The sequence below is a fragment of the Malania oleifera genome, chromosome 10 (genome assembly GCF_029873635.1).
Source record: "Malania oleifera isolate guangnan ecotype guangnan chromosome 10, ASM2987363v1, whole genome shotgun sequence".
NCBI lineage: Eukaryota > Viridiplantae > Streptophyta > Magnoliopsida > Santalales > Ximeniaceae > Malania > Malania oleifera.
Window position 1 is genome coordinate 72,182,410 of NC_080426.1, and position 72,089 is coordinate 72,254,498.

The 72,089-nt window shown below is 36.8% G+C and overlaps 2 protein-coding genes across 3 annotated transcripts; one reads left to right on the plus strand and one right to left on the minus strand.

Annotated features, from left to right (window-relative positions):
• Positions 1-31,331: 31,331 nt before the first annotated feature.
• Positions 31,332-35,299, minus strand: LOC131166903 (3-ketoacyl-CoA synthase 1-like). Of its 2 annotated transcripts, XR_009139899.1 has the most exons (3): positions 33,014-34,811; positions 32,775-32,908; positions 31,332-32,032 (listed from the first exon to the last, which is right to left on the minus strand). XR_009139899.1 is itself a non-coding variant. In XM_058125529.1 (2 exons), exon 1 carries the CDS (start codon positions 34,621-34,623, stop codon positions 33,043-33,045), a length of 1,581 nt encoding a protein of 526 aa, XP_057981512.1. In that variant the 5' UTR covers positions 34,624-35,299; the 3' UTR covers positions 32,392-32,908; positions 33,014-33,042. The 2 variants fall into 2 exon arrangements, 1 of the variants encoding a protein (XP_057981512.1); XM_058125529.1 differs by lacking the exon at positions 31,332-32,032 and having other exon boundaries at positions 32,392-32,908; positions 33,014-35,299.
• Positions 35,300-46,742: 11,443 nt separating this feature from the next.
• Positions 46,743-47,312, plus strand: LOC131166728 (uncharacterized). Its single transcript, XM_058125302.1, has one exon. The coding sequence runs from the start codon at positions 46,743-46,745 to the stop codon at positions 47,310-47,312; it is 570 nt and encodes a 189-aa protein (XP_057981285.1).
• The last annotated feature ends 24,777 nt before the right edge of the window (positions 47,313-72,089 follow it).

The window sequence follows — 72,089 nt, forward strand, 5'->3', positions numbered from 1 at the left end:
CGTAGTTCAGACTCAGTATTGAATTTGGCAAATCATCAAAGACAACAATGTATACCAATCTAGTCAGGACTTTCATTTGGACTGTAACATAGGCTAAGGGTATGGGTTAATGAAAGAAAGATTTGAATAAGGCTCAAAATTTATCAATCTTATCATAGGTATTTGCTAGTCAAAGATCACATATGAGTCATGTCCCTTATTTTGCTTTCTTCTTCCTTCTGCTTTCCTTTTTAATCTTCTTTTTCTTCATTTACTGCAACTTTCACTTTTCCTTTTATAAAGGAATTTTGACTTTAGTTATATTTGAACTTCAATTGGGGCCAATCTTTTAAAAACTGCCCCAGTATGGGGTGTGATCCTTCAACAGGTTAATCAAATAATGAATTTTTTAGGCTCAAAAGGGTTGTCAAGGGATTTCTTCTTTGATTCTCTTTTAGGTAGCAGAAAAATGGCATGCCATCCTTTTGGTAATGATTATTGTCTTAAATGATTCGCCAAACGCTAAGGAACCCAAACCTAGGTTAGATTTCTAGTGATCTGGCTTTTAAGAAAAAAAGCCTAGTTTAACTTTGAGGCTCAATTTGGTTAACAAATGGTAAATTATTGTTTGGATTCTTTTAGGGATAACTGGTCGACCAAAGAGGGTCATCCATCATTTGACCAAAACATGAGTGATGAATTGACAGGAAATTATCATAACTGTGCAACCGCTTTGTTGAATTCCTTGGAAAGTAAGATACTTCTTCGTAGCATTTGAATTTGATGATTGTTTCATCCTTCTCTACTTTCTCCTCTTGGGTTAAATTTTCAAAAATTAATAGTTCTTTCCGGCTTGTGAATACTGGCAATATTACTTTCCCTATTCCCGCATGAAACATAAGCAAACAAAATTTGGCAACTGGACTCATGATGCAAGTGAGATAACGAAATGCATAATTCATTTTATTAAAGATAGAAAATTTTCCGAGAAACAGACGTCCACGGATTATAAAAGGCAAATAACAATGGGGAAAACAAAAGAACATCAAATGAAAAGGATTAGATAGTCAAAAGCTTGCTACTCCAGCACTTTAGCTTCTATGGATAACGACTGAATCCATTGATTTGGGAACCTCCCTGATATGTTAACCACCTCCTTCCTCATGTTTGGGCAAAGGATTCCCTTGGACTCCCGGTTGCTTGTCATCAAACGCTAACCATCCTGCATCTCTTAATGATTGCACCTTATGCTTGAAGGCCCAACTTCGGTTAATGGTATGGCCAAGAGAGTTAGCATGGTACTCACAACGAACCCCAAAATCATACCACTATGGAGGAGGGTTCGTAACGGGTATCCCAAGGATTGCAGATAGCATCCCCCTTTCCTGCAACTGAGAAAATAATTCAGCATATGTCATGGCAATGGGGTCCACCCTTCGGAAGTTTCTAGTCACATTCATGTCTTGTTCTTGCTGATTCGGCGAGACTGGAGTAAGCCTAGGATTCATGAATTGGGGCCTCATGCCTGTATGCATTGTTTGATTTACTGCGGGCTCAAAACCAAAGTTTCTATTGGACCATTGGTTCCCACCTTTTGAGTACTGATTCTTCAAGTTAAATTGCCCCTGTAACATTTGTGCTTCTTCCTTCTTCTTCCTATTAGTCCACCTTTTGCCCGGACTAGTTTCTGCGCCACTATCCTTGACTAGGCCCGCCTTGATATCGCCTTAATTCTTCCTTCTATAGCCATGATATCCATAAAATCGTGGGGAGTTGCTCCCCGAAGATGCGTGTGGCAGGGGTCTTTTAATGTGCTTACAAACAAAGAGATGGCTTCTCGATCACTCACCGGGGGGTCTACCTAGATTGACATATCTCTCCACCTATAAGCATATTCTTTGAATGTTTTGGTGGATTTCTTCTCCATTTCTTGTAAAGTCATTCAATCAGGCGCCATTTCCGTCACATGACGATAGTGAGTAACAAAGGCATTGGCCAAGTCCTTCCAGGTGCGGATCCAGGCCTTATCTTGTTGAATGTACCAATGGATAGCAGACCCAGTCAAACTACTTTGAAAACAATGCATCATTAGTTTTTCATCGTCTGAGTAAGCGGCCATTGCTTGGTAGTACATTACTAAATGCGTTCAAGGGCACCGGGTCCTATCAAACTTTTCAAAGTCTGGAATTTTGAACTTTGGCGGCAGGGTGACTTTTGGCACCAAGCAAACGTCATTTAGATTAATGGAATCAAAAGTATTAGATCCTTTCATTACTTTCAAGCGCTCTTCCAATACGTCATAGCGACGCTCAGCCTCAGATTTGCTCATCCCCATATCAGAAGGTACTAACAGAGGAGTTCTTGCCACTGGGAACCCCTGTGCTGGTACAACAAGGATGAAAGGAGGCATATTTGGTAGTGGACCCCCCATGACACCAGGTGGTGGAACTGATGTTTGTCCATAATCTGGGGTGAACCTTGGGGGATGAGTGGGGTCCACATCTACTTCGGGATCAACCTGCACCGCCTTTCCTTTGTTCATCAGTAACTCCAGGACCTTACTTATCTTATAATTTATCTCTTCTTGTCCTTGTTCTAGACCCATGACCCTGTTTTCCAATTGTTCACTCATTTCTCTTGCTCTTCGTCTGGTATTGTACTGATGCGTGGTGGTCTCAATTATTGCTTTATGTTACATAAACAACCTCTTTGATTAGGAACTGAAAACCAAAAATTTCCTTTTAGAATCATGAATGCACATTTATGAGTGAATGTGCTTTGATGCATGATCAGGGTATGCAATAGGTGGTTATGTATGGATGCAACTAATGCGCTTATACATATAAACAAAGATATGAGCGTGCAGGTAGCCTATCGTGCTTGATTATGTATGAAATGAAGTGCATGAATACGGTGTAACCTAAATGACTACTTAGCCAAAATTCTAGAAAAATCCCACTAATGAAAGATTTCAAGATTAACATGACCATTGATGGGCCACAATTTTAGTTCAAATCTTCCCCCAACCATTTATTTTCTTGTTGATGGTCCATGTATCTCAGATTCTATGAAGGGCCAAATTATGTTTTGAGGTTGGGGTTGACCCAGACTAGTCAACCCGTTGGATTTCTTCAGTGTGGACTTGTGAAATTTAGTGTGCACTTGGACCTTAAGTATTTTAAAATATGGGCTTCAATGTATTTCATGATGAGATTAGGCCCTAGTTTTAAAAGGACTTGGGCTTGGATTGCTTTGAAAATGTTGGCCCAGATTTTTGGGTGATAGGGCCAAAGCCCATTTTTGGAAATCTGGGTTTGACCTTTTTTGAAAATCAAGCCTAGTTCGAGTTTTTACTTAGGAAAATGTCGGGCCTAGGTTTGTTTTTAAAGAATTGGGCCCGAGTTATTTGAAAAGGGTTGGGCCGACCGATATTTTAAAATGCTCGAGCCAAGTGCTTCATGTTTTTAAAGGATGGGTCATGGTCTCATTATTGGGCTTTTTTATAATACTGGCTAAGTAGTATGTAAGTCTAAAATGGATGCAAAATGTATGATATAATACAAGGTATCTCACAACATATATACAACATGCTATACATGGAGAAAAATGTGGCTCATGTCCCGACCCAGGATAGGTACGTATATACAGGGTTCTTCATGGCTCTATCCTAGTTAAGGACAAAGTATGGACAAGTACGTGTGGGTAGGCTCTAATCCCTATTGACAAGAAGGGCCCCAGTTTGAAATTTCATCCTCCCCCATAGGGGTCTGGACGAAACTCGCACTAAGTGGGGTGGTTCGCGGGTCCTATCAAGCTTAAGCTACGAAAGGACAAACGCCATTACACCCCTATCTAATCTTAGCAGGTAAAGCTCAAGTATAGAGCGTGAAAGTGTGTGAATTCAATTTTTAACCTAATCCCGCTACCCCCATATTTATTCACATGCTATTAAAAATATGGAAACAAAATATTTACAATCAATATATTTATTCAAAAGGTATGGAAACACAATATCTGCAATAAATATGTTTATTCAAAAATTTTGGAAACAAAATATTTTCAATTAACATGCTTAAAAAAATATGGAAACAAAATATTTACGATTAGTATACAAAATATCTATAGTTAATATGCTTATTCAAAATATCTACAATTAATATGCTTTATTCAGAATATTTGGAAACAAAATATCTACAATTAATATTCAAAAAATTAGGAAACAAAATATTTTTAATTAATTAAGGTTGTTTGTAAATTATGGAAATAAAATATTTACAATTAATCAAAGTTATTTACAAATTACAATATTCACAAAATAAAGAGTAATTAAAAGATTTATTAAATTTAAACTTGGGATAATTTCGAATTAATTACTGACTCGACTCTCTAATTTCCCCAGCGGAGTCACCAAGCTGTTGCAACATCCCAGGAGCGCGTGTGCCCCGAGCGATGAAATAAAAATCAATTTTAAATTTTCAAGAAAAATAAGGAATAGTGGAGTCGCCACTAACCTTTTAGTATGGTTAGAACACATGATTACTACCCTGTTAAGGGTAAAATGGGTCTATGTTACCAGAGTTGGGCTCGGGAGTTCGGTTACACGAGAGGAAGGTACGAGCACCCCCTACGCGCCCGTTCTTACGAACGGTACCTAATTAATTGGGAATTATCTTTAAGTCAATCTAGTAAGTCTTTAAAATTACTGCTCTAGTAAATATACTAATACACGTACAAAGTAGATAAATAACTAAATAAATAAGTAAATAAATAATACAAAATATATATATTATATAAATATTTACATATTCCCTCATAACCAAAGGAACGTAAAGCCCGAAGGCTCATACCCCAGCATTAAAATCATAGGGATTAAAAATCAAAAATAACTTTATAAAATACACTCCCAAATTTTAGAAATCTTATGGGTTTTCTTAAGTATGAAAATACTAGTTTGGGAGGTTTTGGATAATAGATATGATAATTTAAACATAATAATAATAAAAAATAGTAATAAACTAGAATATTAGTATACCACTATACGTACTAATCAACATATATAATACAAGTTAAAATACTAAAACTAGCACAATACAAAATACTAGATATAAATATATGATATTTGCTAAGATTCTAAACATACCACCATACTATAAGACTAAATATATAACACGAGTTAAAATATCCAACATACCAATAATAGTAGAATATAAAATATATAATATAGACTAAGATAATGAACATACCATAATATTAAAATACTATATGTACGTTATAAACAAGAATACTCAAACATACCATAATACATATAATCATGATAATAATAATAATAAATATCCACAAAAACTATAATACGTAACAAATTACTATAACACTATATATACTAAACATAGAATATGATAGCATGATACCAAAACACCAAATATATTATATTACCTAAAATATTAAATTTACCATAATAAATAATACCTTATATATTAACATACTAAAAGTATCAAAATAATAATAAATATATAGTATTACTTAAGACGCTATATTAAAAGTTACCTAAAATACTAAATTAGATGTATGATGTTACTTATAAATCCTAAGTTGTTAAATACCTAATATGACTAACATTCTAGAATACTAAATACGCATACAATTATAGTTCTAAAATACCACATATACTACAACTAATCTACTAAAAATCCTAACATGATATATAACATGACCAAAATTCTAAAATACTAATAATATAATACAAAGTTAACATACAATATAAGCATGAATAAAATAATAATAAAAAATATCTTACACATAAGAACCACAACAAGATAACAACCCGAAATCTAAGAATACATATTACACATGCAACTTGAATATTGCGCACTAAAAATATGACAACCGAAATTATTACATTTAAATATTACAAATGAAATATTACCTTGACAATAAAAAGAAAAAAAAAATCCTACAGTAATGAAGATAAACAAATTAGTGTTTATAAATACGGACATTAATTATTAAAAATCCTAAAACAATAACCAAGCAAAATTTAAACTTTACAACCAAAACGTGTGTGTGCTGTGTGTGTTTTACTGTGTGTGCTGTGTGTGTGTGTGCAGTGTGTGTTTTGTGTGTGTGCAGTGTTTTGCAGTGTGTGTGCTGTGTGTGTGTGTGTTTCTGTGAGTAGGAATTCATATTCGTGGGGTCTTGTGTGCGTGTCTCACCACAGTTGGTGTCAGCTGTTCAAGCGAGAAGACTACTCTGGGACGGTTTCTAGGGGTACATAGTTTGTATAAAGGAAATGCCAAAGGGAGAATTGAAACTTGCTAATATTCCAGTAGTTAGGGAATTTTTAGTTGCTTTTCCAGAGGAGTTACTTGGTTTACCATCGAATCGTGAAATTGAGTTTGCTGTTGATTTATATCCAAGGTTGGCACCGATTTCTAAAGCACCCTACGGAATGGGTCCAACCGAATTGAAAGAATTGAAAGACCAGTTACAAGAATTATTAGACAAAGGGTTTATCAGGCCTAGTGTGTCACCCTAGGAAGCACCAGTTTTATTTGTAAAGAAGAAAAACGGGACGATGAGGATGTGCATCGACTACAGAGAGATAAATAAAGTGACAGTTAAGAACAAGTATCCTCTTCCCTGTATTGATGACTTATTTTATCAGCTCTAGGGAACCCAGGTCTACTTTAAGATTGATCTTTGGTCAAGATATTATCAGCTAAAAATTAAAGCAAAAGATGTTCTGAAGATAGCCTTTCGAACTAGGTATGGCCACTACAAGTTTTTGGTTATGTCCTTCGAATTGACCAATGCACCGACAGCGTTTATAGACCTAATGAACTGGGTATTCCACCAGCACAAAGATGATCTAAGGATGGTACTATAGGTGTTGAGAGAAAAGAAGTTGTACACTAAGTTTAAGAAATGTGAATACTGGTAGAGGGAAGTTATGTTCCTTAGACATGTAATCTCCGGGGTGGTATTTCGGTAGATCCGAGCAAGATAGAAGCGGTGGTGAATTAGACAAGATCGAGGAATGTTTAGGAGATTCGAAGTTTCTTGGGTCTAGTAGGATACTACCGGTGGTTTGTAAAGGGTTTTTTTAGATTATCGGGTCCTCTAACGCAGCTCATGAAGAAAAATATGAACTTCGAGTGGAACAAAAAATGTGAGCAGAGCTTTCAGGAGTTGAAGAAGTGACTCATCACCGCACCAGTTTTGACCATTCCATTAGGGGATAAAGATTTTGTGATCTACAGTGACGCATCTCTAAGAGAACTTGGGTGTGTATTGATGTAGTAAGGAAAAGTTGTGGCATATGCTTCTCGGCAACTCAAGGAATATGAAAAGAATTATCTGACGCATGATTATGAGTTGGCTGTAGTAATGTACACCTTAAAGATCTAGAGGCATCATCCGTATAGTAGGAAATGTGAGATCTTTACAGATTATAAGAGTTTGAAATATTTCTTCACACGGAAAGAGTTGAATATAAGACAAAGGAGATGGTTGGAGTTAATTAAAGATTACGACTGTACCATCAGTTACCACCCAGGGAAAGCAAATGTGGTAGTTGATGCCTTGAGTCAGAAATCAGGGAATGCCTCTATGTCAGCAGTGGTGATGCAGCATCATATCAGAATGGATTTGGAAAGGCTTTAGGTAGAGCTGGTAAAGGGAGATCACTAAACATTTATTGCTACTCTCGTACTTCAGCCAACTTTGCTAGAGAAAATTAAGATCGCTCAAATGCAAGATACAGAATTAGTAAAGATCAGAGATAAAGTACAGAGTGGATAGGGATCCAATTTTACTATTTCAGATGATGGTGCTCCGAGGTTTGGTACCAGGTTGTGCATACCTGCAGATACTGAAATTAAAAGAACCATCTTGGAGTAAGTTCATCGATCCTTGTATACAGTGCACCCAGGAAGCACTAAAATGTACAGAGATCTTTGGGAATCCTTTTGATGGAGTAATATGAAGAAAAAGATAGCTGAGTACGTAAAGCAGTGTTTGACATGCGAACAGGTAAAAGATGAGCACCAGAGATCGATGGGACAATTACAACCACTCCACATTCCTAAGTAGAAGTGGGAACATATTTCTATAGATTTCGTTAGAGGGTTACCACTGGCATTGCATGGACAAGACGCCATTTAGGTGGTCATGGACCGATTAACGAAGACTGCCCACTTTCTTCCCATTAGAGTTGGCTATTCCATGAGTAGGTTGGTAGAGATATATATACATGAGATAGTGAGACTACATGGAGTGCATGTGTCCATCTTCTCTTACCGAGACCCACGGTTCACATCGCATTTTTGGGAAAGTTTGCAAAGAGTCATGGGTATACAGCTAACATTCAGTACAACCTTTCATCCTCAGACCGATGGACAGACGGAGAGGACGATTCAGATACTGGAGGATGTGTTATGAGCCTATGTATTAGATTTTGGTTGTAGGTGGATCTAGTACATGCCACTAATTAAATTTTCTTATAATAACAGCTACCAGGCCAGCATTAGGATGATACCATATGAGGCGTTACATGGTAGGAGGTGCCGATCCCCATTATAATGGGATGAAACTAGTAGGAGACAAGTTTTTGGGCTAGAGATGGTTCAATAAACTTTAGAGAAAATTAAACTCATTAGAGATAGAATCCAAACAAGTCAGAATCAGCAGAAAAATTATACAGATACTCGCCGACGAGAGTTGGAATTTGGTGCAGAAGATCATGTATTTTTGAAAATTGAACCGATGAAAGGGATGATGAGGTTTGGGAGGAAAGGTAAGTTGTGTCCTAGGTACATTGGACCATTCGAGATACTTGAGAGAGTGGTTCTGGTTGCCTACAAGTTAGCCTTACCACCAGCTCTATCTAGAATTCATGACATATTCCATGTATCCATGTTGAGAAAATGCATCCTGGATCCCTCCCATATGATCAAATATGAAGCACTGGAGCTTAGTGATGCCTTATCTTATGAAGAAGTGCTTATACAGATTCTAGATTGAAAGGAACAGGAGTTACGCACAAAGAAAATTCCACTGGTAAAAGTATTATGGCGTAACCATGTAGTCGAGGAGGCCTCCTTGGAATTAGAGGAATAGATGCGCCAGCGTTATCCACACCTGCTCAAAAAAGATCAGAGATGAGATATTAAGAGTAGAATAAATAACAGTGTATGTATTGTTGACTTGTATAGTGTAAGGTAGAATAGTTAGTATTTTTGGTTTTAGGTTATAAATGGTTTTGGGAGAGTTTTCTTTCCTTTAAATGATTGTGATCTCCTAGAACTCTTCCTTGTAACCATGGTATTCCTCTACCATAAGTGAGGGTAATTAATAAAACTACAATGTTTTCTTTAAGGTTGGAAAGGTGATAGATAGCAAATTTCAAAGACGAAATGTTTATATGGAGGGGAGAATGTAGAGACCCAGAAAATATAAATAATAAGAAAAATAGAAGTAAAAGGGAAAATGGTTTGGTGAGGACAAAACTGGCGATGGTTTTATGGAGTGCTAAGAAAAACATCGACAGTTATATTTTTACCGCGGCCAGGTTAAGGGTAAATAGTGAAAATTGGTTTAGTTAAAGACCAAATCGATGATGGTTTTCTAGGAGCCTAAGAAAACTGTCGACGGTTTTTCTTTAGGATAGAATAGTATATATAGGATGCATGTCATTTTATTTTAGAATTACAAAAACTCTCTCTTTCTCCTTTGGGAAGTTGCGAACACCCCCTCTCTCCTTATTTTCTCACTCTAAACTCTCCTCATCGATGATTAGACTTCGTATCTAAGGCCTAGCAGCGATCCTCTTCAATTTTACTAGAGTAAAATTATGTTTGGAGGATCCTAGGCACCATCCCAAAACTGAGGTAAGGAAGTAATTATGGTGTTGAATGGTAGTTTAATTGATTTAATGGGTGTATAGGTTTAGGAATGTGAATATGAACATAATTCTCAGGTTGAAATGATAAAATTTGGATTTTTGGAATACAGGATTTTGGTGCAAACACCACAGGCACGAGTGTAGGGTCCCTGCGGGCGTTACCTCAGGGAATGAGGTAAGAGTAATAAATAGTTGATTGTTTGATGTTTCATTGATTAAATGGAGTATGTGGGTCCGAAAAAATGTGAATGTGATATTATTCTGGGGAATACATGATTTCAGGATTTTTTGAGTTCCAAATGCAGCAGGTGTGTGTATAGAGTTTTAGCAGGTCTCTCGATAATCTAGTAAGGGGAATAAGTTAAGCCACTTAATTTCGGGAATTTTATCAATTAAAGCATAACATGTGTTTATGGGATTTGAATTTTACATCTATTATATGTTTGTGAAAATTTAGAAATTTTGGGATATAGGAAAGTTTTGCAAATGATATATATTATTTTTATATAGCAGGAAAATACAGTTTTTCCCATACAGATTATAGTATAAGAGTTTCATTAAATTGTGCAGCATGTGAAATAGTAGGTATAGTACAAAGATTCAATACAGAAATTTTTACAGCTTTTACAGAATCGTGATTATGTACAGCTTTTCACAGAATCATGATTATATACAATTTTTTTACAGAACAATGATATATAGTTATTATCGAGCTATGATTTACAACTATTACAGAATCATGGTATTACAGTTTATACAGAATCATGGTTATTTCAGTTTATACAGAATCATGGTAAAACAGTAATATAATACGTAGTATTGTATAGTATCAAATTCGTGATGGATCAGAACAGATTACAAAGTATGGTACCGTAACTAATACAGTATAGATAATGCAACCACACATCTCATATAGAGTGTGGAATGACAATCGATTGTGCCTAGAGGAGAGACGAAGAGCTCCCTGGCAGTCAAGACCAGGTTGAGGGGGCCAATCATACTACAAAGGTTTATATTTTTACTTAGCCTGGTAGGCTAGCCAAAGTTAAATCTAGCCCACGGCCGCACAACCCGAGCATGCGGGGTTAATTCATGCATACAACTATCCATCCAGGGAAGCTTTCACAGTTATATAAATAAATGTATATAGTTTTACAGAGAACTGGAACTATCTACTACAATTAAAAGTATGTTCAAATAGAAAACTTGTTTTAAAAGGCATAGGCGTGAGTTATGATATGTTTTACATTTAAATGTTACCACAGTTATAGTTGAATTAATAATTATGTTGTTCAAGTAAAACTCATTTGCCACACACTGGTTGTAATTTATTCCGTCTTGCTGAAAGGTATCTCACTCTAGAATTCCAAACATTTCAGGTGATCTAGAGAGGCGTGCAGAGCGAGCTTTGAGATAGAAAGGACTTTAGTACTGCCCTAGCTGCAGGATAAGCTTTTGAGTTGGGAGTTGTATTTTTGGATATGCTCCTAGGGCATTGGGTTTCATTTTGGACATGTCTATGTATATTTTGGAAAATACTGAAACTCTGCTATTTTAAATAAGGTTAAAGTATTTTTAGGTTTTCCGCTGCATAGATGGTATGTATTATAGCTGGTATCCTCGGTACCACTTTGGGTCTGAGACATTATAGTGAATAGTATTATAGGTATCACATTAATAATTTATTATTTAAAAAAATGGTAATAATTTTGAAGTCATTACAGTTATTACCATCTCCAACCATGATATCTTCATTGCTACCATATGCAGAGTGATTAGAGAGGTTTTTCAAATCTAAGGTGATTTGATGAGATGCCCTGGAGTCAACCATCCAACCCGACTGATTACCCAGAGTCTCGTGAGCTATGAAGTTGGCTTGCAGCTAGGTGGTGGGTAAGGGACGTGATCTACATACTTTGGCAACATGGCTAGGCCTGTCACACAATTGATAAACAACTCGAGGTTGGTTCTCGTTGAAGTTAGGCTATCAATTCTGATTTAAGTGGTTGGATGAAAGTCCTTGAGTGTATGGAATGTTGGAAAAGTTGTGGTTGCCACGACTTCCACAGGAATTCTGTTGGAATTGATTTTTGTTGTTCCTTGGGTATCCATTATTGTTTCATTCGTATCTTGACTATTTTTTATAGATATTGAAGTTGTCGTTTTTCATTTCTTGTTATGTTGCTTTTATGAATATTGGTCGATGATGATAGAGTCTTCTTTTGTCGAGTCTAATTGTTTAAGACTCGTTTCATAGTCTATAAGTTTTTCAACTAATTCTTCGAAGGAGATGGGTGATTCGCTCGCACGCAAGGTAGCTTTTAGATCTTTGTAATCATTGGTGAGACCATTGAGCATATGAACCACTATTTCTCCATCACTCAAATTGTGCTCATTCATAGCAAAATCATCAATAATAGTTTTAACAATTTGCATAAATTTAGAAATGCTCTTTCCTTCTTGACAAACCTTGGTGAGGGAGTCAATGTGACCAACCATCCAAGTATTAGATTTATTGGCGTAGGTAGGTTTGAGTTTGCACTAGGCCTCCTCAGCATTTTTACACTTAGATACAGTCGGCACTACTACTCCAGTTGTTGACTCTATGAGTCTAATCCTGTTTTGATAATAACAAATCACTTGGTATTTGACCTTTGCAATTGAGTTTGTGAACAAGATTATAATTTAGAATGCACGAACGGTAAGCTTGATATGGAAGCCACGAGGAATCTAAAGTACATATCACTTGGCTCAATCCATGGAACTATAAGAATAAAAGGATGAAAAAGCAAGTTTCAAGTTTAAAATCTTCAATGGGAATGGGTATTTAGAATTGAATGTATTTATATATGTCATATGATATAATTCGAAGCTCAAATATACCCTGAATCGTCTAGGTTGAATAAATTTTGAGAAGCAAAATTTTAGAAACCTCGTCGACAAACCCCATGGCCTCATCGACGAACACATGAAGGCCACTCGGTGATGAACAGTTTTCTCTCATCGACGAAAAAATTCCCAAGAGCCCAAAATGTTCAGACAGTGCTCTCGTCGACGAACGCATGGCCTCATCGACGAACAAGTGTTGTACACTCATCCACAAATGTACCCATTCATCGACGAAGGTCACAGCGCTGAACGGCGTCTCAGCAAGGATACATACAAAATTTTCTTAATCTAAATGATCCAACAGGAAGAACTTAATATAGGACCGAGAACACTTATAAAAATAATCTCTAAACCCTAGAAGAACACTTTTTGCATATTATTAAGAGCCTTGAACTTTTTGCCTACATTCTGAGAGCCTTGAATCCTATTGCTAAGAATCTTTGCTTGCGTTCCAAAGAATACACATTTGTCTAGGCACTCTCATTATCAAGATTCAAGCGAATACACGCACAACTTCCGCTAATCTAGGTTTGATCTTGAGGTTTGGAAAAATCTTTCATTGAGTATTCAATCTACTATTAAACGGTATTCTTCTCCATTAGTTGTTTATATAAAAATATTCTTGGGAGCAAGACACCTATTTTCCTATAGTTATTTATTTAAAAAAAAAAATCTTTTGGGAATAGCACTCTAAAGATTGAATCCTTGTGATATTCAAAGTTACATCTTTATACAAAGAGTTTTACATTATTGGTGCAAAAAGTACGTGAAAAACTATTTTTTAAAAATCTTTGTAATATCCAAAAGCATATCTTTATTCAAAGGTTTAATCTACAAGTTATTTGATAGTAAGAACTTAGATCTGCATATTATTCAAGATTGTTTTTTTAAAAGATCTTATTCGTTATTCTTGCATAAAGTGTGTTGAAATCAAATCCTAAGATCTCCAAAATTTTTATTTTTAAGAAATTATTTTTGGGAGATATTGATTAAAAATAAATTTGGGAAGCATCACATTACTCATATAACAATCTTATCGTTACATACATATTGAGCTTCATGTTTTATCATATGAGCATGTACTAGAATTTCTATTGTACTCATTAGTTTGGTTAAAAGCATTTTGAGTTTTGCATAAATTGTAATCTTTATATTGTATTCACGGTTTGGGCTATGAACCGGGGTTGATGAGGAAGTTACGTCTCTAGTAAGCAGCAAATTATAAGGGAAGCTCCGTCCCAGTTAAAGGAGCGAATTTTTAGTGGAATCCTTGAGTGGGTTGCTCAAGGTGAGGACGTGGGCTATGGTAGGCCGAACCTCATAAAAATTGAATTTGCATCTCTCTCACCCTTACTTCTATTTAATTTTCGTGTAATCTTATTTGTGTGAATATTGTGAATATTTTAAATATATAGTAGGTCATCAAAGTAATGGGGTAAATTAGGTTGATTGATAAAATCACTCATTAGGTTGATTAATTAAAAAACATTGAGGTAGTTGTAAGTAGCTTGCAAGTTTGTAATTCATAGTTTTCAAAATTCGAACTTGAAGGACTTAAGTTTTAAAAATACCCAATTCACCTCCCCACCTCAAGATAGCACCGGAATTCACATTTGGTATCAGAGTAAGGTTACATAGATTTAACCGTTATTTTTGTAAAAGATCACAATGGCACACATCTATGTAACCTCATTCGGTGAGGGACACTCGTCCTTTAGACCACCAATTTTTCACGCTGTAAATTACATTTACTGGATTAAAGTATGAGTATATATCTTTTAAATGTTGATTGGAAAGTGTGAAGAATAGTTTCTAAAGGAAATCATGTTCCTATGAAAGTAGTTGATAAAGTAAATGTACCTAAGATTGAAGATGAGTATACTAATGATGATTGGAAATCTGTTCAAATAAATGCTACTGCTATAAACTTTCTATAATGTGCACTAGACGTTAATGAGTTTAATAGGGTGATGGTTTGTAAAACTGCTAAAAAGATATGGAAAAAATTAGATGTAACATATAAAGGCACTAAGGAAGTAAAAGATATAGGATAGATATGCTTACTAGTGAATATGAGGCATTTAAAATGATTGCTAATGAGTCTATTCAATCCATGTACACTAGATTCACACACATTACGAATTCATTAAATGCTCTTGGTAAATCTTACCCTACTTATGAGTTGATCAGGAAAATCCTTAGAAGACTACCGCCATTTGGGAAGCTAAAGCCATTACTATAGCCGAAAAAAGAAATTTGAAAGAGATGTCATTTGATGAACTGATTAGTTCACTCATCATGTATGAGCTAGCAATAAATGAGAGGAAAAATGAGTAGAATAAAGCAAAGAGAGTTACAGCTCTTAAGGCATCGTCTAACAGCTCTAGTGAAGAAAGTGACTCAGAATCAGAAGATGACCCAGCCTTGCTAACAAAGAAGTTTGGAAAGTTCCTGAAGAAGAATAAGAAATTTAACAGGAAAATTCTAAAACTCGAAATCAAAAAAAGGAGAGTCTAGTAAGAGGAAATAAAAGGAAGATCCACCAACTTGCTACAACTGTAAAGAGGTTTGATACATCAAACTTGAATGTCCTAAACTAATGAAAGCCTCCATGAAAAAGAAGAAGGCTTTAAAAGTCAGTTGGAACACGCACAATACAAGCAGTTCAAATACTAAACATAATTATCATATTGTAGCCAATCTGTGTCCAATGGCACATGATGACCTTGAGGTACAATCATCTTTCTCAGCATCTTCTTATTATTCCAGTGATTCTGAAAATGAAAATAGCATGCTTTATTATAATAAATTTCAAAAAGAATATTTGTACACTCGTAAAATGCTTGAGAAGAAAATTAAGAAAATTTCTGATTTGAAATGTAAAGTAAAAGAACTCTCAAAACTTATTGAAAAACAGAATGAGTCCCATGCATCTGAGATAAAAGAAAAGGATTTAGAATTTGAGGAATTGGAAAGAAATTTGAAAGACAATTCTAAAATTATTCTTAAATTCACAAAGGACCAGAGTAACTTTGAAATACTTCTTGGGGCACAAAGATATTTCCTAGATGAAGAAGGAATTGGTTTTAAGGGAAAGGAAAATTTGAAAAAAAAAAAAAAACATATTTACATGGGTTATTTTGTAAAAGAATCAAAAGGTTATGTTCCATCAAAAGACTCTTATAAATACACAACATGCTTCAAATGTAAAAGGATGGGTCATAAAATTTGATTGTCCTTTTAAGAACAAATATGTTAAAATGAAAAAAGTATGGAGAGTTAAAGGAGATTCAAGTACTAACCCCTATAGACCCAAGAAAAAATGGGTACCAAAAATAGTTACTTAAATATCTATTGTAGGTATGCTTAAGATCATCCTCCTCAAAAGATATATGGAATATGGTTAGTGGATGTTCACGTCATATGATTGGGGATAAAGATAAATTTGCATTCATCACACCAAAGGACGAAGGATTTGTCTATTTTGGGGACAATGCAAAAGGGAAGATCATAAGAGTAGGTAAAGTTGGTAATGATCCATCACTTATTATAGATGATGTTTTACTGGTTGAGGGTTTAAAACATAACTTATTAAGTATAATTTAATTGTGTGATAAAGGTTATAAAGTATCCTTTGAACATGACAAGTGCATTGTTGAATATAAAACTGATAGCAAAATTCTACTTACTATTGACTGTCATGAAAATGTATATGCCACCAACTTTGATAACTTATCTTCTCAATGTGTGACATGTTTCTTTGCTATGAATGAAATTAGTTGGATTTGGCATAGGAGACAAGGACATGCAAACATGGACTTAATATCTAAACTAGTTAAGGGAGACTTAGTTAAGGGATTGCTTAAGACAAAATTCGTGAAAGATAAAATCTATGATGCATGTCAATTAGGAAAACAAGCAAGATCTAGTTTTAAGAAGAAGAAAGTAATCTCTACTACTAGGCCACTTCAAATGTTATACTTAGATTTATTTGGTCCAAACCTAATTCAGAGTTTAGGAGGAAAATCATATGCATTTTTTATTGTTGATGACTATTCTAGATTTACATGGGTACTATTTTTAGGTCACAAAGATGAAGCGTGTGCATAATTTATTAAACTGTGCAAGAAAATTCAAAATGAAAAAGGATATACTATCACTAAAATCTAAAGTGATAGGGGTAGAGAATTTAAAAATCAAGGTATGGAAGAATGTTGTGATTCATTAGGAATATCTCATAACTTTTCAGCTCCTACGACACCACAACAGAACGGTGTAGTTGAAAGAAAGAATAGGTCTATACAAGAAATGGTCAGAACTATGCTTAATGAACATAAACTACCTAAGTACTTTTGGGTTGAGGCAGTGAACACCACCTGTTATGTTATAAATAGAGTCATGATTAGACCATCTCTGAATAAGACTTCTTATGAATTATGGAATGGTTATAGACCAAACATGTCATATTGATTATGTCTTTAGCTACAAATGCTTTGTACTTAGAGACAATGAACATTTAGGAAAGTTTGATCTGAAATCTGATGAAAGTATTTTTCTATGATAAGCCTTAGATAGTAAAGCCTATAGGGTATATAATAAACAAACATTAACCGTTGTAGAATCCATTCACGTAGTATTCAATGAGTCCAATCCATTTGCTCAAAAGACTGATGAGGATGAAATTGAGATTAATAAGGAATTTGAAAAATTATCTATTGAAGATAATTCAGACAAGAGAAATGAAGTTAAGGAAATATCTTCTGAATATAATCAAGTAGAAAAAAAGGTTAAAGAAATACCTAGAGAATGGAATTACATAAAGAATCATCCTATAGATCAAATTATAGGAGAACCATCACGTGGAGTAACTACACAATCCTCACTTAGAAATATGATTAGCCATTTTGCTTTCTTATCACAAGAAAAACCTAAAAATGTGAGTGAAGTAATTGAGGATAAATCATGGGTAATATCTGTGTAAGAAGAATTAAACCTGTTTGAGAGAAATAAAGTCTGGACATTAGTTCCTAGACCTAAGGATAAGATAGTTATTGGAACAAAATGGATATATAAGAACAAGAAAGATGAACATGGAATAGTTGTTAGAAATAAGGTAAGACTAGTAGTTCAAGGATATAACCAAGAGGAAGGAATAGATTTTGAGGAAACCTTCCCACATGTAGTTAGAATGGAAGCCATTTCAATGTTGTTAGCTTATGCTACTTTTAAGAATTTCAAAATGTATCAAATGGATGTCAAAAGTGCATTTTTAAATGACTACATAAGTGATGAAGTATACATAGAACAACCCCCAAGTTTTGAAAATCATAAGCATCCAAATCATGTTTATAGACTAACTAAAGCCTTGTATGGTTTAAAGCAAGCTCCTAGAGCTTGGTATGAAAGGTTAAGCGGTTTTCTACTAAAAAATGGATTTACTAGAGGAAAGATTGACACGACATTCTTCATAAAAGCTAAAAATGAAAATTTGCTACTAGTACAAATATACGTAGACAATATCCTATTTGGAGCAACAAATGAAGAGTTGTGCAATGAGTCTGCATAGTGTATGCAAAATGAATTTGAGATGAGCATGATGGGAGAGCTTAACTCTTCCTAGGACTTCAGATCAAATAAGCAAAACATGGAATCTTTATAAATCAATAGAAGTATATTAGAGACTTGCTCAAAAGGTTTAATATGGAAGATGGTAAAATTCAAGGAACACCTATGAGCTCTTCTTTAAAATTAGACAAGGGAGAACAAGGTATACCAGTAGATATTAAGTTCTATCATGGGATGATTGGCAGTTTACTATATCTGACTGCTAGTAGGTCTGATATAATGTTTAGTGTATGTTTATGCGCAAGATTTTAGACTGCACCTAAAGAGTCCCATTTATTAGCTATCAAAAGAATACTTAGATGCCTAATCGGAACCAATAAACTTGGATAATGGTATCCTAAGTATACCTCCTTTGAGATTATTAGCTATTCAGATGTTGATTTTGTCAGTAGTAAAGTGGATAAAAAAAGTACGAGAGGCACATGTCACTTCTTAGGACATTCTTTAATATCTTGGTTTTCAAAGAAACAAAATTCAGTTGCTCTTTCCACAGCCGATGAAGAATATATAGCGGCTGGAAGCTGTTATGCTCAAACGCTTTATATGAAATAACAACTTATGGATTTTGGATTATAGTACAACATAGTTCCTATAAAATGCGACAATACAAGTGCAATAAATATTTCAAAGAATCCTATATTACATTTACAAATTAAACACATAGAAATTAGACATCATTTTCTTCATGACCATGTGCAAAAAGGAGATATGACACTTGAGTTTGTATGCACGGGTGAACAATAGGCAGACATATTCACGAAATCTCTTCTGGAGGATAAGTTTATCCAAATTTGACGTGAATTAAGTTTGATGCATAGTCGAGATGTTGCCTAGAGTTACATTATACTACATAATTAAGGGGGAGCAACTTACATTAAAATTAACATTTGGTTAAAATTTTCACATTTAGAAATTTTTTTTTTACATTTGGTGTTAAACTTAAAGAATGGTTATTGCATATTAAATTTTTATGGATACATGACACATGTTGATGCTCACATAAACTTTTGGACGTTAATGGACTAATTTGCTTTTCCATGTCTATGTAAATTGAAATATTGTGTAAGTTCACATTGAAATTTGATTCAACAACACAGATATACCTTAGAAAGGGGAGAAGTAAATTGAGTACAACAGGGAGATATATTCTGCAGTACAAATTTGAAACATAAAGGTTGAAATGTATTTTGATTCCAAATATGAGATATATTTATGTCATAATATTTTTTTATGTCTTTTTGTTGATGTCAAAAAGGGGGAGAAGTTAGTAAACAAATTTTTTTTTTCTTTTGAAATAAATGGGGAGAAGTATATAGAAGTATATACTAGCAAAAATATTGCATATTCTACAATGTGTATGAACTTCATTGTGCATAAACTATATTGTTATATTGTTAAATTCTAAATTATGCATTATCTTAGGGGGAGCCTTGGTAGGTGTAACCCATTTTTGCTCGTGTGTTTGTTATCATCAAAAAGGAGGAGATTGTTGACTCTATGAGTCCAATCCTGTTTTGATAATGACAAATCACTTGGTATTTGATCTGTGCAATTGAGTTTGTGAACAAGATTATAATTTAGAATACACGAACGGTAAGCTTAATATGAAAGCCACGAAGAATCTAAAGTACATATCACTTGACTCAATCCATGGAACTAAAAGAATAAAAGGATGAAGAAGTAAGCTTCAAGTTCAAGATCTTCAATGGGAATGGGTATTTAGAATTGAATTTATTTACATGTCATATGATATAATTCGAAACTCAAATATACCCTAAACAGACCTTAGGACTCATGTATTTCATGAAAGATACCTTTACATTAGTTCCAGGTTGAATAAATTCTTAGAGGCAAAATTTTAGAGGTCTCATCGATGAACCCCATGGCCTCGTCGACAAACGCATGAAGGCCACTTGGCGATGAAAGTTTTCTCTTGTCGACGAAAAAATACCAAGAGCCCAAAAAGGTCAGATAGTGCTCTCGTTGACGAACACATGGCCTCATCGATGAACAAGTGTTGTACACTCGTCAACGAACGTACCCATTCGTCGACGAAAGTCGTAGCGCTAAAAAGCATCTCATCGAGGATACGTACAAAATTTTCTTAATCTAAATGATCCAACAGCCAGAACTTAATCTAGGGTCAAGAAAACTTATAAAAATAATCTTTAAACCCTAGAAGAACACTTTTTGCATATTATTGAGAGCCTTGAACTTTTTGCCTACATTCGAGAGCCTTGATTCCTAGTGCTAAGAATCTTTGCTTGCATTCCAAAGAATACACATTTGTTTGGGCACTCTCATCATCAAGATTCAAGCGAATACATGCACAAGTTCTACTAATTTAGGTTTGATCTTGAAGTTTTGAAAAAGCTTTCATTGAGTATTCAATCTGTTACTAAATGATATTCTTCTCCATTAGTTGTTTATATAAAAATATTCTTAGGAGCAACACACTTATTTTCCCATAGTTATTTATTTTTTTTTTTAAAAAATTTTTGCGAATAACACTCTAAAGATTGAATCCTTGTGATATTCAAAGTTACATCTTTATATAAAGAGTTTTACATTATTGGTGCAAAAAGTATGTGAAAAACTATTTTTTTTAATCTTTGTATTATCCAAAAGCATATCTTTATTCGAAGGTTTAATCTACAAGTTATTTGATAGCAAGAACTTAGATATGCATATTATTCAAGACTATTTTTTTAAAGATCTTAACCGTTACTCTTACATAAAGTGAGTTGAAATCAAATCCTAAGATCTCCAAAGTTTTTATTTTTAAAAAATTATTTTTAAGAGATATTGATTAAAAATAAATTTGGAAAGCATCACATTACTCATATAACGATCTCATCGTTACATACATATTGAGTTTCATGTTTTATCATATGTGTATTCTCAAGAGGGGAGGTGAATTGGAATTTTAAACTTTTCTCCTAGGTTGAACTAGATGTTAGCTAAATATTACAACCTAGGGTCCTTTTATGCAGATCCAAATACGTTGATAAATATAATATGCAAAAATTTCAATCAAGCGCATCATTCACATAATAACATACACGTGCGGTAAATGTGAAGTTTGGAAATATGAAAAAACACATGATATATTATCTGGGTTCAGCCAACTGTGCCTATGTCCCCACCTCTAGCTCGCAAGCCTGAGGATTCCACTAATAGCTCACTTAAGGGTGGAGCGGCACCGATTACAACCAAGTCAATTAGCACACGGCTGACTTTAACCTTAACCAGGTCAATTAGCGGGGCTGACCTCAACCTACATGCCTTAATAGGATGACGCACCTAACTTTCCTAACCAGGTTTAAGTCAATCCGAGACTATTCCAGGGCTAGTCTCCATCTTTAGGCCCGTGCCTGGAAATACAACAAATTTTGCAATCAAATGATGTTGGTACAGTGATTGTGCTTTCATGTAAAGTAGATATGTACCCAAATACGTGCAATTACATACACATCAATATGATTTAATATGTAAGCTCAGTGTGGTCCAATATTTCAACTCTCAAATATATATATACATATATATATATATTTACTATCAATGTAATGAGTGCGTGAGAGTATCAATCAAGCAATCTTTGTCTTACAAGATATTCAGCCAAGATGTTCACACAAAGATATCAAGCTAGTCTTATGTATATTAATCAGTATGATATCTCGGTCACATAGATCAAATAATTTATATGCTTGGTTTGCAAGAGACGTGTAATCTTTGTATTCAGCAAATAATATGTGAGTGAATAACTTTTGCACAAAGATTAATATCACAAACACAAATATCTTCTCACAAGTATATCAAATATGAAACACAAGATATTTGAGTATGTTTTGAAAATGATTTTGCAACCTAAAGACAAATACAAGCTTCTTAAGAAACTGCAACACAATTTCAGTACTTAGAAGCTTAAGCAAGTCTTCTTAGGATAGGCTTATTAGCAAAATCCCCCCTAAGAACACTTAGGTTTAGCTCTCGTAAAAAATCAAATCAATCAATCAAGAGTGGGAGAGCAAACCTATTTAGACTAACACTCAATCAACTTACAGAGTGTTTAATCAGTGTAAGAAGGTAAGTATAAGTGTAGGAGGCTCAAAAGTGAGTATTATAGGTTTTTGGATTTTCAAACAATTCTCCCTAATCAAATTTGCTAATCTCTTGCTAATTTTAGAAAATGATGGGCTATATATAGACATTGGAAGAATTATAGTCGTTAGGACATGTAGGGTATTATTAATATTGTTTAAGATCATTTTAACCATAATTAACGCTGTTTAAAAAATCAGGGCAACCCGAGAGGTCCAGTTGGCCAGAACCATTTCGGTCGACCAAAGTTCAAATGGTTCAGTCGACCAGGACACTTTTGAACTGGAGACTCGGTCGATGGAAAATGCCTGTCCAAAGGGCGTTTTTCCATTTCTCTGAGGTTCGATCGACCAGGTCATTTTGAACTGAATGGTTCCATCGACCAGACAGTTAGGACTTCTCCCGAGGACCCTTGGTCGACTAAGTAGTTGGTATTCATTTTTGTCTCGGTCGACTAGATGGTCAATTTGTTGACCTTAGGAGGTTTCGGTCGATCGAGGATTTTGAACTACACTGGTTCGGTCGACTTAGACCTTGGTCAATTGTTGACCCAGGCCTATTTCGGTCGACCAAAGCAGAATGAACTGCCAAGGTAGATCGACCAAAAGTGCACAATGTGTGCATTTCGGTCCTATTATGATCCACTCAAACCCTAATCAAGTGTCTAACATTCATAGGTGCAATGTTGAGTGTCCTAGGGTCATTTTTGGGTCCTTTTGAAGACACCAAACAGATCCGATGTTGGTCAACCTTCGGTCAACCGAAGGGTAAACCCTAAGTTCTTTCTACGGTCACTTTTAGTTTATGGTTTGTTTGAGCTTACCTATTAGATCATGCATGTGATGTGTGTAAGCTTATTACAAACCAATCCCTATCTACTATTACAGACAGACTAATTTCATGAATCAACTATATATATTACAACACAATGGTCTTCAATCTTTACTTGCTTTGTGCCCATCTCGATCTTGACAATTTTAGTTCCTGCACATAGTCTCAAATACCCATTAGATATAATGAGTATTTGTCATAATCAAAATCGGGTGTGACCTGTAAGGTCAATAGTCCCCCCCTTTTTGATGATGAAAAATACGATTAGCAAAAATATAGGGTTAAGCCCAAGAAGGCTCCCCCTCTCAATATGCTTCCAACTTAGTTTTAACCAAGTTATCTTACCCATTATTTTTTCCCCTTTCCATCTCCCCCTTTTGGCAACAGTAAAAAGGGCCATATGAGTTAATAACCTAGGCAATGGGTAAGTATTATAGTCATACATGACAAATTTTGGAAAGATTTTAAAAAATTTCGGCAGAGTGCTGTTTGTAAATCGAACTTTCCAAAATGAATCTCGTATAAGATGTAACCTGTTTAAGTTTAAATTTATCCTAGCAGTTTATCCACAACTACTCAAATAGTTCAGTAATGTTCAACACTCAAATATATACTTTCAAGATGATCATTAAATGGACAATTTGTGCATCACAAATAATAACTAATATAATCATGCAATAGAAGTATGAAGTGTGCACACATAGACATGAGTCGCTTTACAAAGTCTAAACCAATGAGAAATACCACCAATGATAGCTTAGTTAGACTTGTAAATTCCACTCAGGATTCCTTAAATAGCTGATGATTATGTGAAGATGAGATTTAAATTTTCTTTAGGTTTTCACTCATCCTTTCAAAAAGATTTTGAACTCAATTTTATTATAATCATGCTCAGTGTTCGGAATAAATCCATATTTTCAAGAAAAACATAGCAATGAGAGCATGATTGCCTAGTATCAAGTGTTACAAATACACAATTAAGAATACAAATTTGTTTCTCAAGGCCTAATGATTTTAATGCTAAGTGACTCCCCCTAAGAGTATGCATTTTGATCCAATTACTTTAAATGTAAGTGTGCACAATCAACTCCAAGGAATGTAACATTTCAATGCAAATGAATCAACTGTGGCATATTGAGATTTTGCACACACAAAAAAGTATTGTTTTAGTCATTTGGGCAAATGTCTACAGAAAATTCGGTAGCATGCCGACTATAAATAGGACATTTCCCAAAATTTACCTGCACAAAAACGATTCTCAAACAAACAGTATCTCAAGAGTAAGGCATGCGAGAACCTATCATCAACCAACAGACAATTCTCATCAATGCATCTGCCATGCAGGAGGCATTCTATACTAATCATGCATTTCAACAGAGCAGTCATTTAACCATAAGCACATGCACATCAAAATACTGCTAATATATAATCATAATCAAATCAGGTAACACATGATAGTATCGTCATGAAAATATAAAATAAAAGCAAAAGCTATTTTATTTAGGTATAGACCAAATGATATAGAATAATATAAAATAAATCAAGGCTACGCAATCTGATCTGCAGGCAACTCCTGACTCTAGAACTCCCCTCCATTGTCACCTCCATCACCACCATCACCAGAATCGAAGTCAAAATCCATGGTCATCCGATCTCTCTCATCTTGCATGTCCTAAATGCGATCGTTCAACTCACTAAAGCTGACTGTCATGGACCTCTCTATATCAGTAAAGCGACTAGCAGTAGAGATGGAGAACTCCCAGAACTCCTCACGAAGTGCAATGGATGACGATGCCAAATCTCGTAGGTCTGACTAGACTGATCTTCAAAACTGTGCGAATGAGTTAGACAAACTGGTTATGGCAGCCATAAGATCCACATTTGATGGCTGCACGGGCTGTGGTGGCTCCTGCGGGGCCTCTTCTTGTGCTGCTACACCCCTAGAAGGAAACCAGATGTTGTCGACGAGCTCATACCCCATCAGTCTTAGGGTCACAGCAGAGAAGGTTTCAGTAGGTCGTCTTCTCTTCAATGAAGCCACATTTGAGCGAGTGACTCTAATGGATCTAAACAACTTGTTTAGTATACCCCTGTATGGCATTATAATTCGATGGCCAATCGTTTTGGCTATCATCCATCGGATTATCAGGCTGGTCAGATCTAACTTCCTCCGGGCAAACTGACACCACATAATAAAACAGTCTAGGAAGGACACGTGCACTCTAGACCCTACCTTGGGCAATACATTATACGTGATCAAGTGGTGCACAACTTTGGCCTCTAATGTAAATTGTCTATACTGTGGGGGATGGTTTTGTCTAGCCGTGCCTGGATTAGACAAGGTCAGGTTCACAAATGTGGCAACTATCAATTCTTATTTAAAGATCCAAGAATTTACCACATCTGGGCATTCAAAATCTACATGGTCAATATGGAGGACATCTGAAAGGTTCTATGCGTCGAAACGTACATCAGTCCTCAATACTCAGGAGAAGTACCCATTTTCATCATTATCCAAATTTGCATAAAAATCCTAACGTATGTTGGGTAATGACCCCCAAGCTGATAGGAAATAAACGTTTTCCAGCCTTGATATTCAAACATATCCATTACGTTACCAAAATATTCATTTATAAAATCCAAGTCTATGATCTTACCCAATATCGCCTCCTTAGGACGAAACTCCCGTATGTATCTAACTTTGCACTATTCTAAAATGAAGTACTCATCCTCAGCGTGTGCTATGTCGTGGGCTTCAATGTGTGTCATGACTGTAGGATGAAGGATGTGAGGCTTGGAATCAAAGTTTGCTTGGTAATGGTAGGAAAAGGTGAAGGATCTCTCAAGATTTTCGTGCAAATAAGCTTTAGACGAGGAGAAAGTATATATATATATATATATATATATATATAGCAGCTCATTCAACTAGAAGCAGATACGGTCGACCGACGATTGAAGTTCTCCATGCACCGACACTATTCGATCGACCGGGGAGAATTTGAACTGAGATGGTCGGTTGACTAAGAGGGAGTACTGTATCTATGTTCAGTCAACCAAGGGAAAACCAAAACTTTCGATCGACCGTGGGAATATGTTCACTGAAGTTCGGTCGACCGTGAAGGTCAAAGTCAACTTGTTTCGGTCGATCGGGAGACTTTACTCATACAATGCTCGGTCGACCAAGCATAGTGAATTTTCCCTATTTTTCCTAATTTTGATCCAAAGTTCTCCCTTAGGTTCATATTTGATATGTTACAACATAAACATGATTCTTAGAGATTCTTGGTGTAGAGATATTATACAATTGAGGTACGTACCAAGATTTGACTTATTGAACGTAGATTACTTCCCTTTAAGTCCAAACTATTTCGACACTAAGCACTAAGGAGTATGTGGCTTTTCTTAAACTATGCTCTTTGGTGATTGAAAAGTATTTTTCAGAGATAATAACATAGAGGAGCAAGGATACAAACCAAGGAATGGGTGAAACCTCACGGAGTATGATCGTGGTTTGGTGAGGACTTCCTATGGATTGGATAAATCAAAATTAAAGGGCTTACAATTTAAACTGAAAGGGAATATTTAACTAGTGGATGCCCATAATTTTGATTAAGAATGATATCCTATAACAAGCACTTATCGGATTAGGAATTTGTAACCACTAGTGCTTACACCTAGAGTGATGACTTCTACTTGTTCAGGGTGTCAGGTTCAAGAGTGCGTTTAGGATAATATGGTATATAGTGTGAGATGGATTCCCTAAACCACAGACTTTTGCAATGGACAACTGTTGCTTAACTTTTGAGATAATCATGTTAGCATGGGTTAAGCATTTGGAATTAACTACTAGGCATGGGTTGTAGTCCATTTGGAAGTGGATAAAAGTCTTAGTATAACAAGACGGGTGTGTATACTAAGAGTTTCATTTTAAGCAACAATCACTTCCCAATCCTAAAGTAATTACAACCCCTAAGCCTAGGAACGGAGGAAAGATAACTAGAGTACAGTTTCTATTTGAATCCGTTTTTCCTTAATTCCTATAGGGTTTGCTTCGCTGATTATCCATTTCATTTCCTTTTCTAAGCCTCTCGCACTTCTAAGTAAGCAATTAAACCATATGTGCCACACAATTTCACAAAATAAGCAGGTATTAAATATACATAAAGGATTGTGCTTATTTATTCCATTTTTCTTTGGTGAGGCTAGACAGTTGGTTCTATGTAAGCAACATGAACCCTTTTTGAAACAAGTTTTCTTTTTAGGTCCAAAGGGATTGTTTAGGTTGTCTTTATCACTTGGGAATTTGAAAAAAATTTCAAAATAATTTTTACTTTTTCTTTCTGAGCAAATGATTTTCAAAACCTTCTCCATTTTTCTCCTTTCTAGTGTGGCCCGATATTCCTTCAAATCATTTAAGTGCTTTGCCACCTTTTCATTTTTATCTTTCAAAAATGTTTTCTTCTTTGATATTTCAACTAGAATTCTATGTATTTCAAATGAGGTCTTTTCTAGTTCTCCATATGAAGGCATCTCATCAAATGATTTATCACATGGTTTCTCAAATTGAAAGACACATGAATCATTGCATTCATTCATACCATCATCATCACAACAAACTTTTAACGATTCATCATAAAATATGTTATAGGAATCAACATATGAATCATCACATGCAATATTAGCAAAACTATCATTTTGTTCAATGAATGATTCAGTATGTGATACAACATGGCACCTAGCACAAGAATCATCAATCGATTTATCATTAAATTCAATGCACGTTATATAGCAGCATTCACAACAGGGGTCATCAAAATATATAGAGTGAGAATCATATACCTCTTTGTTGATTTCTAGCTCATGATTTACCTCCTCCTGATCATTTGAGCTTGGAGCATTCGGAGGAGTGATCTCCTGGGATTCTCCATATTTCTTTTCTAGTTCATCCCAGATTTCTTTTGCAGTTTGACATGCCATAAACTCAATAAAAATGTCAAAATCTAACACAAGATATAACATGTCCATGGCATTAGAACTAATCATATTAAAATCATTCTCATTTATTTGTGCACATCTTCCTTTAGCAGTCACAAGCCAGACCCTCTAGTCCATAGATTTCAAAAATATGGTCATTCTAACTTTCCACGTGGTGTAATCGCCACCACAAAATAATGGAGGACTGGAAAGTGACTGTCCCTCACCGAATGGGGATACACCAATGTGAGCCATTGCTATCTTTTTTGCAAAAATGTTTAAGTTAAGTGCAACAAGGCTCTGATACCAATTTTTAGAATTGGTGTATTCCCAAGAGGGGGGTGACTTGGAATTTTAAACTTTTCTCCTAGGTTGAACTAGATGTTAGATGAATACTACAATCTAGGGTCCTTTTATGCAGTTCCAAATACGCCGACAAATATACTATGCAAAAATTTAAATCAAGCGCATCATTCACATAACAACATACACATGTGGTAAATGTGAAGTGCGGAAATATGAACAAACACACGATATGTTATCGGGGTTCGACCAACTGTGCCTACGTCCCCGCGTCTAGCTCGCAAGCCCAAGAATTCCACTAATAGCTCACTTAAGGGTGGAGCGGCACCTACTACAATTAGGTAAATCGGCACACGGCTGACCTCAACCTTAACCAGGTCAATTAGCAGGGCTGATCTCAACCTACACGCCTTAACAGGATGACGCACCTAGCTTTCCTAACTGGGTCTAAGCCAATCCGGGACTATTCTAGGGCTAGTCTCCCTCTTCAGGCCCGTGCCTAGAAATACAACAGATTTTGCAATCAAATGATGTCGGTACAGTGATTGTGCTTTCGTGTAAAGTAGATATGTACCCAAATACGCGCAATTACATACACGACAATATGATTTAATATGTAAGCTCAGTGTGGTCCAATAATTCAACTCTTAAATATATATATATATATATATATATTTACTATCAGTGTAATGAGTGCGTGAGAGTATCAATCAAGCAATCTTTGTATTACAAGATATTCAGCCAAGATGTTCACACAAAGATATCAAGCAAGTCTCATGTATATTAATCAGTATGATATCTCAGTCATGTAGATCAGATAATGTATATGCTTGGTTTGCAAGAGATGTGTAATCTTTGTATTCAGCAAATAATATGTGAGTGAATAACTTTTGCACAAAGATTAATATCACAAACACAAATATCTTCTCATAAGTAAATCAAATGTGAAACACAAGATATTTGAGCATGTTATGAAAATCATTTTGCAACCCAAAGACAAATACAAGCTTCCTAAAAAATTGCAACACAAATGCAATACTCAGAAGTTTAAGCAAGTCTTCTTAGGATAGGCTTATTAGAAGAAGCACCCCTAAGAACACTTAGGTTTAACTCTCATAAAAAATCAAATCAATCAATCAAGAGTGGGAGAGCAAACCTATTTAGACTAACACTTAATCAACTTAAAGAGGGTTTAAACAGTATGAGAAGTTAAGTATGAGTGTAGGAGGCTCAAAAATGAGTATTATAGGTTTTTGGATTTTCAAACAATTCTCCCTAATCAAATTTGCTAATCTCTTGCTAATTTTAGCAAATGATGGGCTATATATAGACATTGAAAGAATTATAGCCGGTAGGACATATAGGGTATTATTAATATTGTTTAAGATCATTTTAACCCTAATTAACCATGTTTAAAAATGTTTAACCGTGGTAAAAATCAGGGCAACCCGAGAAGTCCAGTCGACCAAAACCATTTCGGTCGATCGAAGTTCATATGGTTCGGTCGACTAGGACACTTTTGAACTGGAGACTCGGTCAACCGAAAGTGTCTGTCCAAAAGGCGATTTTCCATTTCTTTGAGGTTCAGTTGACGAGACCATTTTGAACTAAATGGTTCGGTCGACCAGACAGTTGGGACTTCTCCCGAGGACCCTTGGTTGACCAAGTAGTTGGTATTCATTTTTGTCTCGGTCGACCAGATGGTCAATTTGTTGACCTTAGGAGGTTTTGGTCGACCGAGGATTTTGACCTACACTAGTTCAGTCGACCGGGACCTTGGTCAACTATTGACCCAGGCCTGTTTCGGTCAACCGAGGTAAAATGAACTGTCAAGGTAGGTCGACCAAAAGTGCACAATGTATGCATTTCTGTCCTGTTATGATCCACTCAAACCCTAATCAAGTGTCTAACATTCATAGGTGCAATGGTGAGTGTCCTAAGGTCATTTCTTGGTCCTTTTGAAGACATTGAACAAATCCGATGTTGGTCGACCTTCGGTCAACCGAAGGGTAAACCCTAAGGTCTTTCTACGGTCACTTTTAGTTTATGGTTTGTTTGAGCTTACTTATTAGATCATGCGTGTGATGTGTGTAAGCTTATTACAAATCAATCCCTATTTACTATTACAGACCAATTTCATGAATGAACTATATATATTACAACACAATGGTTTTCAATCTTTACTTGCTTTGTGCCCATCTCGATCTTAACAATTTTAGTTCCTGCACATAGTCTCAAATACCCATTAGATATAATGAGTATTTGTCATAATCAAAATTGAGTGTGACCTATAAGGTCAACATTATGAATATGTATTAGAATTTCTATTGTACTCATTAGCTTGGTTAGAAGCATTTTGAGTTTTGCAGAAATTGTAATATTTATATTGTATTCACGGTTTGGGCTATGAATCGAGGTTGAGAAGAAAGCTACGCCTATTATAAGCAGCAGATTATAAGGGAAGCTTAATCCTAGTTAAAAGAGCGATTTTTTAGTGGAATCCTTGAGTGGGTTGCTCAAAGGTGAGGACGTAAGCTAGGGTAGGCCGAACCTCATAAAAATCGAGTTTGCATCTCTCTCACCCTTACCTCTATTCAATTTTCGCGTAATCTTATTTGTGTGAATATTGTGAATATTTTAAATATATGGTAGGTCATCAAAGTAATTGGGTAAATTAGGTTGATTGATAAAGTCACTTATTAGGTTGATTAATTGAAAAACATTGAGGTAGTTGTAAGTAACTTGCAAGTTTGTAATTGATAGTTTTCAAAATTAGAACTTGAAGAACTTGAGTTTTTAAAATACTCAATTCACCCCCCCCCCCCCCCTCTTGGGATAACACTAGATTCACACTAGTGACAGCAGTTTGGATAGCAAAAAGCAGTAGTCTATCTTGACAAATCCAAGCTTTGTACTCTAGATCATCGACCGGTGTGCATAGATGAGTTCCATTTACAAATCCCATGAGATCATATCCAAGGAGAAGGTTTGTCATTTTTGAGCTCCACATTAAATAGTTTCCTCCTTTGGAAAGTTAGGAATAAGTGTGGGTATGGTAATTGAGACAACATGAGAGGGGAGAGGATTTCCACTCTTGGACATAATCGTGACTGCACTTGATTCAGCCATGGTTGAAGAGCTACAACGAGATGAAGAGGGAGCACCAGCAGCAGCAGTAGCAGAGGGAGCAACACCAAAATCAGTAGCAACATTGAATAGTTTCCTCATTTGGAAAGTTAGGAATAAGTGTGGCTATGGTAATTGAGACAACATGAGAGGGGATAGGATTTCCACTGTTGGACATAATCGTGACTACACTCGATTCAGCAATGGTTGAAAAGCTACAACAAGATGAAGAGGGAGCAGCAGCAGCAGCAGCAGCAGCAGCAGCAGAGGGAGCAACACCAGAATCAGCAGCAACAACTAGTGGTTCTGTTACCATAAATAGAAGATAATGATATTGTATATTTTGATTCTAAATGATACATAGTTTTATACAAGTAAAGACCAATAGTATAAAAGAAAACTATTGGAAGAAATGAATCCTGGAAATCAACTAAATATCCATACAATAATTACAGATCAAATAAAGATTGTTTCCATATATTTGGAGTCAAGAATCAAAGAGAGAATTATGGCTTCACTTGAGAGCAATGGATGGCTCCAATGAAGGAGCAATGGAAATTGTTGACTTATCACATCCTTCATGGTCTTATATACCATTATTTCTAAAACCACATTAAGTAAAATGAGAAACTTTTAAATCAATTAGTTGTACAAGAATTAAAACATTGTCCACCAACAATAATTCTGCCACATAATATTTATTCCATCTTAACACAAGTTTGTAATTCAACATCTGTCACAAATTTTCCTCACTACAAGTCTCACGCAGAAAATACATTGCTATTTTCTAAAACTAGTTGAACATGCATGGATGACTTAATTTTTGCAATACAATTCGAAACATATATAATCATCTATGCTATCTGAGTCCAATAAGAATCTAACCAATAACCCAATTCTAAACAAGATTATCTTTTACACACACACACACACACACACACACACACACACACACACACATATATATATATATATATATATATATATAAATTTATCAGATCTAAACTACACAGCTTGATACCATCTCCTTGAGCATAACTCTCTTCACCTGCTTCCAAAATTATAAGGGTTGAGGATGTTTCCAGAGATCAGCTCTCGGAATTAATGGCCGACGCACGCCACAGCAATGCGGCAGCAAACGCGTTTCCCTTCCATTCACAGTTGATCATGGCGTGCCCACCGCTGATGAAACGCCAAGTGTTAGTACAAAGAATCTGAATATATTTTTTTTAAATTAAAAAATATAATTTATTTAAAAAAAAAAAAATCTAATAGCTAGGAACCGACATCCATAAAAACCGCCACACGCAAACATCCTAGGCGGCGGGAATCATGACCGGGTACCGGTGAACCGAGTCAGCCCACGGGTTGCCTCGGCACTCTCCCGCCGGAATCGCCTTCAATGCTCTCCAAACCGCGCTGTTACACTTGAACCCCGATCCAAACGCGATCTGCCAGACCCGGTCCCCTCTCGAAACTCGTCCTTTTGCCTCCGTATACGCCAGCTCGTACCACAACGAGCTGCTCGACGTGTTCCCGAACCGGTGCAGAGTCATTCTCGACGGCTCCATATGCCACTCACTGAGTTGCAGGTTCTTCTGCAACTCGTCCAGCACCGCCCTCCCCCCCGCGTGGATACAGAAATGCTCAAACGCAAGCTTGAAGTCCGGAATGTATGGCTTCACCTTCGCCTTCATCACCTTCCTCCGCACGAGACTCACAAAGAACATGAACTGCTCGGAGAACGGCAAAACCGATGGACCTAAAGTGGTTATATTCGTCTTCAAGGCGTCGCCGGCGACCGCCATTAGTTCCCGGGCAAGGGAAACACCGACGGTTCCTTTATCGTCCTCTCTTTGGTAGATGCAGTTGTGGCTGTTGTCGTCGGCTCCTTTATGAGTTCGAACCGTGTGAACCAGCTCGTATTTGGACCAGACCCGGTCCCAGGTCTTGTTCGATAAGAGCACGGCGGCGCCGCCCATTCGAAATATGCAGTTGCAGAGAAGCATGGACCGGTCATTACCAAAGTACCAATTAAGCGTGATATTTTCGGTGCTTACCACAACCGCGTAAGTGTTGGGGTTTGCCTGAAGGAGGTGTCGGGCGAGGTCTATGGATATAAGACCCGCGGAACAACCCATTCCGCCCAGATTGATGCTCTTGATGTCCGGTCGAAGCTTGTAGTGGTTCACGATCATGGAGGAGAGAGACGGGGTGGGATTGAATAAGCTGCAGTTCACGATTAGGATCCCTACATCTTCGGGTCGAATACCTGTTTTGTCGAAGAGCGAGTCGAGCGCGCCAAACATGACTGACTCGGCCTCGGACCGGGCTTCCTGCATGCACAAATTGGGGGGCCTCGACGTAATTCCACTTGGAAGGTAGGTCTCGTCGCCTAGACCGGACCGCTTCGTGATCCGTCGTTGGAACTGAACTGTTTCCTCCTCAAAAGCGCCGCTTTCTTCCGTCATCGTTAGGAAGGAGTCGTTGGACATCTTCCGCTCGTCTTCCGGCTTGTAACATGCGAAGTCGACGAGGTAAACCGGTCTGGACCGCCTGGCCAGGTAGACGCCGACGAGGATGAGCAGCACGGCCAGGCCGGTTATGCCGGTCGCTGCATCGAGAGGAATGCCTCGACTCATCCACAGTTCGTAAACTCGGGCGAGTCTCAGACCGCTAAGCTGAACCACGGTGGCCACGAACAGAGGTAAAACGACAAGGAACGTGAGGATGGTGGCCGGGTTGCACGAGTACCCATAACCCAACTTCACATACTTGAGCTTCACGGACTGTAGAAAGTCCGGCAACCTTTGCTTGATCTTGATAACGACGGACGACGAGTCTTTAAACGCCATCTCTGCCGTCAATCTCTCCTCTCCCATATCTATTCTCGCCATCTCTCTCTCTGCCTCTCTCTCTCTCTCTCTGTACTTGTTGGTGCTGATAGGAAAGAAGGGGGGTAAGGGATTGTATATATAATTATTTAAAAGGGTCGAAGCTAGATTTAAGAATTAACAAATCCTGAAATGGGGAGAAGCCCAACACGGCAGAAATATTTAGGTGGGGGTGTGAGGGTGAAGAGTGATTAGGGAGAGCTAGGCCGCAGGGTGGGATATATATATGAGAGCTTAATAATCAGAGAAGGGGACGACTGAGATTAATGAGTTTAATGTCCGCAAGAAATGATGTTGGACCGACGATGGTATTGATATTAATGAGGAGTAGTTCCAAGATGGGATAGATATAGCTCAACCACCAAAAGAATGGAGCTGAGGGAAAGTAGACATAAAATTCTTAAAAAATAACATAGTATTTAGATCAATCAATCCAGCTCCTAATTCCACTTTCCTTGGCTCCTTCTCATCTCGCCAATTAATGTCGACGGCGGTGGAGGTCAGGGCAAGGTGGAAATCCTCGATCAGTTGACCAATGCAGGTAGGTATTTGCCGGAATTGATGGCTTGGTAAAGTAAGTATAGGAATAATTATTCATAAATACCAGCAATGCAATTACTTAAGCTAGCGTTTGTGCTTGTATAATTGTTTAAAAATAAAAAATGAGTATAATACAACACGCTGATTGCTGCATGCATGTGAGAATGTGAATTTTTTCGTTCAAGAAACAAGTGGAGAGTCTCGGCGTAATTATAATGTGGCACCGAAGGCAGCAGAGAGGGGAAAGGCCACGTGGCGGTTGGAAAGTGGATGAGGGTGGACGCGTGTATTGTATGATAATAATATTATTATATTGTGCGAAAAGTCGCATCGCATGGTATAATTTGATGCAGTTGGGTGCAAGTAGATGGCTGGCCAGTGGCCACAAACAAAGCGTCAAAATACGGGGATGGATGGGTAAGCTGCCCGCCCATTACCAAGGCCAGATGTCGGTGCCTAATTTCTTGCTTTTGGCCCGGATACGTTGTGGATATTCACCTCGAATTTAAATTCCTTTTGGCAAATATTATTATTATTATTATTATATATTTGATTTTATGACCTGAGTACTCCGGCCATCATCGCGTCACATTAGATACTATGATCCTTCTTTTGTCAACGAACAGCCTTGTGTGGCTCGTAAACGAAAGCGTTATTTCGTCAATGAATTTGACTGGGTCAAGGGGTCTATAAATAGATTTTCAATTGTTTCATGGTTAAGAAATCGAAATATCTCTCTCCCTCTCTCTAGAACTTGCGCCCATACTCTCTCTCTCTTCGTTCATTTGTCGTACGTTGTCCGTTTCAACGATCGAAAATTACCACGAGAGTCAGGGAGCGAATATCTACAAATCCAACGGAGTGGATTCTTGATTTTGGGAAAAAGTTAGGGTTCGGTATTCGAGCATCTCGGGTGTTTTTCAAGAAATAGGTAAGGGGATTATATTATGTCCGCTATGTTTATGAGTTCTAACGGAATGAAATGTTAAAACGATTTTTAGATAAACAGTTACGACTTTTCTAGGGTTTTCGGGCCTAGGGTTCGGTTAATCGATTTTATTTTCAAAACCAACCGTTTAAATTTAAGTATGATATTTTTAAAGTATAGTATTGGTCTTTCTGAACGTTTTTACTAGTTGGAAGATTGTGATTTCAAACCATAGACTTGTTTTAAAACCAATCAAAGAATGTAGGGTTGATTATCTCCATTTTTCCCGTATTTAGGTATATATCTATATTTAGTAAAATAACGACCTAGAGATATTCATACCCCAGTTTTAGTAGCAGTATTGATGTTCTCAAGCAGATGGGTTATGTATGAGTTACTAAATGAAAATTGTGCGGCAAGACTATAGTTTTTAATTGGCATTAAATGAGCAGGTTTTGTGTAATATTAAAATGTAACAGCTATAAGCCAAGATATGAGATATGATGGTTATATGCCAAGAGATGAGATGTGATGACTGAATGACGAGTTTATGAAAGGTCGATTTTTACCGAGCCAGTTATGACAAATATGTTACGTCGATTTTTACCGAGTCAGTATCTAACCGATGTTTTCACAGAATTATGTATAGATTATGTTATATTATAGTTTTATGAAATGAATGATGATTACAATTTTATATGATGTAAATTGATATATATGATAGTAGAGCCCTGTTATGATGATCTCATGGTAAAAGCACAGTACTGTAGCTATATATATGAAGGGGTGCAACCACACTCCTCAGATAGAGTGTGGATGGGAAAGGCAACTGGTAGCTTGGGTAAAGTACTCCTCGATGGAGAGATTTTGGGGCCCCGTCCGACGGAGTAATTTCGGATGACTCAGCCTTCAAGCGGCCTTCGGGTACAGATTGAGTAGGCACCATCGTACTACTTTATGTTTGACTTAGCATTAGTCAGCCAACTATTTTCTAGGTCCATCTTTCAGACCGCACAACCCATCATGGGGGGAAGCATGTCGCACGTGTATGTGATGGCATGACAACGCTAGTCCTACAAACCAGGTTGTATCTTCTAGGCATATGTGTGCAGTTCAGTATGGAACACCCGATTTTCCCTTGTTAGGGCAAGTTGTATATGTATAATATCAGAGAGATGTATGTATGTATGTTTAGTGGCACTCCGGGCCCACCTAGAGGGTCGGAGCGCTACAATTGGTATCAAAGCTAACCGGGGTCTTAGGTCTTGTAGACTTGGTTAGAAGAGGTTAAGAGATCTTACCAGAGTATAGGTGTTAGAGTATGAAAAAGATAGGAATGGTTATGATAGTGCTTTTGAGTTTTTCTTCGTAAGCTTAGAGGCAGAAATCCATTGGCGGACTTCTGTGTTTTTTTAGATCAGTCAATGGGTTCAGAAAATCATGACAATCCATTGACAGTTTTGTTTTCAAGTGGAGGGGTGGAACTCGAGCGAAAATGAGAGTATCAAGTTAGCAGAGTATGTCGTTATTAGGGACGTTAAGTCATTGAAATGAGTCTTATAGTATTGATGTAGGGTATAAAGATTCTAAACAATTTTCTCAATTGTCTCTTCAATATGGAGCCCAGGGATAATACTGTGAACGTTGGTGGCAGTAGCAGTGAGGGGGCTGACCATGAGGCTAGCAGTGATACTATGGTGGTATTACGTGACTTTGTCCAACAGTTTATGGCGGAGGTCATGCAGAATTTTAGGAGGCAGGATTGTCCCATGGCAGAGCTGGGAGGTTCTATTGATCAATTCATCGGACTGAAGACTCCTACCTTCGTAGGGAGTACAGACTCGATCTGAGCAGAGAATTGGATTCAAAAGATCGAGAAAATCTTGACTATTCTATGTTGCACAGATGAGCATAAGGTGCTCTACATGACGTTTAAGTTTACTGAAGAAGTAGAGAGGTGGTGGGAATCGGTAAGGATACTGGAGGAGCAGAGGCCGATACAGGTGGCGATGACATGAGGCCGTTCCAGAGAGGTGTTATTTGAGAGGTACTTTCCAGCCACTGTCAGGAATGCGAAGTTGGAGGAATTCATGGTTTTGACACAGAGGTAGCTGACAGTGCAGCAATACACAGCCAGATTCATGAAGCTGTCTCGCTTTGCTCAGTTTATGGTACCAGATGAGGCGAGGAAAGCCTGGAAGTTTGAGAGGGGTCTAAAGAAGGAGATACGAAAGCAGATGGCGATACTGTAGATTCAAAATTTTGCTACACTGGTGGATAAGGCCACTGTGGCAGAGGAGAGCCTGGAGGGGGATTTAGTGGTCCAGAATCCAAAAAAGAGGTTGATGCCTTCCAGTTATTATTCAGGTGTGAGGAAGGGCACTTGGAAGAAATATAATGGTGGCAAAGGCCAGTGGCAAGAGACTGGTGGTGGTACATCTCAGAGTACCACATCCTCCTTTGCTTGCCCTACTTGTGGCAAGTAGCATGTAGGGAAGTGCATGATGGGTTCATGTGTTTGCTACATGTGTGGCAGATCAGGGCATATGGTGCATAAGTGCGGCACACCAGGGAGCAGTGCACCCCCATAACAGCCATATCGGGGAGGTGCTTAGGCACCATGTGGTGGATATCAGAGGGGGACTACCCAGGCGAGGGTGTATTCCCTAAATCTTGGTGACATAGAGAACGCAGGAGGCATGATGATAGGTAATATTTATATGCTTTCAAATAAAGTTGTGGTATTATTTAATTCAGGAGCAATGCATTGCTTTATTTCCTGAGGATTCGTTCAATTATATGGGTTAGAGGCACAACTATTAGATGTAGAATTAGTAGTGGTTACACCATCAAGGTCAGTAGTTGTATGTAGTAGGGTGAATTGAGATTTTCCAATAGAGATTCAAGGGAGAGTACTACTAGTTAGTTTAATTGTGTTTGATATGCACGACTTCGATATCATTTTGGGGATGGATTGGCTAGCAGCCAGTTATGCCAGCATTGATTGACACAGGAGAGAGGTAGTATTCAGGCCTCCTGGGAGCAAGAATTTAAGTTTGTAGGGTCGTGTGTGCATTATGCACCACGTATCCTTTTAGCTATTCAGGCTAGAAGGTTGCTGCTGGAGGGATGTCAAGGGCATCTGGCGTTTGTGAAATAAATGTCGAGAGAAGAACTTAAGTTGGAGGAAATTCCCGTGGTAAGTGAGTTCCCATATGTGTTTCCAGAGGACTTGCTGGGATTGCCTCCTAATCGTGAGGTAGAGTTTGCTATAGAGTTTACTCCAAGCACGCCACCGATTTTGAAAGCTCCATATCGTATGGCTCCAACAGAACTAAGGGAATCAAAGGAGCAGCTACGGGAGCTACTAGATAAGGGTTACGTTCAACCGAGTGTTTCGCCCTAGGGAGCACTGGTGATGTTTGTGAAGAAGAAGGATGGGTCGATGAGGATGTGCATCGACTATTGAGAGATTAACAAAGTGACAATAAAGAATAGATACCTGTTACCTAGAATTGATGATCTATTTGACTAGCTACAAGGAACGCTGGCCTTCTCTAAAATCGATCTGCAATTTGGGTATCATTAGCTGAAGGTGAAATCGGAAGACATACCGAAGACTGCATTCTGTATTTGGTATGGTCACTATGAATTTCTGGCTATGCCTTTCGAATTGACTAATGCTTTTGCAGCATTTATGGACTTGATGAATAAGGTGTTCCACGAGTATTTTGATCAATTCGTGGTCATTTTCATTGACGACATCCTGGTTTATTTAAGGAGTCTCGAGGAGCATGTAGTTCATTTGAGGTTGGTACTTTAGGTACTCAAGAAGAAGAAATTATTTGTGAAATTTAAGAAATGCAAGTTCTGGTTAGAGCAAGTGGCATTCCTAGGGCATGTAGTGTCCAGGGAAGGGGTATTAGTGGACTTGAGTAAGATAGAAGTTGTAGTGGACTAGATGAGATCGAAGAATGTTCAGGAGGTCAAGAGTTTTCTGGGTCTTGCAGGATACTACCAACGGTTCATAGCAGGGTTCTCCAGACTATCAGGCCTAATAACATGACTCACTAGGAAGAACATAAGTTTGAATGGACTGATGAGTACGAGCAAAGTTTTTAGGAACTGAAGCAACGACTGGTTACTGCTCTAGTTCTGACCATTCCGTCAGGGGATGGTGGATTTTTTATTTACAGTGACGCTTCTAAGAAGGGTATGGTAACTCGGATAATTATAGAAATTAAATAAAAAGGAAGTAAAGAAAAATAAATTTTCAAAAGGATGTAGTAGGGTCTCATCGACGAACGCTCTTGCCTACTTGGGCACGTCGATGAGGACACGTGTCTCGTCGACGAAAAGAAACCGAGAAGGGTGATTTCAAGGCCTAAAAATAGTCGACGAGGGTACGAGTTCATCGATGAACTCCCTTCTTGCCTTCATCGACGAGATGACGTGGCTCGTCGACAAGGCCATGTGGCCAAAGGTCTATAAATAGTAGAAAATTAAGATTCAGTGAGAAAAAATTATTTTTTCTTGGTTTTTCTCTCTCCTACTCTGTTCCTCTCCCCTTCTCTCTATATTTCTCGCCCCGTTTCTCCCCATTTTGGTGATCAGAAGCCGTCACGCTACTCCTAGGAAAATTCTCTTCAAGTCTGCTGGAATAAATCGTTGGATAGGCCAACTTGGGCACCATCCCAAAATTTGGGTAAGTTTGGTATTTAAAGTTTTATAAGGCATTTGGTGGTTTTGGACTGAGTAGAATATATTAGGTAAGATAATACTGAAGTTGTTTTAAGGAAAATGTAAATTTCAGGGTGTTGTGCTAGGAACATTACAGGTGTAGGTTTGGTTAGTTTGTGGGCTTCTCAATAAGCCAGGTAAGGGAAATATGTAGAGACCCAAAGAATTACAATAATTAAATAATAAATAAAAGCGAGAAAATGAATTTTAAAAAAGGATTTCAGCAAGGTCTTGTCGACAAGTGAAGAAGTGCTCGTCAAAGAGCAGGGCTTTTGGGCTCGTCGACGGGAACGCATGTCTCGTCAATGAGAAGTTACCGAGAGGGCCATTTTTAGGGCCTGAATCTCATCGACGAGGATTAGGCATTCATCGACGAGACTATTGCTTGGACTCGTCGACAATGAGACGTGGCTCGTCGACGAGGCCACGTAGGCAGCACTCTATATATAGCCCAAAATCGATTTCAGTGGAGGAAAAAAATTCATTTTATTAATTTCTCTCTCTCTCTCTACACTTTTTCTCTCACTTCTCTTTAGGTTTTTAGTTTCGATTCTCCCCGGTTTGTCGATCAGAAGCTACCATGGTGATCCTGGGGAGATTCTCTATAACATAGACGGAGTAGAAATTTGATTTAGGAAGTTTGGGAATCATCCCAAAATTTGGGTAAGTTAGTTATTTTAAGTTTTATTAGGTATTTGGTGTTTTTGGACTAAGGAGAACATGTTAGGGAAGATAATACTGAAGTGTTATTAGGAAAAATGTAAATTTCAGGATATTGAGTTAGGGAACACCACAGGTGTAATTTTAGAGTAATTGGTGGGCTTCTCAGTAGGTCGGGGTAAGGGGATAAACTATGTCAATATTTTTCATGAAATTTATTGTCATATTACATTATTTATTTTCAGAAATTATGTATGTATTAGCACAGTGTTTGGGAATACCGTAGTTGAATAGGAAAATGGATTTAATGTTATTTATCAGGAAAAATGATTTCAGATCAAGTTTTTATGCTTAAAAAAATTATCCATATTTGTGTGGCATGAGTATAATTTTCATGAAATTGTATTATATCATAATATTGTGATTTTCCTAGAATAAGCATGTTTTTCTTAGTTTTCAGGAAAACCATGAAAACGATACAGGAACTATGTTTAAAGTATGGTATTAAAACGGTACAAGGATTTCAAAACTATATATATGATATAACATACTGGCGTAAGGGCTATGATTTTTACATGATATAATATGTCGTCGTAAGGGCCGTGATTTTTACATGATATATTAAGTAAAAATTTATGAAAATATCATTATGACTGATATTATTATGAACAGTCATGTATCATTATATGAAACTTACTATATGTTATCAAAACCTGGATGACTTGGTTCAGGCTTTTACGAAGCACAGTACCGTAGCTATATGTTCACGATCATGTATATGCTAGTGCTACCATATGTCGTAAGGGACTGTAGAAGAACGACAGTAGATGTGGTTTTATGGTAGTGCAGGAATCCCTCTTGTAGTCCAGGCCATGAGGGGTAGACCCATCGTACTTACAGACTTATGTTGATCTAGCGTGGTCGGCCAGTCATTGCTAGGTCCTACCTTCGAGCCACACAACCTAGTCATGTGGGGGTAAGACATGACACCAGTCAGCTATCTATCCAGGGTGTTATTTCATGTATAGTTATATAAGATGTTTTGCATGTATAGAAACTCAGTATATTATACCATGTTATGATAAATTATGTTTTATCCAGATACGATACAGACAGTTTTACCAAATATGATTTGTGAACTGTTTACATGTATAATGTGAAAATACCCATGTTACACACACTGATGTTAGTTCATTTCCCTTATTGAGAGGTGTCTCACCTGAGCTATATAAAAATTTCAAGAAACCCAGATAAAGGAGCGGATAGAGCTTTGCAGCGTTAGAGGTTGGTTGTCCTACCTTGTCAGAAGAGTAAGTCATTATGTTAGGGTCTAATGGATTTTTGGGTTATGATCCTAGGGCACTTTTTGGCCTTTTTGGGATATGTATATGTATATGACAGGTTTGGTAGAACTCTGGTATTGTGTTGTTTGGATGACTTGATATGTATATGATTTTATGTTTTTTTGCTGATTAGGTATCAGAGTTGTATTTCAAATATATCCTTGGTACCCATGGGTCCAGGTTGATCATGTTTTATCAGCTTAACAAGATATCAGGATTATTATATTAAATGATATTATAAAAAAATTATAGTAAAATAGGCAGGTCATTACAAAATATGTTATGCTAGCAAATTCAAGAATTTTTATCATTATCAATTATAATATTTGATTATAAGTACAAGGTGTGATTTTGAATATGTCAGAATATAGAATTATACTGATTTTAATAGATGAGTTTTATTTGGTGTGTGACATGAGTTTGTAATTATTCAGTACAGAATTTATACAGTCCTCAAAATATCATGAAATATATACATATGTTTTATAGAATTATAAATTCTCAGTATACATATAGATAGATAATTTACGGAATATTCAGAAAAAAGATTTATAGCGTTTTCAGGTTACCATGTCTTCAGAACCATGATATTCAGATATTCAGTAAGATATTCAAATATACAAACATTTAGATAGTCAGTCAATTATTCAGATTAGTTTTACAGTATTATGGTTATTCCAAAATCATGATAAAAATAGTAAGATAATTATAAATACCAGTATTATATAGTATCAGACCTTGATGAATTATTCAATCAGATTCAGTCAGCAGAGCATGGTACTATTGCTATTTCAGTTCAGAGTGCAACCACATAATTCAAATAGTATGTGGATTTTTCAGTAGTCGACTGTGCCTATGTTGTGGATAGGCTCCCCATCAGTTAGTGTTAAGGAGACCGATCTGACTTTTGGAATTCAGTTGATTTATCCCGGTCAACCAACCAGTGTTAAGTCCCACCTACAGGCTGCGCAACCCTATCATAAGGGGTTAAATCATAACACACAGTTTTCGAGGGTATTAACACTGTTATTTATATATATATAGATTTACTAAAAACAACAGATATATTATAGTATTAGCAGTATGAATAAGTAGGAAGTTCAGTTAATACAGTTGTATCTTAAACTATATTGGTGTGCATTGCAATATAAATTGTTTTATCAGTTAACTCAGTTTCAGAATTTTTATCAGTATAATATATATATGTAACTCATCTGCCACACTTTGGTAATAGTATATCTCACCTTACTGAGAGTTATCTCATCCCAATAATTTACCACTTTTTAGGTAATCCAGGTAGGCGTGCAGATCAAGCACCGAGATAGAGAGGACCCGGTATTGCCCTGTTCAGAGGGTAAGTATTTTGGGAAGTCACTTTTGAGCAGTCCCTAGGTCTAGGTGAGGGTATTTTGGGAATGGTTATGTAAGTATATTTTGGAGAGATAATGACTCTCTGGTATTGCATATATTTGATGTGGATATTTTCTTTCTACTTTCTGCTGCATAGGTAGTTTATGGATATACAGGTTCCACGGTCCCTACCTGGTCCGTGATGATGTTATGGTTTATATTAGTAGGTATTAGAGCAATGAAATTTAAAATTAAAAAAAAATCAAGTCGTTACAGTTTGGTATCAAAGCCTAGGTTACTAGGTTCTGTAAACTTTAGAGTGCAGTGGAAACAATACCAGAGTATAGGAAAAAGGATTTGAGGTTTTATTCTGTGGTCTGGGTGCAAGATTTCTGCAGTAGTTTTTATGTCTTTCCTGGGGTGACAATTTCAAGAAAGTCATAGTAAACTATTGTCGGGTTGTGTGTTTAGGTTGTAGGATTGAATTTCGAGTGAAGATCAGGGATGATATGACTCACTCAAAAAATGAGCAACTCGAAAGCTATCCCAAGTATAGGAGTATAGTCATGTAATATGTAGCTTAAAGGCCAGATCGTCTCTTCAAGGAATGCAGTTTAATTCCAAATTTTATGTAATTCCAACCAAAAATGAGAAATAAAAGGGCATCGAACACAGTTCAGATTCGGGTTTTTTGGTTTGTTTGAGATTTCCTTTTTAACGAATTAAAATAATGTGCAATTTAAATTATGAGCCCTAATACGAAGAAATGAAGATCCCATGCTTAAAATTTCGGACACAAACTCAAAGATCAAAACTTTACTACACAATTCAAACATGCAACTTTAAAATAAACTCAATCGAACACAAATGAAAATAAAAATTAATTTCCAATGCGATCAATAACTCGGACCAAAATTAACCCTTTAATAATTAAACTATGAACGAGAATGCAATAAAAATTCAAACTTCAATTAAACTAAAATTAAAATAATTAAAACCCAACAAAAGTTAAACTCTAGGGAAGATAACAATTTTAAATCCTAAAGAAATTATTATTTTTCTTTTTGGTAGTTTATTCTTTTTTTTTTCTTTTCAAGAAACCAAACTGAACTCTATTAAAAATATAACCCAAGCAACGTCAATTCTAATGCTAATGTAAAATAAGACAAGGAAGAACATAGCTTGATTTAAATAATAATGAACATAAAAGAATTAAAAATTAAAACATTAATTAAAATTCTGCTAAAAGTATAAATTTATCCAATTATTCAACAGCAAAAACAAAACTAAAGAAAAAGAGAGAGAGAGAGAGAGAGAGAGAGAGAGAGAGAGAGAGAGAGAGAGAGAGGAAAAAGGATGGTTGGTCTTGGAGTGTTGGAGCAGTCATGAGAAGCAGTACACAGGGAGGTCTTCGGGTTGCTTGTTGCAGCAGCCTCACGAAGCAATAGGTCGTGGTGTTCTCGGGTGAAGAAGGTCCAGCAGGAGTGGTCGTGGAGCAGCAGTAGGGCTGGAGAGTTTTGGGACCTTCAGTAGTGGTGCAAGAGAGCAGGGACTTCAGGTTCTTCTTCTGCAGGAAGCAACACGAAGAAGAAGAAGAAGTAGCAGCTCGGCAGTGGTGGCACCAGCGGCGGCTATGGCAGGGGCAGCAGGCATGAGAAGGGAGAAGGAAGAAAGTTTAGAGAGACAGAGGAGAGAAAGGAAGCAAGGGAGAGTTGAGAGCAGAGAAGAGTTAATGGAAGTTAAAAGGAAAAAAGAAGAGAAGGAGGATGAAGCCAAGAGAGGAGAGGGGGCTAGGGCGGCCTGCTGGAGAAGAAGAAAGAAGGGATTTTATAAAGAGGGAGAGACCCCCAGCAACATACCCAGCGTACCACGAGGACCCGGACCTGACTACATGGTCGGGTCAAATCGAGGTAATTATTATTATTATTTTTTGTTTCTTGTTTCTTCTTTTTCTTTCCCGGTGACCAAGCCCGAGTTTGACCATCTTAGAGCCCGTATCTCTCGAAGCTTAAAACACAAAAGTCGTAGATAATCTTCTACAGCATTTCGAATCATCTCGATCAGAGATCGGACGAGAAAATTACGCACCAATTATGAAGTAACGTCAATTTTAGCTTCCAATAATTGCCTTGCAATAAAAAAAAATACCAAAAATTCATAAATTACTCAAAAAAACCCAAATAATATAAATAGGGCACCATGTTAAAATATTTAGAGTAATTAAGTATTTAATTAAAAAAGTAAACCTCAATGCATAAATTAAAGCACCTAATTACGTAGTTTAAGCGCGTAAACAGGGTAGTTAATCGTGAACATGAGATTTCAGTTAAATGAAATAAATTAGATCTTTATAAGAGATAGGGTCCTTAAATTATGTTCTTTGTCTTTTCAAGGGGGGCCCAGGGACCAGTGGTACGAATGCTGGAGGTGACAGAGTAGGACCTTCCAGTATGGGGGGTAGAGATTCCGATGCGGTATTGCGCAGCGTCACCCAGCAGGTGATGGATGAAATGGCCTGAAGCTTGAGAGAGCGTAGCTGCACGATCGAGCAGTTTATGTAGATGAAACCTCCGTCATTTTCTAGAGGATCGGACCCTTTAGTAGCTGAGAGCTGGGTCCAAAGCATTGAGGATATGTTGGTAGTGCTTCCATGTACGGATGAACATAAGGAAGTATTTGTGACGTTCAAACTGACTAGGGAGGCAAAATGCTGGTGGAGATCGACAAATTTGATTGAGGAAAAGAGGCTTGATCTAGTAGCGGTGACGTGGAGCCAATTTCTGGAGTTGTTCTTCGACCGGTACTTCCCCGCCATCGTTAGGAGAGTGAAGGCGGTCGAATTCTTACACTTAACTCAGGAACAGTTGACAATACAACAATATGCAACTTGCTCCATAGAGTTGTCTCGATTTTCCCCACATTTGGTACCAGATAAGGAGAAGAAGGCGAGGAAGTTTGAGGAAGACTTGAGGCAAAATTTGTTTGAGCAGGTCATTGGCTTTCAAGCTCAGATATTCGCGGAGGTTGTGGACAAAGCTGCGATTATTGAGAGTGACATGCAGAGAGGTACCGCAGCTCAGAGTCAGAGGAAGAGACCTATGCCTCAGGGTTTCCAGGCAGGTTCTAGCTAGGGCCCATGGAGAGGAGACCGTTATAATGGAGGTCAGAGGTAGATGATGGGACCTCGTGAGAATCAGGGTGTACAGACCTACCCTATGTGTCAGAGGTGCGGGAAGAAACATCTGGGAGAGTGTCGAGCTGGGAAAGACATCTGCTATCATTGTGGAAGACCCTGTCATATGGCATAAGCATGTCTTAGACCGCCAACCCAGGCCCCAGCTCCCAGACCTTTCTGAGGTGGTTATCAGGTGCCTTGTGGAAGCCAACAGAGGAATGTAGCCCCAGTGAGGGTTTATGCTCTGACGCCGGGAGATGCCGAGGTTGCCAGAGACGTTATTACAGATACACTTATTGATATACCATATAAAGTTGTTGTTTTGTTTGATTAAGGTGTCACCTACTCTTTTGTGTCATAGGGATATGTTAGATTGTATGGATTTGAGACACAGTTTCTAGATATTGAGTTGTCTGTAGCTACGCCAACTGGATTAGTGATGAGATGTAGGAGGGTACTTAAGAACTATCCAATAGGCATTCAGGAGAAAATATTTCCAGCTGACCTCGTGGTATTATATATGTAGGGGTTAAATTTTATTTTAGGTATGGATTGGCTGACATCTAATTATGCCAGTATTGATTGCCATCAGAAAGAGGTGATCTTCAGACCCCCAGGAGAGTAGGAATTCAGATTTATGGGGTCACGTGTGCGCGCCTTGCCATAGTTGGTGGTAGCTATTCAGGCGAGGAGGCTACTTCAGGGTGGTTGTCAAGGATATGTTGCCTACATAAAGGAGCTGCCAAAAGAGGAACTGAAACAAGCCGACATTCTAGTGGTTAGAGAATTTTCAAATGTCTTTCTAGAGGAGTTACCTAGCTTACCACCAGATCGGGAGGTAGAATTCGCAATTGATATGCTTCCAGGGATGGCACCAATATTTAAAGCACCTTACAGAACGACTCCAGTTGAATTGAAAGAATTGAAAAACCAGTTACAAGAGTTATTAGATAAAGGTTTTACCAGGCCCAGGATGTCGCCCTAGGGGGTGCCAGTCTTGTTCATAAAAAAGAAAGATGGGACCATGAGGATGTGCATTGATTAAAGAGAGATAAATAAAGTGACGATAAAGAATAAATATCCTCTTCCCAGAATTAAGGATCTATTTGATCAGCTCCAGGGGACTCAAGTCTACTCTAAGATCAACTTCAGGTCAGGTTATCATCAGGTGAAAGTTAAAGTGGAGGACATCTCGAAAAAGGCTTTCAAGACTAGATATGGGCACTACAAGTTTCTCATTATGTCATCCGGTCAAACGAATGCACCGATAGCGTCTATGGACCTGATGAATTGGGTGTTCCATCAATTTCTGGATCAGTCTGTTGTGATTTTTATAGATGATATATTGATTTACTCAAACATCTTTGAGGAACATGAGCATCATTTGAGGCTGGTGTTGCAGGTATTGAGGGAAAGAAAGTTATACGCAAAATTCAAGAAATGTGAATTCTTGTTGAGACAGGTTACCTTTCTAGGGCATGTGATCTTCGGGATGGTATATCTGTTGACCCAGGCAAGATAAAGGCAGTGGTAGATTGGGTAAGGCCGAGAAATGTTTAGGAGGTTAGAAGCTTTCTAGGTTTGGCCGGGTATTACCGAAACTTTGTAGATGGTTTTTCCAGATTATCAGGTCCTTTGATACGGCTCATGAGAAAGAATGCGGGGTTTGAATGGTCTGACGAATGTGACCAGAGCTTCCAGGAGTTGAAGCAATGGTTGGTCATCGCCCCAGTGTTAGTTGTTCCATCAGGAGAGGATGGTTGTCATCTACAATGATGCGTCACAGAGTGGGCTCGGGTGCGTGTTGATGTAGCACGGGAGAGTCATTTCTTATGCATCCAGAAAACTTAAGGAATATGAGAAAAACTACCATGTGCATGATCTAGAATTAGCAGCAGTGGTGTATGCTCTGAAAATCTAGAGGCACTATCTCTATGGTGGGAAATGCGAGATTTTCACTGATCATAAAAGCTTAAAGTATTTCTTCACCCAGAAAGATTTGAATATGCGATAGAGAAGATGGTTGGAGCTTATCAAGGATTATGATTGTATTATCAGCTATCATCCAGAGAAAGCAAATGTGGTGGCTAATGCACTAAGTAGGAAAACAATAGGAGCAGCGGTGTCAGCAGTGGAGATTCAACACCCTATCCAGATGGGTTTGGAGAGGTTAGGTGTGGAACTAATAGAGGGGGATCACCATGCTTTCATTGCCAACCTAGTGGTACAACCTACTTTGCAAGAAATAATTAAAGTCACTCAGAAGAATGACGCAGAATTAGCAGAGTTAATAAAGAAAGTGCAAGATAGACAAGAGGAGGATTTCAGCATATCAGATGATGGAGCCCTGCGATTTCGTACCAAACTATGTGTTCATGTAGATGCTGATATTAGGAGGACTATTTTAGAAGAGGCACACATATGCCTATACACCGTGCATTCAGGTAGTACTAAAATGTATCGAGATCTATAGGAATCCTTATAGTGAAGCGGCATGAAAAAGGATATTACTAAATTCGTGAAGTAGTGTTTGACGTGCCAGCAAGTAAAGGATGAGCACCAGAGACCCATGGGGTAGTTGCAGCCACTCTATATCCCTGAGTGGAAATGGGATCACGTCTCTATGGATTTTGTAGCAGGGCTACCGCCAGTGCAACAGGGATAGAATGCTATTTGGGTGGTCGTAGATCGACTGACGAAGACTGCTCACTTTATCCCTATTAAATTTAGCTATTCCATGGACAAGCTAACATAGTTGTATATTCAGGAGGTACTTTGTGTCCATGGTGTGCTGGTATCTATAGTCTTAGATTGAGATCCCTGATTTACTTCACTGTTTTGGAAGAGCTTTCAAGAGGCTATGGGAATATAGTTAGCATTCAACACATCTTTTCATCCTCATACTGATGGGCATACTGAGATAACTATTCAGATACTTAAGGATAAGTTATGAGCTTACGTGTTGGATTTTGGGGGTAGCTGTACCCAATATCTGCCGCTGGTTGAGTTTGCATATAATAATAGCTATCAGGCCAACATCGGCATGGCACCATTCGAGGCGTTATATGGTAGGAGGTGTCGTCCTCCACTGTACTGAGATGAAGTAGGTGAGAGGTGAGTTCTAGGACCAAAATTGGTAAGCAGACATATGATAAATTTTGACGACAGAATTAGTGCAGCTTAGAGTCGGCAAAAAAGCTACGCGAATACTCGCCACCAGGAGTTAGAGTTTGACGAGGGAGATCGGGTATTTTTGAAAGTAGCTCCACTGAGAGGAGTTATGAGATTTGGGAGGAAGAGTAAGCTGAGCCCTAAGTACATTGGCCCATTTGAGATACTTGAGAGAGTGGGGTCAATTGCTTATACACTTGCTCTACCACTAGCCCTATCTAGAATTCACAATGTATTTCATGTTTCCATGTTACGAAAATACATCCCAAACCCTTCCCACTTGATCAGCTATGTAGAGGTAGAGCCCAAAGATTCATTGGCATATGAGGAAGCATCAGAGCAGATCTTAGACAGAAAGGAACGGGAATTGCGTACTAAGAAAATTCAATTAGTGAAAGTCCTGTGGATGAATCATGCCATAGAAAAAACTTCGTGGGAGCTTGAGTAAGAGATCAGACAGAAATACCCAACCTGTTTAGTGGGATATAGTAATAGTTAGTGTTATTAGATAACAATAATTTCATTTTATTCCGTGCAAGAAATTTATTTTTTCTCTATTTTTCTCTCTCCTGCTCTATTCTTCTCTCCTTCTCTCTAGATTTCTCATCCCATTTCTCCCCATTTCGACGATCAGAAGCTACTACGCTACTCCTAAAAAAGATTCTCTTCAAGTCTGCTAGAGTAGATCATTGGATAGGCTAACTTGGGCACCATCCCAAAATTTTGGTAAGTTGGGTATTTTAAGTTTTATAAGGTATTTGGTGTTTTTGGACTGAGGATTATATATTAGGTAAGATAATACTGAAATTTTGTTGGGAAAAATGTAAATTTTAGGGTGTTGTGTTGGGAACATTGTAGAAGTAGGTTTGGTTAGTTTGTGGGCTTCTCAGTAAGCCTAGTAAGGGAAATATGCTATGCTAGTAAATTCAAGAATTTTTATCAGTATCAATTATAATATTTGAATATGAGTACAAGGTGTGATTTTGAATACATCAGAATGTAGAATTATACAGATTTTAATACATGAATTTTATTTGGTGTGTGGCATGAGTTTGTAATTATTCAGTAAAAAATTTATACAGTCCTTAAAATATCATGAAATATATAAATATGTTCTATAGAATTATAAATTCCCAGTATACATATAGATAGATAATTTACAGAATATTCAGAAACATGATTTATAGCATTTTTAGGCTACCATGACTTCAGAACCATGATATTCAGATATTCAGTTAGATATTCAGATATACAAACATTTTGATATTCAGTCAGTTATTCATATCAGTTTTACAGTTTTATGGTTATTCCAAAATCATGATAAAAACAGTAAGGTAATTATAAATACCAGTATTATATAGTTCAGACCTTGATGAATTGTTCAGTCAAATTCAGTCAGTAGAGCATAATACCGTTGCTATTTCAGTTCAGAGTGCAACCATGTTAGAAAAGGTGTATTCCAGAAGGGGGTGAATTCAAAATTTTAACTTTTCTCCTAGGTTAAGTCAGAAGTCAATATGTTTTGGTAACCTAGGGTCTTTCTACACAATTCCAAATATGCTGATAAATAAAATACGTGAAATTTAAATCATGCACATCAATCATACTATAACATATACGTGCGGTAAATATAAAGTTCTAAAATGTAAATAGGCACACAATATGTTATCAGGGTTTGGCCAACTGTGCCTACGTCCCCGCTTCTAGCTCGCAAGCCAGAGGATTCTACTAATAGCTCACTTAAGGGTGGAGCGGCACCGTTTACAACCAGGTCAAATTAACACAGGGCTGACCTCAACCTTAACTAGGTCTCAAGTATTTCAGCCAATAAGTTCACACAAAGATGTCAAGTCTCAAGTATTTCAATAAGTAGGTTGTCTCAAGCATGCAAGTATCAATGAAGTATATGCTTGGTTTGCAAACGATGTGTAATCTTTGTATTTAGCAAATAATATATGAGTGAGTGAATATCGCAACAAAGATCACAATCGCACAAACAAATATCTCTTCAAATATTTTTCAAGATAAAAGCTCAATAGATATTTGAAAGTAATTATGAAAAGATTTGCAACCAAAATACTTATACGATCTTCTCAAGATATTGCAATGAATATACAACCTCAGAAGATCAAATGAAAGTCTTCTTAGGAGATACTTATTAACGAAGTCCTCTAAGAGTACTTAGGTTTTGCTCTCAATAAAATCGTATCAACCAAGAAAGATAAGGAGAGCTAACCTATTGAAACAAACACTCAATCAACTTACAAATGATGTAGGCAATAATAGAAGGCTAGTATGAGTGATTTGAGTAAAAAAAATGAGCGGTATAGGATTTTGGATTTTCAAAGAAAGCTTCCTAATCAAATATACTAATGCATGTTGAATTATCCCAAATGAGGGGATATATATAGACACCCTTTGATTTTTTACCGTTGGGGACTTATTAGTAATTATTAGAAAAGTTTAATGACATTTAAACCAATTTAACCCTATTTAAAAATTTAACCGCGGTAAAAATTAGGGCAACCCGAGAGGTCCGGTCAACTAGGACAAGTTCGGTCGACTAGGACTCATATGGTTCGGTCGACCAGGGGGATTTTGAACTAAAGTCTCAGTAAACCGGGAGAAGGAAATTTTTTAATTTTCTGAGGTTCGATCGACCGGGCCAATTTGAACTGGCATGTTTGGTCGACCAGACCGCTGGGATTTTTCCCAAGGACCCTCAGTCAACTAGGTAGTTGGTGTACAAACCTGGCTCGGTCGACCAAATGGTCAAATTATTGACCCAGGGAGGTTTCGATCGACCGAGCCTTTTTGAACTACCTGGTTCGGTCAACCGGGACCTTGGTCAACGGTTGACCTAGACCTGGGTTCGGTCGACTAGGGCAGAATGAACTACCTGGTTCGGTCGACTGAAAGTGCACAAAATGTGCATTTCGGTCCCATTTTTAAACATGCAAGCCCTATTCAAGTGCCTAACATATATATATATGTGCAAGTGTGAGTTTCTTAGGGTCACTTTGGGTCCAAAAAGAAGACACCAAAAAAGTCCGGTGTCGGACGACCGAATTTCTATTGTCACTTTTAGTTCGCATCTAATTTGAGCTTACAAAATAAACCATGCATGTGATGTGTGTGAGCTTATTACAAACCAGAGCCCTACTTACTATTATAGATCGATTTTCACAAAATGAATTATATTACAAGTAAGATCGATAATCGGTCTTCAGGCTTTACTTGCTTTGTGTCCATCTTTATCTTAACAATCTTAGTTCCTGCACAAAACCTCAAACACCCATTAGATACAAAGAGTATTTGTCATAATCAAAATCAGGCGTGACCGATAAGATCAACAATCTCCCCCTTTTTGATGATGACAAATACAACACGCAAAAATATAGGGATAAATCAAAGAAGGATACTCCCCTTCATAATATGCATCTAATGTATTTAAACAAGTCCATTATTTTTTCCTCTTTCCATCTCCCCCTTTTGGAAACGGAAAAAAGGGCTCAAATAAATATTTAAGATATAGGCAAATAATCGTCTGAATACAAGATATGTTTGGGAAAAAGGTTTTAGAAAATTCGGCAACACGCCGTTTGAAAATAGAACAATTCCCCAAAAATATTTGTATAGAAATGACCTGATTGTGTTCAAATTTTCAATTATCCACAACAATTAACTCAAACAGTCCATTTTGGTCCACCAATCAAGTATAAATTTCAATATCATCATGAAATGGACAAGGGTAGTGGCCATCACAAATCATAATCAATACTCATTAAGTCCAATATGATTATGCTATAGATATAAGAAATATGCACATAAGCAATAATCAACACTCAAAGTCTCAGACAAGAAGACATATCAACAGTAGTATTAGTTGTTAAGACTTGTAAAAATTTTTACTAGAGAGCTCCCCCTAAATGTATGCAAACTATGAAACATCTAAAAAGCCTCTTTACTATGCATTAGACTTGTTAGCTACTTATACTGACATTAATTATGAGAGTTCATTAGGTTTTTAATGCAGTATAAGTAATGAAACAAATCAGACTCAAAAAGTTAAAGCCAATTAATAGTATAGGTCCACTGGGCTTGGTGAGTTATAATTCTCTTCTCAAGGATGGGGTTTAAACTCCCTGATATAGTCTCAGGCATACATAAGTGCGTTAACGCTCAAGAATGAATTTCATTTAAGCACATCGATCATATGTTCATGCTTCTTAGTATTACTTAGCATGCAAGAGATTTTAGGCATTAAGTGCTTACTGATTTATTCTAAGATTGGGACCTAAATTCCCATGTATATTTGCATGCACACTTACTTGAATTAAGCTCAAGGATGATGTTCTCTTAAGTGCATTTCTTATATAGTCATCCTATCAAATAAATTCAGCATGCAACAAATATTGATCATTCAACGCATATGCATGACATATTGCATTCCATTTTAAAAGCACAATAGTCAATTAAGACTATACTCAAGGTCATGCAATTTTGAAAACATGTATGTATATAATAATAATAATAATAATAATAATAATAATAATAATAATAATAATAATAATAATGAGGCAAGAGAAAAAAATTTGTTTTGAAATTTGATCTGGCCAAAAGCTCATGTAAATAAATATATATACGTATATAATTATAATATACATCCCCTTTTTAATGTTTGCAAAATAGTGCTGGGGTTTGCTTGCTAGAAAAATAAGATTTTAATTTAAAGCAAGCAAGCAACAATTTTATGGTTTGTCAATAAAGCACATACTAAAGATAACCAGAAAACCAAAACCATAATGATCCTAAGAGTTCAACAATCACATGCAAAATCATATGGCAAGTTCAAAAAGTTGTGGCAATATAAACATGCTTCAAATTATGATCTTCAATAAAATCTTTTCATTCAAGTGCATGCCACATTGAATTCATTTAAGATCTAAGCTAAACATATGGGTAAGCAAAATAGGGTAGTAATTTAATTCTAGATGCTCCCCCTATCAATTTGAATATGTTCTTAGGTTCTTTAACTACTTATACTAACCAAAGATTAGTTTCATTATGCTCAATAGTATAAGCCATCAATCCACATCTTTAAAATCAACTATACTGAGTATTTGTCAATTGCATTTTTCACTTGATTAGTATAGTTGTCCCTATAGACCATAGATGCATCAAAGAATAGATATTAAAGCATGCAATATAGTTCAAGACCCACAAATATTCCATATCAAAATATAAGCCTTTAAGAACAAGATATAATGTTCAGGGATTTTAGAAGAGCCTCAATATTTCAATAGACGAAAGTGACGCATATAACTCATTTATGTGCTTCCTATAGGGATGAAGCTGAGCTCCCCTAAGTATGTGATAATTATGCAAGGATGAAAATGTGATATTTATTTTTCACTCATCCTTTCAAAAACATTTTAACATTTTTATTATCATAATCATCCTTAACACGAGGTTTTGGTTTGGGAAAAATCCTGTCAAAATTTCGGCAGTGTGCCATCTGTAAATCGGACATTTCCCAAAATTTCAAGTGCCAAAACCTGATAGATTCAAGCAATCAATTCAAAATATTTCAGTTTAAGCATGCGAGAACCTATATATGCTAACAGCATGCAATACACAACATACTGCATCAGCCGTGCAGTTGGCGTTCCATACAAGCATACAAGTAAATAAGTTTCTGCAATAGCCTTGCAGATTTCGTTCCATGCAATCTAGTATTATCAAACAACATATTCAATAAAGGGTTCACAATACTAGATAATCACAAATCACTATCCATCAATATATAGTATAGACAATACACAACAGTGGATAGTTATGAGTTTAGTATAGTATGGTTATTCATTAAGGCACAAAGACTTAAATGATATGAGAATATGAGAGCATTTTCATTTATATAGATATGAAGGATAAATGCTCCCCCTGAGTTATGCACTTATTCAATTTATGTCTTTTTCACTTTCTAGTTCTTTAGCCAAGTGTTTTAATATTTTTGATGATATATGCTTGGCTTTGGATGAATAGGCTTAGCAGACCAAAAAGTCACAATAGATATTTCTTTAAGTGAGCTAAGCCAATATTGCCTCTATTGATATGAATTTCAATACATGTGAGAGGCACAATTTAGAATGAATTTCAATTTACAAGTACACATGCATAGGTCTACTTAAATTTTATGCATTCATCTAGATTGAGACCTAGACAATCATATTAGCCATTCAACTCATCTCTAAGCACATAAAGCTCTAAAGGATATGTCTTAGTGATTTGAGAGCTCGTGAAGGGATGATAAATAAATACTCTTTGTAGATTTAAATCACTAATGGGTACAGAAGAGTATTTAGGATAGACAAGACATTTTTCAAAATATTTCTGTGAAGGTAATCATGTCCATGCTTGGGTAATGAGCATATAGGATATGTGAATGTTGTAAACAATGCTCTTTGGTGATCGGAAAGTATCCTTTCGATATTATCACAATTTAGAATAAGGATACAAACCAAGGAAATGATAAATCTATACTTGATATGATCGTGGTTTGGTAAAGATTTCCTATGGAGCGATTAAACCAAAATTAAAGGTCTTGCAATTTAAACTCAAAGGGACCAAATTCCTAGTGGATACCTTTAATTTGGTTATAGCTATGAGAAGCACTTAATATATATATATATATATATATATATATATATATATATATTAGCCATTTAAGATCAGTAGTGCTTTAAGCCCAAAGTGATGACTTGATTTTGATTTAGACTTTTCACATTCAAAAGTGAGTTTAGGGTATAGTGATATATGATAGAAGATAGAACCCTAACACTCAATTTTTTGTAATGGACAATAGTTGCTTAACTTGGTGATTTTTATGTTAGCATGGGTTAAGCATTTTGAATTAAGTGCTAGGAAAAGATGTCATATCCATTTGGAAGTGGATAAAAGTCTTAGTATAATAAGATAGATGAGAACGTATACTAAGATTATCATTACAAGCAACAACCACTTCTCAACCCTGCCGTCATCACAACCTCCAAAACCTAGGAACAAAGGAAGGATAACAAGAATGCATTTTCAATTTGAGTTCGTTTTTCCTTAAGTCCTACGGGGTTTGCTACCATGATAACCCACATCATTTTTTACTCAAGCCTCTGGCACTTCTAAATAGAAACTTAAACCATACATGCCACACAGTTTTGCAAAATAAGCAAGTATAGAATATACGTAAGGGACTGTGCTTATTTATTCCATTTTTCTTCAGTGAGGCTAAACTGTTGGTTCTATGTAAACAACTTGAACCCTTTTTGAAACGAATTTTCCTTTTAGGTCCAGAGGGTTTATTATGATTATTCTTATCATTTTTAGCTTTGAGTGTAGATATAGAATAATCATCTATTTCTTCATTTAAGCATGCAATTTGTAATATTTTCTCAATCTTTTTCATTTCAAGAATAGCATGAAAATTTTCTAACCCCTTTAATTGTTTTGCTATTCTTTTTTTTTTTTTCACTCTTCAAAAATATTTTATGCTTAGAAATTCTAACTCAAAACTTGTGCATTTTCAATAACGTCTTTTCTAGTCTTTCACGCGGCAACATGCTTTTAGTATTCAATTCAGCACATGATTTAACGCACAGTTCAATACAAGAATTATCATATGAATCATTGCATGCATGTTTAACAGGACTATCACAAATATTCTCAGATGATTCAACATTTGATATATCACATGATTTGGCATGAGAATCATCACAAAAAATATCACATGAGCAACGAGATGATTCATCACAAGATTTTTCATAGTAAACACTCCATGAACCATTTACAGTATTATCAACAGGTGATTCAGTATATGAACCATCACAGCAGTCATTACAAAAATCATCAAATGAGCTAGAGTAAGAATCATATACCTCGTCGTTGATTTCTAGCTCATGATTTACCTCCTCCTAATCATTTAAGCTTGGAGCATCCGGAGGAGTTACCATCTCCGTTTCCTAGGATTTTCCATATTTCTTTTCTAGTTCATCCTAGATTTCCTGTGCAGTCTAATATGCCACAAACTCAACAAAGATATCAGAATCTAACGCAAGATATAACATGTCCATGGCATTAGAACTAATCATATTAAAATCAGTCTCATTTATTTGTGCACATCTTCCTTTGGCAGTCACAAGCCAGACCCTCCAGTCCATGGATTTCAAAAATATGGTCATTCTAACCTTCCACACGGTATAGTCGACACCATAAAATAATGGAGGACTGGAAAGTGACTGTCCCTCACCGAATGGGGATCCACCAATGTAAGCCATTGCGATCTTTTTACAAAAACGTTTAAGTCAAGTGCAACGAGGCTTTGATACCGATTGTTAGAAAAGGTGTATTCCCAGGAGGGGGGGTGAATTGGAAATTTTAACTTTTCTCCTTGGTTAAGTCAGAAGTCAATATGTTTTGGTAACCTAGGGTCTTTCTACACAATTTCAAATATGCTGATAAATAAAATACGTGAAATTTAAATCATGCACATCAATCATACTATAACATATACGTGCAGTAAATATAAAGTTCTGAAATGTAAATAGGCACACGATATGTTATCGGGGTTCGGCCAACTGTGCCTACGTCCCCACCTCTAGCTCGCAAGCCAGAGGATTCCACTAATAGCTCACTTAAGGGTGGAGTGGCACCGTTTACAACAGGTCAAATTAACATAGGGCTAACCTCAACCTTAACTAGGTCAATTAGTGAGGTTGACCTCAACCTACACGCCTTAACAGGACGACGCACCTAACTTTCCTAACCGGGTCTAAGCCAATCTAGGACTATTCCAGGGCTAATCTCCCTCTTCAGGCCCGTGCCTAGAAATACAGCAGTATTTAAAAAATACAACCAAATGGTACAATGAATGTGCTTTCAAGTAAAGCAGATGTGTACCCAGTTACGCGCAATCACAAACATCACAATGATTTAAAATGTAAGCTCAGTGTGGTCTAGATATTTCAACTCTTAAATATATTTTCTATCAGTGTAATGAGTACGTGAGAGTATCAAACAAGCAATCTTTGTATCACAAGATATTCAACCAATAAGTTTATACAAAGATATCAAGTCTCAAGTATTTCAATCAGCAGGTTGTCTCAAGCATGCAAGTATCAATGAAGTATATGCTTGGTTTGCAAATGATGTGTAATCTTTGTATTCAGCAAATAATATATGAGTGAGTGAATATGGCAACAAAGATCACTATCGCACAAACAAATATCTCTTCAAATATTTTTTAAGATAAAAGCTCAATAGATATTTGAAAGTAATTATGAAAATATTTGCAACCAAAATACTTATATGATCTTCTCAAGATATTGCAATGAATATACAACCTCAGAAGATCAAATGAAAGTCTTCTTAGGAGATACTTACTAACGAAGTCCTCTAAGAGTACTTAGGTTTTGCTCTCAATAAAATCGTATCAACCAAGAAAGATAAGGAGAGCTAACCTATTGAAACAAACACTCAATCAACTTACAAATGATGTAGGCAATAATAGAAGACAAGTATGAGTGATTTGAGTAAAAAAAATGAGCGGTATAGGATTTTGGATTTTCAAATAAAGCTTTCTAATCAAATATACTAATGCATGTCGAATTATCCCAAATGAGGGGATATATATATATATATATATATATATATATATATATAGACACCCTTTGATTTTTGACCGTTGGGGACTTATTAGTATGATTAGAAAAGTTTAATGATATTTAAACCAATTTAACCCTGTTTAAAAATTTAACAGCGGTAAAAATCAGGGCAACCCGAGAGGTCCAGTCGACTAGGACAAGTTCGATCGACCAGGACTCATATGGTTCGGTCGACCAGGGGGATTTTGAACTAAAGTCTCGGTTGATTAGGAGAAGGCAATTTTTCAATTTTTCGAGGTTCGATCGAACGGGCCAATTTGAACTGGCATGTTCGGTCGACCAGACCGCTGGGATTTTTCCCAAGGACCCTCAGTTGACCAGGTAGTTGGTGTACAAACCTGGCTCGGTCAACCAGATGGTCAAATTGTTGACCCAAGGAGGTTTCGGTGGACTGAGCCTTTTTGAACGATCTGGTTTGGTCAACCGGGACCTTGGTCAACGGTTGACCTGGACCTAGGTTCAGTCGGCCAAGGCAGAATGAACTACCTGGTTCGGTCGATTGAAAGTGCACAAAATGTGCATTTTGGTCCCATTTTTAAACATGCAAGCCCTATTCAAGTGCTTAACATACATATGTGCAAGTGTGAGTGTCTTAGGGTCACTTTGGGTCCAAAAAGAAGGCACCGAAAAAGTCCAGTGTCGATCGATCGAATTTCTGTTGTCACTTTTAGTTCGCATCTAGTTTGAGCTTAAAAAATAAACCATGCATGTGATGTGTGTGAGCTTATTACAAACCAGAGCCCTACTTACTATTACAGACCGATTTTCACAAAATGAATTATATTACAAGTAAGATCGATAATCGGTCTTCAGGCTTTACTAGCTTTGTGTCCATCTTGATCTTAACAATCTCAGTTCCTACACAAAATCTCAAACACCCATTAGATACAAAGAGTATTTGTCATTAGGTGTGACCGATAAGGTCAACAAACCACATAACTCAAATAGTATGTGGATTTTTCAATAGTCGATTGTGCCTATGTTGTGGACAGGCTCCCCATCGGTTAGGGTTGAGGAGGCCGATCTGACTTTTGGAGTTCAGTTGACTAATCCTAGTTGACCAACCAGTGTTAAGTCCCGCCTATGGGCTGCGCAACCCTGTCATGAGGGGTTAAATCATGACGTACAGTTTTTCAGGTTATTATCATAGTTATTTATATGTATATAGATTTAAAGTAAACAACAGATATATTATAGTATTAGAAATATGAATAAGTAGGAAATTCAGATAATACAGTTGTATCTTAAACTATATAGGTGTGCTTTGCAATATAAATTGTTTTATCAATTAACTCAGTTTCAGAATTTTTATCAGTATAATATATATGTAACTCATTTACCATACTCTAGTGATAACATATTTCACCTTACTGAGAGTTGTCTCATCCCAGTAATTTACCACTTTTCAGGTGATCTAGGTAGGCATGCAGATCAGGCACCGAGATAGAGGGGACCCGGTACTGCCCTGTTCAAAGGGTAAGTATTTCGGGAAGTCACTTTTGAGTAGTCCCTAGGTCCAGGTGAGGGTATTTTGGGAATGGTTATGTAAGTATATTTTGGAGAGATACTAACTCTCTGGTATTGTATATATTTGATGTGGATATTTGCTTTCTGCTTTCCGCTGCATAGGTTGTTTATGGATATATAGGTTCCATGGTCCCTACCTGGTCCGTGATGATATTATGGTTTATATTAGTAGGTATTAGAGTAGTGAAATTAAAAAAAAAAAAAAATCAGGTCGTTACAAAGGGTCTCTGGTGTGTTCTAATGCAACAAGGAAAGGTAATTGTTTATGCCTCTTGTCAACTCAAGGAGTACGAGAAGAACTACCCAACATACGATATGGAATTAGCGACAGTAGTGTATGCATTGAAGTTCTGGAGGTACTACCTGTACGGTGAAAGGTGTGAGATTTTTACCAATAATAAAAGTCTTACGTACTTTTTTACCCAGAAGAAGCTGAACATGAGTTAGAAGAGATGGTTGGAGTTAATAAATGACTACGACTGTATCATTAGTTGCCATTTAGGAAAAGCTAATGTGGTAGCTAATTCTCTGAGTTGGAAGTCAGTGGATGTGTTAGTCTCAGCAGTTGGTGTTCAACATAAGATCTATATAGACTTGGAAAGGTTAGGCGTGGAGTTAGTGGAACTAAATAACCAGGCATTCATTTCTAGACTGGTAGCGCGGCTGACCTTATAGGAAAGGATCAGAATAGCTCAGAAGGAAGACGGAGAGCTAGTAGAGGTTCTGAAAGGGGTTCAAGATGGTTTAAAGCCGGATTTCAATATCTCCGATGGTGGGGTGTTGAGATTCCATACCAGGATCTATGTACTGAATGACGTCAGGATTAAGCAGGAAATTTTAGAGGAGGCACATCATTTACTCTACACAGTATATCCAGGGAGTACGAAGATGTATAGGGATCTGCGGGAATTATCCTAGTGGTCTAACATGAAAACAGAGATCGCCCGTTTTGTAGAGCAGTGCCTGACATGTCAGCAAGTGAAGGCCGAGTATCAAAGGCCAGCGGGACCTTTGCAACCACTTCTCATTCCTAAATGGAAGTGGGAACACATTTCCATGGATTTTGTCACAGGATTGCCATCAGCACTTCATGGACAGAATGCGATTTGGGTAGTGGTTGACAGATTAACGAAGACTACCCATTTCATCCCGGTTAAAGTCAGTTATTCCATGGATAAGCTGGCAGATCTTTACATTCAAGAGATAGTTAGATTGCATGGGGTGCCCATGTTGATTGTCTCAAATAGAGATCCACGGTTTACTTCCTAGTTCTAGAAAAATCTTCAAGAAGCATTGGGATCTCATCTTACATTCAGTACTGCGTTTCACCCACAGACTGATGGTCAGTCAGAGAGGACCATGAAGATTCTAGAGGATATGTTGAGAGTGTGTGTAATGGATTTTGGGGGTAGTTGGATCAAATATCTACCGTCAGTTGAGTTCGCCAGCAATAATAGTTACTAGGCTAGTATCATGATAGCACCGTATGAGGCACTGTATGGTCGGAGGTTCCGATCCCTATTATACTGGGATGAGGTTGGTGAGAAAAATATTTTAGGGCCAGAGCTGGTCCAGCAAACCTCAAAAAGGGTCAAGCTCATAAGGAAATGAATTAAAGTAGCTCAGAGTCGGCATAAGAACTATGCAGATACATGCCGACGAGAGCTAGAGTTCGAGGTAGCTAATGCCGTATTTTTTAGGATTGCTCGGACGAAAGGAGTGATGAGGTTTGATAGGAAGGGCAAGCTGAGCCCTAGGTATGTCGGTTCGTTTGAGCTTCTAAGGAGAGTCGATTTGGTCGCGTACAGAATAGCATTACCTCTAATACTGTCTAAGATTCACAACATGTTCCACGTGTCCATGCTTAGGAGGTATGTTCTAGATAATGCATGTGATCAGTTACAAGTCATTAGAGCTCAAGGCCACGTTAGTATATGAGGAGATACCAGTTCAAATCCTAGACTATAGAGAGCAGGAACTACGTATGAAGAATATTCCACTAGTAAAGGTGTTGTGGTGTAATCAAGCGGTAGAGAAGGCTTTGTGGGAGTTAGAGTTAGAGATACGTTAGAAGTACCCACGGTTATTCAGAAACGCTTAGAGCTAGACAAGTAGACGGATCAGTAAGTAAGTGGTATGTATGTATATATTTAGAGTAAGTTTGTTTATGGTTTAGAGTATGTTTAGTCTTCGGGAGAGTTGTGTTTGGATATTGTAATCTCCTAAGACATTATGTGTAACCACAGTATTCCTCCTCCATAAGTGAGGGCAGGTAATAAATTTAGGATGGGGCTACTATGTGGGTGGCCGCCAGCTCTTCCTAGAGATAGAGCAGTGATAGTTCAAATGATGTGGTAGAAAACAGTTAGCAAATTTTGAGGATGAAATTTTTATAAGGAGGGGAGATTGTAGAGACCCGAACTAGGAAAATAAGGAAATTAATTAAGAAAAGGAAAAAGGGGATTTCAACAAGCTTTGTCGATGAAGTCCATGTTCTCGTCGATGAATGCCCTTCTGAGGTTCGTCGCTGAAATTCTGAGCTTCATCAACGAAGAGATCCAAAACGTCCGAAAAATATCAAGCTTAGGGTTCCTTGATGAGGCCCTTCTTTTGTTGATGAGCAGCCTTATGTGGTTTGTCCACAAAGGCGTCATTTCGTTGACGAATTTGACTGGGTCAAGGGGTTTATAAATAGATTTTCAATTGCTTCATGGTTAAGAAATCAATATATATATATCTCTCTCTCTCTAGAACCTGCGCCCATACTCTCTCTCTCTCTCTTCGATCTTTTGCCATTCTTTTCAACGATCAGAAGTTACCAGGAGGGTTAGGGAGTGAATATCAACAAGTCTAGCGGAGTGGATTCTTGATTTTGGAAAAACGTTAGGGCTCAATTTTTGAGCGTCTCGGGTGTTTTTCAGAAAATAGGTAAGGGGATTATATTATGTCTGCTATGTTTATGAGTTCTAATGGAAAGAAATGTTAAAATGGTTTTTAGATAAATAGTTACAACTTTTCTAGGGTTTTCGGGCATAGGGTTCAGCTAACCTATTTTATTTTTAAAACCAATTGTTTAAATTTAAGTGTGATATTTTTAAAGTATAGTGTTGGTCTTTCTGAACATTTTTACCAATTGGAAGATTGTGATTTCAAACCATAGACTTGTTTTAAAACCAATCAAAGACGATAGGGTTGATTATCTCCATTTTTCTCGTATTTAGCTATATATCTATATTTAGTAAAATAACGACCTAGAGATATTCACACCCCAGTTTTAGTAGAAGTATTGATGTATTCAAGCAGATGAGCTATGTATGAGTTATCAGATGAAAATTGTATGGAATGAGTATAGTTTTTAATTGGCATTAAATAAGCCGGTTTTGTGGAATACTGAGCTGTAATATCTATAAGCTGAGATATGAGATATGATGGCTATATGCCAAGAGATGAGATGTGATGACTGAATGATGAGTTTATGAAATGTCGGTTTTTATCGTGTCGGTTATAACAGATATGATACTCCGATTTTTACCAAGTCAGTATCTAGCAGATGTTTTCATAGAATTATGTACAGATTATGTTATATTATAGTTTTATTAAATGAATGATGATTACAGTTTTATATGATGTAAATTGCCATATATGATAGTAGCGCCCTATTATAATGATCTTATGGTAAAAGCACGCTACCGTAGCTATATGTATGTAGGGGTGTAACGACATGACTCAGATAGAGTGTGGATAGGAAAGGTGACTGGTGGCCTGGGTAAAGTACTCCCTGATGGAGAGATTCTGGGGCCCCGTCTGACAGAGTAACTCCGGATGACTCAGCCTTTGGGTGGCCTTTAGGTACAGATTGAGTAGGCACCATCGTACTACTTTATGTTTGACTTAGCATTAGTCGGTCGGTTATTTGCTAGGTCTAGCCTCCGAGCCACACAACCTACCATGGGTAGAAGCATGTCGCACGTGTATGTGATGGCATGACGATGCTAGTCTTATGGACTAGGTTGTATTTTTTAGGCATATATGGGAACATTTATTATAGAAAGGGCTATATTGAGCCAGTAGTATGTTTTTTTCCAATTTACAGAGTAATATAAATTTTAAAATGCCAATTAAATGTATTTAAATGTTAACAGCATATGTACACACGAAATCTCATGCTAGCCACACACTAATAATAATATAATCCTTCTTAGTGAGAGGTGTCTCACCCAAACATACAAATTTTGTTTCATGTCCTCCAAGGGATCAAGTCTAGCATTCTATCGGACCGAGTTTAAATAGTAGACAGTCCTTGTCAGAGCTGGTAAGATATTAGACAGTTTCTGTCTCTTTTAGGGATTGTAATATATAGCAGGTTATGTTTTCAGTTATGTATGGATGTATATAGGAAACAATTAGAAACTCTGATGTATGTATTTCCGTTGTGTATGTCTATGCAGTTTAGTATGGAACAGTCGATTTTTCCTTGTTAGGACGGGTTGTATATGTATGGTATCAAAGAGATGTATGTATATATGTTTAGTGGCACTTTGAGCCCACCTAGAGGGTCGGGGTACTACAATTTACTTATATTAATTGTTGACTATGCCATCATTTGAAATTAAACTACATAATTATATAATTAATACCTTTATTCAAAAATTCTATGTACATTATTTTATAGTAATGGACATTAATTATAAATGTACGCAATTGGTTTGGTTCAAATGCATACATAACTGGTTTAATTTAAATATGTCCGTAATTATGTAGTTATGAAATTAAACAACACAATTACTTAGTTAATGTTATAACTTGGAAATATATGGACATAATTTTATAATCATGAAGAATTACATTCAAATATGCATGTAATGATGCAATTATGTATGTATGTATGTAATTTGGTTTGGTTTTTCAAATCAATTAGTATGCATGTACTAATCGTGTAATTGGTTCGATTTAGTTAGCCTGTAATTATAGTATTATTACATATATCATTTAAAGTTAAAATTTATAATTTCATAATAAATTATATAATTTAGATATATATGTACATAATTTTGTAATATATTAATAGTTTGGTTTGAGTATGCAAATAATTACCTAATTATATGTATTTATTTGGCTTGATGTACTCATAAGCGCTCGTAATAATGTAATTATGAGTATACCCAATTGGCTAGATTTTTTTATGTAAATCAATTAATATGTATGCATGTATGTACGTATACATAGTTGGTTGATTGAGATGTGGATGTAATTTATTGACACGTACATAATCATAGAATAGACTACACCTATCTTTTGAAATTAAACTATATAATTAATTATGAAATCAATATTATAATTCTAAAATCTATATACATAATTTTGTAACTATGGGCACCTCAATATATATATATATATATATATATATATATATATATATATATGTTGGAATTAGTGTATTCCCAAGAGGGGGGTGAATTGGGTATTAAAAATTTTGTCCTAGGTTCAATGTTCAGTGGCAGTATAACACAACCTGGGGTCTGTCTATGCAATCTCAAATGCGCAGATAAATATAATATACGAAAATTAAATCATGCGCAGCATTCACAGTTTAATGAAAATAGCATACATTTGTAGTAAATAAATTGTGAAATTATAAAATAGACACATGATATGTTATCGGGCTTCGGTCAATACTGCCTACGTCCCTGCCTTGGCTCGCAAGCCCGAGGATTACCACTATTGCTCACTTAACAAGTGGAGCGGCTCATTTACAACTAGGTCAAGTTACTAGGGTTGACCTTAACCTTTACAAGTTCTCCTTACAGGGCAGAGAAGGTTCTAGGTTAAATTCATAGGACTAACCCCAACCTATACAATCCACTCCTTAATAGGGCAAAGTATACCCTCTTTAGGCCCACACCTAGAATACAATCAATCAGCTCATTTTTGAGTACAAATAAAGTTACTTCTAATACAAGAAGATTATGTACCAATACACACAAGCAATAACTAATGCACTTCAAAATGATAGATCTATAAGCTCAATGAAGATATGTGAACCTACTCTCAAGATATTGTTAATGTGCAATCAAAGTGTGAGAGTGTATTATCAAACTATCTTTGAAACAGTATATAGATATATATATATATCAATCACAAGTAGGGTTTCAAAGATTTCCAATAGGATTAAATATCTCAAAAATGATTTTCAAAAATATTAAGCATAAGAGATATTTGTAAAACAAGCTTGTCAAAAAATATTTGCTTCACAACACAAGACAAGCTTAAGAGTCTTGCAATCAAAATGCAAAGACTTACAAGCTAGCAGGATTTTCCCCACCCAATAAATTTATGAACTAAGTCAATGGGGAAAATCTTTGGCTTAACTCTCCTTTAAAAAATCAACAATCAACACAACAAAGAGAGTTTAAGCAGTGTAGGATCTCTTTAGATACTCTCACTCAAAATGATTTTACAATGGAATAATCAATGGAAGAGTATTTGTCTTAGTATGGGAAGATAGAGCTCTCAAAATTTTAGAGGAAATTTTAGCTAATCAAATCTCTAATCTCTTGTTAATCTTGCGAATGAGCCCATATTTATAGACATGCCTAGAAAAATAACCGTTGGGGACACCAGGGGAATTATTAGATTTTTTTTAAATGTGTTTAATAAAATTAACCCTACTTTACCCCAATTAACAGTGGTAAAAATTAGGTCAACTCGAGAATTTTGGTCAACTGAGCCATAGGTTCGGTTGCCCAAACAAGCATATGAGAAAAAGTAAGTTTTTCATGTTCGGGTGCCCAAAAAGATGTTCGGTTTGCTGAACTAGGCAAATTTCAAAATGTCCAAGGTTTAGTCGCTTGGACATAAGTTTGGTCGCTCGAGGGTATTTTGAACATGGTGGAAAAGTCAGGTTTAAATGTTCGGTTGACCAAGGAAACTTAGTTCAAATCAGTTCGGTCTCCCGAAGTCAGGTCAACACTTTTGACTTTCCTATGTTCGGTCGACCAAGGCATTTTCGACTCCAAGGTTCGGTTGCCTGAATCCTTACAATTTTCAATTTTTGGTCCTAATTTTGAGTATAATTTTGGTGCAGGGACCTAGGGTCTATCTATGGTCTAGGCCTTTTAAATTTAGCCTAAAAACTTGGCGTCGGTTAATCAAGTCAGCCTTAAAGTTTGTCTATGGCCTTTGATTTTTCCTATGGTCCTTACTGAGCTTATAGTCCTATTATGCATGACATGCATTAATTATTACAGACCCAAATAAATAAAATAAAATATAAAAATACAACTTAAAACAAAGATCGGTTTTCATGCGCTACTCCTTTGCAATTCCATGGAAAACGCTGAGGTATGTTTGTTTAAGTATTTCTCAGCTTCCATTTCTCGTATGTCATTTGTGCTTAGAAAAATAAACCTGTTCAAATACTCAAAACACACATATGAGATACTTTACTTTGTCATAATAAAAACAGGAGATGGGTCCAAAAAGTCAACAATGTACATAATTATGCAATTATGAGTGTGCATAATTAGTTGGGTTTGATTATGCAAACTAATTAATATGTGTGCATGCATGTGCGTAGTTACTTGTATTTTATCTTTTGTAAATCTACTATCCAATAGCCTAGAATCTTATCATTATGTTATTTAAATTTAAATTTGTAACCAGCAATACTCTATATAGTCCTTATATATGAGACATCTTCGTATCAATGAAAGTAACTTCTACAATTCTTTATATGGTATCAAGGCAAGGTTAACATGATTTTACTAAGTCTATGTATTTAAATAAATTCAGTGTACCTAATATTTTCTTAGTAATGATCATATAACATCTAATTTAATTTGAATTTTAAAAAATTTGAGCGGAGATGCTCAAATTGCATACATTCTAAAGGCTTCAAGCCTTTTATGACCTTTGATATATTTTTAGTAACTTTTCATGATTAAGAGGCGTTAAGAGTTAAATCCTAATTTAAATGTTAGAGTGATAAACATCTAATGTATTTGTCATTATGAGCATACTAGTAACATCTGCTTGGTCTTAGCTTGATAATGTATAACTCAAACAAGCTAACCTTGCTACGTATAATTAACCAATGTGACCTTGACGACGTGCCTTGCATTGACTAGTTAACTTAATTTGTATTTGTGTTCAACAAACTTAAGTGACATGTTTTTAATCACTTATCAAAGCCTTCAATGTACATCTTATGCTTATTTAAATTCTATGCCAACACCTTACCCATCATCAATTGTCCCCTAGTACTCTTACAACTAGTTCCTCTTAGAATTAAAAGTGAGAGCATTTTGAGGTTTCATACATGTTGTGAGATAAAAATAATTTACAATGCCATGTTAATGTAATTTATTTTAGCGTGTACGAGTCTATGGGGGTATCATTTACAACACCACATTTTTACAGCTTATAATTGATTTTAAAATGTTGTTAATGTAATTTATTTTTGAGGGAAAAACATTTTATTGACAAACTTTCTTTATGCATGCGAGATGAAAATATGTAAGCAGGCAAAGAAAAAGTTTCATTTCCCTTAAACAAAATCACTTAGTCACTCTCGATCTCTTCTCCCTTCAACATCTCTCTCTCTCTCTCTCTCTCTCTCTCTCTCTCTCTCTCTCTCTCTCTCTCTCTCTCTCACTCTCTCCTTTCTATATATTTGATATTGCAATTAAAAAGTCTCAATTATATCTTAATGTTGGTTCTTACCCACTTTGGCATCTCGGCAATAACCCAAAGCAAACTGTAAGAACCTGAACTATGATAATGGGTTTATATATATATATATATATATATATATATATATATATATATATATATATATAAAAGAGGGACATTTTGGTAAAACACCAGATTCGTCAACGAAGCTGGATTTCGTCGACGAGAAGAAGCCGAGGAGTTTCATAAATGGGGAAATATTAGGATTCGTCGACGAGACCACCAATTCGTCGACAAATTTAGTGAAAGATTCGTTGACGAAGGCACCATTTCGTCGACGAAAGTGGGTTGGGTCAAAGGGCTATAAATGGAAATTTCTATTACTTCTTCACTAAGTAACTTAGAAAAATCTCTCTCTATCTCTCTCTCTAAACTCTCCCTACACTCCTTCTCTCTAGATTTCTTTGCCGATCATTGACGGAATCGAAAAATGGAAGCTACCACGATGATCGTGGAAGGATTCTCTACAACTTCTACGGATCAGAATCTCGTTTCAGAGGTTTTTGGGTTTTTGCGAAAAATCGAGGTAAGGCTTAGTTTTCATTTCTGATCTGGTAGTTTTGTAGAGGATGGTCTTGTGAGTATATTCTGTATTGTGATTTGTAGGTTTTGGAACTCGATTCACTGTTTAGGAGCCTTGGAGTTCGGGATTTGTTATACGGGGTTAAGGTAAGGGGAACTATGTTTATATTGGTTCTTTTCGAAATCGGACTCGGTGGAACTGTGGTCCACGGTCCTGTGTATGTTTTGGTTACTCATTTAGAGGGATCTAATGGGGAAAACTATGGGTTTTTCATTGTTGCAGTTTTGGGAAAAAGGGGGCGACGGGCTGAATCCCTGGTTTTGTTGAAAACTGAGTATAAATGTGATTTATACTGTGATATTGGGATGGTCGTGCCTTGACTTTGTTTAAATTGCATTTTTTTGGAAAATCGTGATTTAGATTACCAAATGGGTGTGGTTTGTTTGGTTATATGAACATGCATGTGTGTGTGATATGCAGAATTGCTGATAGGATCGCAATTCCAATGATTTCAGGTACTGAGAGTGTCCAGCTCTATATCCAAGGGCGTGTGTTTATCACTTGCCACGTTGGCAAGAGTGTCTGGCTCTATATCCGAGGGCATGAGCCTATTCTAGCAGATTAGGCCGAAGGGTGTGGATCCACCAGTTAGCCCCGGTATGATGCCATAGGAGTCAAGGACTAGTCATGTGCTGGTGGCACCGTGCTTCACGGGTTGGCTACGAGCCAACGCCGGAATGCCCGACCGGCTTCTGGCCGATGAGTGTGATGACACTGTGTATTACTGATCATGTGTGTGTATTGTGACGGGGCTGCGTATAAATGGCCGTCGTATGCGTGCGTGTATGCACTGTGTGAATTAGTACTAGATTGCATTCAATTGTGTGTATGTTCTATCATAATAACACTCAAACTCCACACACCTATATAACTTGTGTTCTTCCTTACTAAAAGGTGTCTCACCCCTGCTGTACGTACATTTTTACAGGTCCTTCGAGTAACTGGAACTAGCGTCCTGGTATAGGGAGCGTAGTGGTCGTTGTACTGCATTAGCGCTTATGTAAGTGCT

Coding starts and splice junctions, on each gene's coding strand:
- LOC131166728 (XM_058125302.1), top strand. CDS start 46,743: ATGAAACCTCCGTCATTTTCTAGAGGATCGGACCCTTTAGTAGCTGAG.
- LOC131166903 (XM_058125529.1), bottom strand. CDS start 34,623: ATGGCGAGAATAGATATGGGAGAGGAGAGATTGACGGCAGAGATGGCG.